At 44.0% G+C, this 70,759-nt stretch overlaps 4 protein-coding genes across 4 annotated transcripts in view; 2 read left to right on the plus strand and 2 right to left on the minus strand.

Moving 5' to 3' along the window:
* Nucleotides 1-21,092: 21,092 nt before the first annotated feature.
* Nucleotides 21,093-29,259, plus strand: LOC130265424 (serine/threonine-protein kinase PAK 3-like; the record flags this gene model as incomplete). The annotated part of the gene is made up of 4 exons (XM_056514527.1): nt 21,093-21,325; nt 27,601-27,718; nt 28,558-28,657; nt 29,108-29,259. Coding segments are annotated over exons 1-4 (603 nt in total), but the record flags the coding sequence as incomplete, so codon positions are not given.
* Nucleotides 29,254-32,806, plus strand: LOC130265589 (serine/threonine-protein kinase PAK 2-like). Its single transcript, XM_056514755.1, has 3 exons — nt 29,254-29,304; nt 31,149-31,286; nt 32,605-32,806. Exons 1-3 carry the CDS (start codon nt 29,260-29,262, stop codon nt 32,686-32,688), a joined length of 267 nt encoding a protein of 88 aa, XP_056370730.1. The 5' UTR covers nt 29,254-29,259; the 3' UTR covers nt 32,689-32,806.
* A 6,649-nt stretch (nt 32,807-39,455) lies between these two features.
* LOC130265590 (E3 ubiquitin-protein ligase Topors-like) lies at nt 39,456-41,043 on the minus strand. Its single transcript, XM_056514756.1, has 2 exons — nt 40,835-41,043; nt 39,456-40,685 (listed from the first exon to the last, which is right to left on the minus strand). The coding sequence occupies exon 2, from the start codon at nt 40,614-40,616 to the stop codon at nt 39,609-39,611; it is 1,008 nt and encodes a 335-aa protein (XP_056370731.1). The 5' UTR covers nt 40,617-40,685; nt 40,835-41,043; the 3' UTR covers nt 39,456-39,608.
* Nucleotides 41,044-52,351: 11,308 nt separating this feature from the next.
* The window catches only part of RHOBTB3 (Rho related BTB domain containing 3), a 27,253-nt gene continuing 8,845 nt past the window's right edge, over nt 52,352-70,759 (minus strand). Inside the window, exons 4-12 of the mRNA XM_056514757.1 lie at nt 69,291-69,442; nt 68,391-68,502; nt 67,253-67,609; nt 64,867-64,979; nt 63,192-63,303; nt 60,415-60,588; nt 59,077-59,243; nt 57,870-57,966; nt 52,352-55,302 (exon numbers count right to left, since the gene is read on the minus strand). Coding sequence (XP_056370732.1) covers nt 55,187-55,302; nt 57,870-57,966; nt 59,077-59,243; nt 60,415-60,588; nt 63,192-63,303; nt 64,867-64,979; nt 67,253-67,609; nt 68,391-68,502; nt 69,291-69,442 — 1,400 coding nt within the window. The 3' untranslated portion in view covers nt 52,352-55,186. The remainder of the gene's footprint in view (nt 55,303-57,869; nt 57,967-59,076; nt 59,244-60,414; nt 60,589-63,191; nt 63,304-64,866; nt 64,980-67,252; nt 67,610-68,390; nt 68,503-69,290; nt 69,443-70,759) is intronic.

Raw genomic sequence — 70,759 nt, forward strand, 5'->3', positions numbered from 1 at the left:
TTAATTTATAGCAATGAAATGAACTATATTTCTTAAGTGTATGAACATTTCAGTGAATACCAAAAATATTGCAAAAATATTCAGCTATCAGACTGAGCTATCATTCACCCAAGCCCAGAGCAGAGCAATGTTTGGGTGAGCACATCATTTTTTGCCAGTTCAGGGACTTAAGTTCTAATCTAGTTCTCAGTTCCATGAATTACTTCTCTATGTGAACATTTTCACAATGCAAAATGCATGCAGTAACTTTCTAGGAAAAAAAACCCCAGTACTTCTTTCAAGAGAAACATTATCTCTTAATAACAGAAACTGTCCCTAAATCTTCAATGCAACCCAGGAAAAGGTTAAAACTGTAATCATTGAAAGAATTCTTTAAAAAAAACCTTGCTTCTACTGGGGCAGGTGTTGTTTTGAGCATTTAGACCAGAGCCCTCATTAGCACAAGTGACATGAAGCACATTACAATATTCAAAGATGTTTGTCAGCCTTTTATCCAACAGCAACAGCAGAGTGTGGTTTAAATCCAGACTTAAAAACAAGAGAGAAAGCGAGGATTTTTATATGGGCAGCTAATGGCAGGACAAGGTGCAGTGATATTAAATTGAAAGAGGACAGGTTTAGATTACATGTTAGAAAGAAATTCTTTCCTGTGAGGGTGGTGAGGCTCTGGATCACGTTGCCCAGAGAAGCTGTGGCTGCCTCATCCCTGGAAGTGTTCAAGGTCAGGCTGGACAGAGCTTGGAGCAATCTGGGACAGTGGAAAGTGTCCCTGGAAGAGGATGAGCTTTGAGGTTCCTTCCAATCCCATTTTGATTCCACAATTCTTAGAAAACTGCCCTGCTGCTATAGTGAAATTATTTATTAGCTAAATCAGATAGGAGAAAGGGGTTATCTTTAGCAAACCTAGGAAAAGGAGGGGTGTGTTTCTGTCTTTCTTGGGTTTTGGTGGGATTTTTCTTTCGTCGATTGGAGAGATGGGGACACCCGAGTTTGGATCAGAAGCCAATTTTATTGAGTATACCAGGCATTTATATAGGGTTTTACTTGTATGGCACTTATGTAGGGTTTTATTTTTGGTAACAGTTTCCCATTGGTTACACATTCTTCATGACATCCCATTACCTGGTGACATCATCTTATCACAAAATTTCACAATATGTTTCTTGGTCACTTCTTGCCCAGGGAGCATTTATCTGTGTTTGTCTCTCCCATGGTTTCTTCTCCATAAGGCTTAAGATACCAGGCTCCTTTATCAGTTCCACTGTACTCTCTGTTTTATTCACCATATTTTTCCAACTCTGCATAGAACTAAGGAAAATGAGAGGAAAGGAATTGAAAAATCTTAGAACTGAAAAAAAGATCTGAAATAAATTCATTTCTCAGCCAGGCCTTCCCTTGATTGCTAAGAATTAGTTAGATTTGCTTTGGTTGAAACACCATTTTTCAAACTCTCTCTACAGTAGCATCTTTCATCTAAGGAGTGGAATTTTTGAAACACCTGTTCTGGTAGAAAATAGCCACGATCCTCTGAGTTTCCTTTAATAGCACCTGGCATTCTTCCAGAACTGTGTATAAGAAATGAACAGCAGAATGTGGGCAGACAGAGAAATGAGTAAACCTAATTTTGTTCAGCTAATTTTTAATCATGAGGGAATCAAGCAGCTCTTGGTGTGCACACCACTGTCTCTGCTTTCCTTTCATAGTATGCTGCTGGGGCATTTCTGGAGGTTGGTTTCATCATGAAAATTCAGTCTGTTGTGCCTGAAAAATTTTTACAGAGCCAGGGCTGGTTTTTTGCTCTCAGTTTCATCTGTTAAGCAGCAAGCAGAGTCACTGTGAGCATCTGAGAGTAAGGACCTGCCCCTCTTTATATTTATATTATAGGCTCTTTATATTTAATCTCCTTTGTGGCAAGAGAGATGGGACTGAAGCTCAGTGTTGTAAATAATAATTTCACTATAATCATGGTATTACCAACTATCAGGGATGCACCTGTGTGCACACTTGATGGGCTTTAGATAATGGTTCCTTGAGTGGTCCAGAAAATTGATTTCTAGTTATTTTCACAGATGAGATGGTGAATCTATGGTGAATATATATTGTTGGAAAAAATAAACCAGCTCCAAATTTGGTGGCTGAATGGCTTTTTTCCACTTTTACAACTCAGAGGTGCAGGAGCTCTCTAGACAGACTTCCAGCTGTCCAAAGGAATTTCTCCAGGCAGCTCCTGCTCTGACAAGAACTTGAAAAGTGTTATCTGACATTGTCAGTGGATAATCTGGCTTTTTAAGGGATGGTTCTTGCTGCAGCACTGATTTGTTGACACAGAGAAAAGACAGCTGCAAACAGGAAGTAGAATCTGGTACTTCAGAGGCAGAAATAGGTAACTTGGATGATTGTTTGGGCACAGAAAACATTAATTTTCATCCCTTCTTTGGATCTGAGTTTGGAAGCCTGCCAGAAGAGTAGCATCTTTGTGTAAACAGATTAGTTATTACATAAATAAAAGCAATCAGCATCAGCTACATTTTCATTGCCTCAGAATTGGTGCCACCCATATCAAGGGACATTCAAATTAAGAAATGGCACAGTCTCTTGTACTTAATGCTTGGGAAAGCAATTATAAGCATCAATGCTCATGAGGGTATGCTCTGCAGCCAAAGTTTGACACAGAGAATCTAGAAAGATCATGAACATGAGGAAATATCTATAAAATACAGTAAACTTTCAGTTGGTGATGACCCACTGCTTGATTTCTTTGCATATAATACTCAGCCTTGTTGAAAAGGGCAGAACCTTTCGAAGTTCGTATTCTTTGTGGGACTTTTAGAACTATTGGACAGCTATGATTGTTGTTCCCAGGCTGTATTTTCCCATTTCATTATTAACAGCTATAACATCATTCATAGGAATTTTTAATTGTTTTATTGGTGGGGAGGGGGAGGAAGAGAAATCCAGAGCAAGTATTCTGACCTTGCTGTAAATATTCATTTATTCAGGCAATGATTTTATACTGTGGGTTACCAGAAAATCTTGCAAAGAAAAGTAAAATATGATCACAAGGAGTCAGAGAAGCTACTCCCCTATTTGTAACATTGAGCAGAGTTAAAATCTAGCAAATGAAACACAAATGTTCATCCTCAAACTGGTGAAAAAATCAAGGCATCCCATTCCAGTTGCACTTTGAAAATCCAGATGTTTTTCTATTTCAAGTGTCCCCTTAACTGTCAAAGACTTCTGGACACTCCTGCAGATATTTCCAGAAATTAATCTTGCACAAACAATTACGTACCCACAGGCTCCATCAAGCTGAAGGTCAGCCTTCTTTCAAGGTAATGTCCATCAAATGCCACCAGTTTATTGCCACCTGAAAGTAAATACTTCACCCTGTCAGTGTGGTATTTCCTTCACTGTTCAATGATGAGGGACTCATCTTTTCAGTAGCTTTCTCAGCAAATTATGGTAGTACTGGCTTGTGCTGGATAACTGGAAAATCTCTTCCACTTCCCTGCAGGTTCTTGATTGGATTTATCTAAATTTTCCAAAGCATAATTATGGCAATCCTAATGGAACCAGTGAATTGGAAGAGTCAGAAATAAATGGGATCCTGTCACTTTGTGATAAAAGAAGTTTTGGGGACAAGGCCACAAGGCTTGGCTTTTAGGACAAGTACGTGAGTAAATTCTCAAGTTCTCTACATCATGATGCACAGTAGGATGGCTGGGAGCAACAGCTGGAATATTGAAATCCAAATGAGTACAGCTGGTTGTAAGGAACCCCCTTTAGCTGACTGCTCACAGACATCTTTCTTGTAAGCTGACTGCTCACAGACATCTTTCTTGAAATCCTCCTCTGGCCATCATGCAAAACAGAAATCAAAGGAGTTTGAGGGGAGCTGGAGGTCTTCAAAAGAAAGATACACAGACATTACTAAATCCCTTTGAAAAAATCCCTGATAAAGAATAACTTTTCCCCTTGCTAAAAATAAGCAATCCTCAGTGGAAAGAAGCACTAAACCAGTTTTCACATGCTCCTGAAACAAAATTATGTGCATTAATGATTGAATATTAATTGAAATTATAAAAGTGTGAATGAGACCAAACTTAAACTCATCAAAAATTTCTATACATTCTTTAAAGTAAACCTTTGTAAAATGACCTTTTCCATTGTAACTTCTCAAGAGTTTTGTGGCATAATATACGTGGTGATGTGGCACCTACCCCAGTCACTTATGTAGATTGTAGCTGGATTTCACATTGATGATGTTCATCTAGAAAATTGCAGCTCTTTCACTTTCCAAAAATACCTAATTGATTGTTCTCACTGGCATGAGCAGCTTCAGAAATAGCAAGCTTGAAGCAAAAGTTGAAGAATATTAGTTCTGTATTGCTAACAGATACTTCAGTGGAAACCGGATGATCCTACACTCATTCAGTCAGAAGAGCCCTGTATGATACCAGTACAGTCAAAAGACAGCTTTCTTTCTCCAACTTCACATAATATTTTTTACAAAGTCTTTTATGTCAGGAGATCAAAATCAAAATGAGAGACACAGCAGCTGAGAGACTGTTCAAAAGATGGTTTCTTTCCTTATGGCATCAGTCTCATAGAAAGGTGAGACCTATGGTGTTACATTCAATGCCATAATATCAGAAGCCACCTAACTCGTAGTTACAATGCCTTATGTTAGTTTCTCAGCTGTTGGAGTCAGTGAGTTAGGGATCTCTCTGAATTCTTCACAGAGAAATGGGAGTGCAGGGATTGAATAAGTCTTAGAGTGAATTCTGATGTTTTTAGTAAGTGAAAGGCCTCAAATACCATGGTTGCAGAGTGTTCTGCTGAAGGTTACAAACATTTTGATATCTTCAGTAGAGGCTCCAGGCCTGCAGTTGTAGACAGGACTTAGACATAATAGAGTTATAGTAAGAATATTTCTTATATTTCTTAGAACATGATAGAGTGTATGTGTAGTGTTATACGTAACCTGGTGAGCTAAGAAACTAGGATTCTAATAGGTTAGTGAGTGATGGATCTTAGCTTGTTGGAGAAATCCTATAAAACAGTATGTATTCAGAGAGTTGGTGCTTTTAGCCATTTGGCTTTTAGCCATTGTGGCTTTTACCCACTTGCTTCTAGCCATTTGCTTATTGCTGCTGCTTTTGCCATTGCTTGCCATTGCTTTTTGCTATTGCCTGTTGAGACTGATGTGCTTTGTAATAAGATATGCTTTGTAATAAATAACCTTTTTAACTATTAGTTGATTTGCTTATTTAAGATTACCCGACGAACTCAGAGCCTAAGAGCTCAGAGCACGAGCCTAAGAGCTCCGGAGTCTGGTGCCTGTAGAGCACCTGGGGGTCAGAAAGAACACCCACAACTGATGCCATATTTAACCAATCACATACTTCTACAAAACTTGTTAGCATCTTTTTACACCAATCATTAATTGCTTTATTTTCATGGCTTTGCCACAATGCATCATTTTTTAACCAATCATATAACACTTCACAAATGTAAATTGATACATCTTAAGCTTCTAACTAACTTTATAACAGGTTCTATTGATAAACTATAAAATCTTTTACTAACTTATCATATTGCTTTGCTTACATAATACATATTTTTGCTTGCTTATAACATATTTCTACTTAAACTACAAACTTATATTCTTGTTTCATGTCTGTCTCACTTTAATGCTCTAATTCTCTAAGGTCTTACATCAAACATTGTATCCATCTCTATCTCTGAGCCTGTATGCACAAGGCCCTGAGAGCTCTCTGTGCTTGCAATTCCCAAACTTTCATCTAATTGTTTTTTATAGATTATTTTCTTTGCCCAGTTTTGCAACCTGCATAGTATGGACATGGCAGGTCAAACTAAGCAGATTACTTGTGTGTTACCATACACCAGGTCTGGGACATAGTCCAACTTGAGAAAAAAAGTAAAATAAAAAACAACTCAAAATTACTACTGGGCAAGATTCCCCTTCTTTCAGTTTTACAGCGGAGGATTTCTAATGTGTAACCATAGTTGAAGGGGAAAGACCAAAGTAAGTTGCCTTTGGCAGTGAAAACATCTGAAAATATTTTTTTCCTTGTGCTTCTTGGAGAAGTTTGTTGTGGGAGCTGGAAATTTATCAGGTGTATTGTAAAAACTTGGGGCTTGTTAGCCAGCACTTTTGAGAAGTGTGTCACTAGATTTAGGAAGTTGTTGAGCAAAACCTTTTGAGTCCAAAGGATTGGCTGGTTACAGGAGCTAAGACAGCTGTGCAGTAAAGCACGAGAGCTCTCTTGACACCTCTCTGGTGTCTTTAGTAATCCTGACAAGAATTTGCAACAAACTTCATGCAGTTCTTACAGGTTGGGACAATGACCCCAACACCAAACTCCACAAAGCACCTTAGAAAGAGACATCCCAAAAAACAACCCACTACAGACAGTGCTGCAATCTCTCTATCAGGTAAAATGCCAGTCTTTTTATACATCAAAAGCAGTGAGTACACCCTGCTAGCCCTCTGAGAAACACAGCAGAGTTGATTCTGAAAAGAAAATAGTGTCAGAGAAATAACTCTCTTTCCATTTTTTTGAACAAACAAGAGAAAACTGGCAATACTTGACAATTCAGTTGTCCATTTTCCGTGCTGCTGGCAGAATTTTAGAGTTTAAATACTTGCTTCTCTTTGCCTATTATTTATAAATATTTTTCTATTAAAAAATTAAAATCATTGCCTCTCTTCTTCCTTTTTATACTAAAATATTATAAAAGTATAATATTTTTAAAGCTGTTTTTCCTCCTTCCTGGGAAAGTGATGCTTATATCTCGTATTACAAGGCAATACGGCTTCTAAAACTTGTTCACTTTTAAAATTCAAAACAAAATAGGTCTCTCTATTGTTAAACCTCCAGTTTCCTATTAGATTTATAGTTCCTATTCAGCACTGTTGCATTCATTTCTTTTTGCAACAAGTCATTTTTATACCACTCTCCTGGGGTAGTGTATGTACTTGACATATAATCTTGGTGAATTTGCTGAGTGAATGTCAGGGTCCACACCACATGCGGAGTCCTGATAGGTTCTTTTAGGGATCTCAAAGCGCAAAAGACACAGCAGGGGACAAAACCAGTTTACTTTTGCAAAAGATGCACTTTTATTTAGTGCCAACAAAATGCGATAGAGGGACGGAGAGAGAGAGAGAGAGAGAGACAGAGAGAGAGACAGAGACAGAGAGAGAGAAAAGGGGTTGGGATTATAGCTACCAAGACGGGCAGACGATCCTCATGGAACCAGCCAATAGATCTCCGTTGCCATCCGGGGAGATCCCGGGGCTCTTTAGTTTGAGCGTGTCTTTTATAGTCTTTTCCAAGGCGTCGGGCGACTGGCCAAACAGGTGAGGACTTTCATGGACGCTTTGGGTTCCGTGGGGGGAACAAACCCACAACAAGCCCAAGCGAGTCCTTGTCGATGAAACAAACACAGGGCACTCCATCACTGACCAGTTCATTGTTCTCACACCTGTGGGAGCCTTGTCGACTAAACACAGTTCAGTGCACCGTGACTGGCCATAAACCAGTCTCCTGAGAAACCAGTCCTGGTCCGATGGGCACCACATGAGAACAATCACTTGGAGTTCCTCCCATCCCTGTCCAGCACCTTTAAACTGCAGTTTGAGGGGTCTTCTTAGGCCTCAGGCGAGGGTCGTTGGGCAGAGCAAACAAGAGGCTCTTAGATGGACTCTTACAGTGAATTTACTCAAACTGGTCAATTCCAGAGCTTCTATTATTAGGAAATGAAGAGTATTGCTTTCTAACAGGTTTTTCCAAGATGTAATAATGGCTGGAGCAAAGCCATTACTTTCTCCTTCAATATTATCTATAGCAATGAATTGTTGCTGGAAAAGATTTATTTGATTGGGACACAGAAATAAAATTTTGATTCAGGATCAAGATAGCAGAGATCTTGCTTGTCTGCCAGAAAATTTATTCTCTGGAGGTTGCCCTGGTCAGCATCATGCAGCACAGAGAAACAGAGCAGATGTCCCAGTGGCTGGACAGAGAGAAGCACCAGAGGCAGGCCGAGGGCTGAGACCAGCTGCCTCTCCTGCCCACTCTGCCTTTGGCTTCTACTGCCCTGCAGGGAGAAAGCATTGCCCAGAGTCTGCATGAGGGAAATACCAATTTCTTTCCTTTTTTTCAATCAAGATTTGTGAGAGTCCTGCTAGAGCTGCCAGCGGGTTGGCCTCTTGCAGGACTGGGTAGAGTCCTGGGGGCTGGGGACCCTTCTCTTCACTGGGTGCAAGGGTCCCCATGGCAATGGGTCCCAGCCCAGGACAGGGGTGCAGGGGTTGTAGCTGCTGTCCTGGCCAGAGGGATCAGCTGCTGTCACCATTTCCTGCCGTGGCTGCTCCTGGGGCCCATCCCACGCCATGGGGACAGGCACAGGTGGGGGGTGGCTGGGACCCCCAGGGAAAGCAGTGCCAGCTTCCTCCTCCACACCATAGACTTTGGGGCCACGGGCAGGAGCCCCCATCCAGGAGCTGCTGGTCTGGGAGCTGCTGGAGCTGGAGCTGGAGCTGGAGCTGGCACTGGCCACAGCGCCATTGTTCTCGTCCCTGATGGCACCAGAGCGCAGCAGCCTCTGGGCCTCCTGGCTGCACTGGCCCACAATGATGCTGATGGCGCCGTGCACCAGTGGAGCCGTGTGGTGCTCGAGGACAGGCTGCAGCCCCTGGACCAACACCTGGGCATTCAGCCCCTTGACGCACAGGTCGTGCAGGATGGAGCTCTCTGCGGCCTCAACCAGCCACCACCAGTGCCGGAATATCCCCTGCAGCTGCTGGCGCAGCCAGGGCCGCACGGGCTCCAGCAGCTGCGGCTGTCCACGGAAAAGTCCGGCCCACACCTCGGGCAGGAGGCCCCCCAGGAACTCCAGCCCTGAGGGGCCCTGCTCAGCTGGGGACAGGGTCCCCTGAGGAGCAGCGGGACAGGACGCCACAGGGCCGTGGGGGCTGTTCTCGTCCGGGTGGCCGGGAGATCTCCCTGCCTGGCTGGTGGCCACTGGCAGCTGCTCGGGGGCGGTGCTGGCTGTCTCCAGACACTCGTCTGCATGGTCAGAAAACCTGACGCTCTCTATTGGTGTCCTGCAGAGTGGGCATGAGGGATTCCTGTGTGCCCAGCGCAGGATGCAGCCCAGGCAGAAGCGGTGGCGACAGGGCAGAGCACAAGTCCCGTCCTTCTGGGAGTCCTGGCAGATGGGGCAGTTGCCATCTGTCTCTGTGGTCATTTCACTCCTGATGGCTCCGGGACTGGCACCGAGATGTGCCAAGAACAGGCCGTGCCCAGCACCAGAGCTTGGCTGCCTGGATCCTCTGGGCCTTGCAGCCTCGCTCAGTAGGAGTTCAGGCTGGAGCCAAAGTGGCCCTGCCAGTGTCTGAATGGAAGCAGTGAGGGGCACAATGTCACAATCCATCCCCCTGTGATGTCACAGGCCACTGCTCTCTGACACCAGCCTCCACCCCCAGTGACAACACAAAAGGCATTCCAAGTCCTTGGAACCCCAGGATAAGCAGTGAGGGATGTGAGGTCACAATCCAGTGCTCAGTGGTGTCACCATCTGCACTCCAGACTTCTCAACACTGTGATCACACAGTAGGCCTTCAACCCTGCAGGCACATGCTGTCAGGAGAAAAAAGGAAATACTGTTTCCTAGTTTCAGTTTCTACTTCTCCATGATATTCTCCCTCAGACACCTGCATCACATGTCCTTGGCCCTGTCTCTGATCCCTGCTCCACAGCATGCAGAGAGATCCAGAGTGGAGCACTCCTAAATCATTCTGTGTCGAGACCAGCTACCAGCTGCTCACTTTGCCTTTGGCATCTGCTGCCCTGCAGGTGCTCGGCTGCAGCAGATTTCCTGTGGAAAAGGTGCGGCCTGCATGGCCCTGGGCCTGTGGCAGCGCCCCTCAGCACATGGGGGCCAGCCATGGTGGGGCACAAGGGCAAAGGCACCAGAAGGCTGAGGAAGCAGTGCCCAGGGACTGTGTGAGGGAAATAACAATTTCTTTATTTTTTCCTAAATAAAGGGTTGCAAGGGCCCTTTAGTTCTGCTGGCAGGGGCATCTCTTGCAGGTGGGGGGAGAGTCCTGGGGCTCAGGGGCCCTTTTCTTTGGGGGATGCTGAGGACCAGGAGATCTGGGCCTGGTGCTCTGGGCAGATGAACCTGCCAACATCACGTCCTGCTCTGGCTCCTGCTGGGGCTGGTCCTGCCCTGCGGACATGGCGACACTTGGGGGGTGGCTGTGCCCCCTGGGCTGGGCAGCGGCTCCTGTGGCGGCTTCCTTCTCCTCCTCCATGGAGACTGCAGGGCTGCTACTGCTGGCTGGAGTCCCCATCTGAGAGCTGGAGGAGCTGGAGCTCAGGTTGTTGGGGCTGAAGGAGCTGGAGCTGGAGCTGGAGCTGGAGCTGCTGGGCTGTCATTCCCATCCGCAGCAGCACTGGAGCGCAGCAGCCTCTGGGCCCCCGAGCTGCAGTGTCTCACAATGATGTCGATGGTGTCCTGGATCAGTGGCACTGTGTGCTCCTCCAGGACACTCTGCAAACCCTCAATCATGATCTCCTGGTGTGCCCATACACACAGAGCATGTACAGGATGCAGCTCTCTGCCAGCCACCACAGCTCCCCACACACGGACTCTGTCCTTTGGCGCGCCAAGTCCGCACAGGGTCCAGAAGTTCCCGTTGTCGTCGGAAAAGTCGTGCCCAGACCTCAGGCAGGACACCACCAACAGCTCGGGGTAGTGTCTCCTGAGGAGAAGAGGGATGGGGCAGCACAGGGGGATGAGGGCTGTTCTCATCCTGGCCACCGGGAGCTCTCCGTGCCTGGCTCGTGGCTGCTGGCAGCTGCTCAGGGGCTGGGATGACAATCTCCAGAGACTTGTCTGTGTGGTCAGAAAAGCTGACAGTGTCTATCGTTCTTCTGCAGAGTGGGCACACAGGATTTATCTGTGCCCACTGCAGGATGCAGACCTGGCAGAACTTGTGGCCACAGGGCAGAGCAGAAGCCACATCATCCCAGGTGTCCTGGCAGATGGCACAGTTGCCACCTATCTCTGCAGTCATATTTGGCCTCTGCAGCACATGGGGAGAGCTGAGGATCAGGAGCTGCTCTCAGTGCTGGTGTCACAACCTGCAGGAGAAGGAGCAAGGAATGGCCAGGCTGCTGGAGAAGGACACTCCCCAGCCTCCTGAGCTCCAGGGCCACCCTGGGGGGATGTTTTTCCTGCACAGCTCACCCTCAGTGCTGCAAACACCTGCAATGCCTGGCTGCCTCAGCCAGACTGGGCTGGGGAAACCCTGCTGGTTGGTCTGGGACTGGCACTGGGACCTGCCAAGAACAGGCACCACTCAGCACCAGACAAACCTGGCTCGATCCTCCATACCTTGCAGTCATGCTCAGTAGGAGCTCAGGCCAGATCCAGACTGGGCCCAGCTCTGCCCACGGCTGTATTTAAGCAGTGAGGAGTGAGATGTCACAATCCCACACTTGCTGATGTCACAATCTGCCTCTCGCTGATGTCACCCTCTATCAACAGGTGACCAGTGCATGTCCCCACCAGTGTATGTTGTCTGGAGAAAGAAGAAAATATTTTGTCATTTTCAACTTCTACATTTCCATGTTGCTCTCCCTTGTCCATCTGCACTATGTTCCATGGCCCTGTGTGTCATCCCTGCTCCTGACACCTTGCCAAGGTTTTCTGTGAGGAGAGGAGTGGTGGGACCTGTCAGCATGGACTGCCTGTGGCTGGATGATGCCTCCTCCTGTCACTGCCTTTTCCTGGGCAGTGCTGGGATTTGGAGATCCTGGGTGCTGGTGGCCAGCCCTGGGTGAGACTCTCCCACCCTGTGGGTTGTGTCCCCGCTTCAAGGAGAAGCTGAAGGGAATGTTTTGCTCCAGCCCCATCCACTCCCACTGGGACTGCCCACAGTTCAAGATCCCTCTCTACTTCCCAAGTCTCTGTGTTTCTGGAAGCCAGTGCCTTTGTGCTCCTCCCCACAGCTTCAGCAAGGAGCTGGATTTGCTGTCCCAGCAAAGTAGAGTGCACAGGCCAGAGGAACTCTGTGACAAGTCAAGAGAGCCCAGGACCCATGGCAATGTGGGCCATGCTGTGCCCTCCTCCCTTCTTGCCTCTGGCTATTGCCATCACTGAGAGCAAGCAGTTCTTTTTTCATTTGGAACTAGAGTCTGTTAGTTTGAGGGTTAGCTGATATGAGCCAAGTTTGCTGTGAGCAGCCACAATATGGCTCTGCCCTTTAAGATCTCCTCAGGTAACAGTCCTTCAACTCTATTTAGGAGACTATTCATCAGCCCATGTGAGAGAATCCATCACATCCAGGCCAGGCCCTACACAAGATTTTGTCCCTTTTGGTTTTAATGTCAGAGTTTGTCCTCTCTGCAGCCCTGCTGGATCAAGGGTTATGGGCACAAGGACACTTTACAGCTGTGTTTAGGGCTGTGGAGCTTTTCTGCCTTGCTTGCCTGGTAAAATGGATCCCTTTAGTGCTGTCTAGGGGGGCTCCAAATCCAGGAAGGAATTTTCTTAGCCTTTTGTCTCAGCAGATATTGCCTCATTGGCACAATGACAAGGCCAGGCCTCCATCCTGGGAGCACTCCTGAGGTGACAAGGACAGTCTGAAGGACAGCATGTGGGCCCCTGGACAAAGGAAATCTGCAAATACACAAATGGTGCCCCAGGGGTGTGACTCTACTTTTCTCCTTCTGCCTTTGCTGAGTTTTCATCATCACCTGAATCCTGAAGAATCTGTCAGGAAAATTCATCCATGATGCCAGAGGTTTATGTCCAAAAGGAGACAGAGCACTCCTGTAACTTTATTCAAATAAAGGCAGAGTCCGTGAGCATTTCCAATGGGGTCTCTCAAATTCTTGGGGGATGTAGCCTCCTTTTTATCCTGAGCTCCCATCTGCATCTCCATCTTCCTTTTCCCCATTGGCTGAGGTACTTAGAAAGCACAGACTTCCCAAATCACCTACTCTATATCCCCCTCTAATATGCACCTCCATATTGTATTTAAAAGAATGAAAAGCCTATTTGTAATTCTATTCAGTCTTTGTTTTTTTTTTTTTCTCTAGGTTCAGGAATTTAACATGGCCTTGGCTGAGCAGCAGTCTGTGTTAGTAACATTTTCTAGAACTAAGAGTTTCTTCTCTGTGAGTTCCTGGCCCTATGTACAAGCAGATTCACATGGTCTGTTTGTAAAAAACACATTCATCTTATTCCTTTCAGTTACAATGCAAACCCCTCCTTGTCAATGCCAACTCTTGCCAATGTAGATTTCCAAAGTAGATCTTATTGGGGAGCTGCTTGTGCTCTGGAGATGGACACCAATGATGTGCATCCAAGCCTTCCAAGTTCATTCCTAAGCTTTCAGACAGACCAAGGAGACTGAAGGGTTATTGTGTCAGGGGAGACATTCCCATCTGGGAACTTTTTCAAATGCTTCAAAAAAATTTTTATTTTTTTTTTTTCTCCCTGCAGAAATATTGCCATAATCTTTTGCTCCCAGAGAATCTTGCCCTTCTCTTTGAGGAACTTCCCTCTGCTGGGCTCCCAGATAAGGCCAATTCCCAGGGCTCCTTCCCAAACTGAGGAGTAGCCCATGGCCTCTGTTCTCCAGCTGGAACAGAAGGAAGCACAGAGCTTGCTGTTGTGGGAGTGGAGCTTCTCTTTGCTGCCTGCTTTCCCTTTGGGGCAGGTTGGTGTGTGCTCATTAGATAAAGGGAGGTTTAAACTCTGAAGGTGTAGACACTGCTGCAGGCCTAGGAAAATTTCAGCCAGGCCTTTTCCCAGGATCTGAGCTGCTTTAGCTCCAGCTCAGATTCTCTCCCAGGCTGCAAGACTTTTCCAGCTCCAGCTAGGATTCTTTCCCAGGATGATAGCATTCTTACAAATAAAAAGGAATTAATAACATAGATTAGCATCTGATGTTGACCATGGGACAGTGCATGATGTACGTGACATGGGATGTTTTCTCCTATTACCCAAAGAATTGCTGTCCTGTCTGAGATTCACAACCCATCCTATAAATACAGGTCGGTTTTTCAAGAAAGTGCTTCTTTTGCTCAAGAAGAAGTGTGTTGCTGTTATTTGCCTCTCCTAGCTCAATAGTGACATGAAGGAGTGGTGTTTCAAACTGCTCTCTCCTTGAGCTCCTCTGTGAGTATCCTTGGACCAAAGGCCTCTTGGTGTGAGCTGCCAGTGGACAGGTGAAGGAAGGAGGTTGATATTTCAGGGTTGTGACTGCTGCAGGCAATTGGTTCCCAGAGGAGGCCGGAGCTGGGAGTGGACACTGTTCTCACTTGCCTGCAGCAAAGGAAGGTGGATCATGGTAATCTTGTTTGAGGAGGTACTGATCAGGAGTGTTTACCAAGAGATGGGCTTGCAGAGATGAAGAAGGGGAGGTTTCAGGTAGGAGCAGCAGCCCCTGCCTGGGTCACACCCCAGGGAATCCCAGAGGGAAAGAGGTGTGGAAGGGTTGTTTCTTTTTACAGACAAGCAATTTTCTCCTCTTTCAAAATAAGATGAACAGACCCTTCAGCCTTGTGCTAAACTGGCTGTGTGTTTGTTTAGGTGGTGGGGAGGATCAGAGACGGAGACACAGACAGCAGCTGAAGGAATAGCGTAATTTACTGTCATGCCAAAGTGCAAAAAAGTCAGAAAAGGATAAGCTAAGTAATACGTCTCATCATTGATACTTGAATACATTGACACAGGAAAGGGTGTTTCTAGAGATTAAGAAAGATACATCACATGATTCCCCAATCCTTTCCCCTTCATATCCACACATCAGCTGGGGGAAGCCAAGCCCTGAGAGTCACGGCCAGGAACTGGGAAATCCTGCGGTGCCTCCACCTTTGCTGGCCACGAGGCTTCGGACTGCGCTGTGAGAGCAGCCCGGCTTTGATAGTGCTGAACGAGCAACGTGACAGAGCTTCTGGTGCAGAATATCTGATTTAATTCTCCTCTTGGTTTTCTCTCTGAGCCTGACCAGGGCTCAAGGAGGAGCCAAGGCCAGGTGTGGCCTTGTCCAGTTTCTTAAAGACCAAATATTTACATATTTCACCAATGAATGGATACATGGATACCATTGATGGTAATACTTGGTTAAGGAGAAGATACCTTGGTTGGAAGGTTGTTAGGGACTGAAATGGTTCATACCTTAAACATTCTTATGAAATTTTGTCCATCATAGCAAAAAACTGTATTAAGAAGCTACAACCACTGAAGCCTCCCTGAAGAACTTTGGAGTTCAAGTTAAGCCACCTAGGGAGGATAGAGAGCACACTATCGTTAATTCATTTCAGGTCTAGGGAGAAACGAATAAGGCTGAAGGAGAGGAATGCATTCCACAAGAGAGCCAAACACAGCAGCAGAGAATTCTTCCCTGGCTAAGTTTGGAGCAGGAGAGACCACAGCTCAGGGAAGCCAGATTTCCTCTCCCTAAAATGAAGAGGGAAGGAGGTTTCGGACATAACCTCTGGTCAGAGGCAGGGAACACCCATCCTCCCTTACACAAAGCATCCCAGGAAGGCCACATCCATGGGACATTCCTGTGAGAGACAGCTAAGGGGGTGTCAGAATCCATCCAATACACCCCGAAGGGCTCCCCAGGGTCTTTGCACCACAGGACTGCAGTGGATGTAACAGAACCTGTTTGAAGAGATGATGGCAAACTCCCCCCAGCCTGGGAGGTGTCTGGGTTTTCCTCCCCAGCCTGAGCATGTATTAACCCATCAGAATCTATGCTGTTCAGGGGTACCACCACCACCACCACCAAGACCAATAGATTAAATGTATAATAAATGAAAATATATCAAAATATATTTAAAATACATATAATAAAAAATGAAACCTATTAAATTATACATAATAATAATGTGCAGCACTTGTATAATATATATATTATATATTTTGAGCTATACATATTATATATTTTCCTATATATCATATAAAACATACAACATGTAAAAGATATAGTTGATCTTTTTTGAAGCCTTTGCTTGTGGTGCATATAGATCATCAGCTATTGTTTGAACATTTTTGCTTTCTGGTACAATTGACCATAGCATCAGCTCCCCTGGGAGTTCCTTTAGGGAATTTCACAGAAAGGCTTCCATCATTTCAGTGCTTGTGAGAACTTGTTGCCCCCCAGTTCTCCAGTATCCTTAGAGATTTTGGAGCATCTCAGCACTTGTGTCACTGGCCCATCCCTCATCCTCAGCCTGCAGCAGTTTCATTCATTGTTGTCTGCCCCTTGCTCCAGCTCATTTGCCAAAGTGCTGCCAAAGGCAGCAGAGCTGGCTCAGGATCCCTCATGGCTTCTGGTGTCCAGGATGACCTTCAGAGGGACACTTGGAGCACTTCCTAAAGAGCTGCCAGTGGGATGGGGGTGGATTTGTTCTCCCCGGGCGTCTCCTGGTTGGAGTTCTATACTCAGTGGGGTCCCGGAGTTTTCTCAGCTGCCTTTGCCTGGCAGTTCTCAGCCAACGTGTGGCTCTGCTGCCATCCCAAATCTGCACTTCCCTTGCCCAGCCTGAGTGCATGTGGGGCACGTGCTGGGCATGGCTGGAGATTTCCACGGCCAAAATCCCCCAGCACCATCACCTTTACATCTGCTCATTGCTTTGGATAGCACAGAGCACACAACACCCATCTCAGCTGGCAAATGTCATTTATTAAAAATTGCTACACCTGCGCTGACAACATATAACTATACAGATCTCAATTAAAGTTTTTAAAAAGTAATGTATTTGATTATTGCAACTACACTATTAAAAAACATACAATTATCAACTTCCGTTAACACAAATTAATTTGTTGCAAAACTCTACAACTGCCCATTGTATACAAAGATTCACTGAAGATTAACAGCTGTGCTGGTTTTGCACATATGACATCTGGTGCGAGGGAAAGAGACACCTAAGGAAATTATTTTTTTGGAGAGGAGCTGCTGAGAGCTTCCTCTGTGTCTGACAAAGACCAATCGGTGACTAGTTTAGGGAACTGACAAGCTGTTAAACCAGTGGGACAGCTGAGCACACCTCTGAGAACACACATTTCCATGGAACCAAGCCCGGGAAGCTCTCTCTCCCCCTCTGCGGGCCTGGGCCGGGCCGGGCCGGGCGGCTCTGCCGCGGGGCCGGGCCCCTCCTCGGCGTCTCGCCGGGCCCCGTCCTGGCACAGAGGGGTCCCCCTGCCCTCAGCACGGCCAGAGCGGGCCCGTGGCTGGGCTGCAATGCTGCTGCTGCTGCTCAGTGTCTCCAGAAGCCGCCAGGCAGGGCAGGGCAGCCATCGCCCCGCGGATGTGCCGCAGCGCCGGCCTGGCTGCTGAGATCCCGGCCTCCCCCAGCGCGGCTGCCCAAGAATCCTCCATCAAACAGCTCCGGCCGGAGCCGCTGGCATCTCATGGCCCTCTGCAGGCCTCGGGCAAAATATTAACTCTTTCACTGCACAGATGAGCCTTGCAGAGCTTCAATTCTCTCTGGAGTGAGAGAAAAGTGACAGAGTGAAGACACACAGAAACAACTTGAAGACACCAAGGTCAGTGAAACAGAAGTTCCAAGATGGGAAGGATTGAGGAGATGCCTCGCTCTTGGACTGAAATTCTCTTGTAAGCTGTGGAGAAGATGTGATTGATATATCAGACACTTTTTCCTGTGTAACTCATGGAATACATTTAGGGTAGATGAAGCCTTCTCACCACAGCCATGAGCAGAAGCACCGGTGCTGAAGTAAGCAGAGAGAAAAGTGATGAAGACCCTTTACCTCCAGGGAAGAAGAAAAGGACCTCTGTTCCCAGAGCTGAAGATGATCTTAGAGTTAGATGAAGATAACTTGTGCTTTTTAAAAAATTTATTACATATTACAACAACCATACAGCCCATATATAAATACAAAAATATCCATATCTCTCATACCAAGAACTCAATAAATAGAATTATACCACTATACAACTCCATACACATTTAAATAGAACTGAATACATTTAAAACCAGCACAATATACAAATGTGAATATAGACTAAATATTACAAATTGCATACAAGAAATAGATACAAAAAATGAACCTATCTATAAATAGACAAATATCACTACCAATCTAAATATCCATAAAACTGCATCCATACAAACATACAGCTATACATCTGGATATATATGTCAATATAATTACATCTAGAAATAGATCAATATGCATATAAAAATACAAAAATACACATATACACACATAGATATACCTATTTAAAGAGCCATATACCCAAAACTACATCACTAGAAATAGATACCTGTACAACTGTATACATATGTATAGCATTAACTGAGGCGGTGGTTGGAGACAGAGGACACGACCCTCTGTGATTCATGTGACAAAAGCTTCTTTATTGTTCCAGACCCTTCTTAAATAGAAGGTTTGAATTTCCCGGCCCATTGGTTGACATCTGCTTGGTTGGGAGTTCAGACTGCCCAGCTCTCTGAGCAGCAAGGTGTCTGCAGCTTAGGGTTGAATATATCCTGTCATTGCTAACCAGGGACCTGTTGCTCGGACCAGGCTAATCAAACTGAATTTCTTATCAAATTAATTGCTCAGCTATAAGCCAACTTGTGCCATTACACATATGGAAATAGAACTAAACACATGTCACTTGGGAGAAGCTGCCCCAGCCCGGGCCCTGCCCTTCTCCAAGCTGCACAGCAGTGCAGGCTCTCTGCCTCTCCACAGCCTCTTCCAGTGCCCGTGGTCCAGGTGCTGGCCAGGGAACACCCTCCCCCAGGCTGCCACAGCTGCATGGCCACCCTTGGGGAACAAGAGAGCGCAGCTTGGCCAGAAGAAGAGGTCACTTTTCCTTCCCAAACTTACCTGCAGAGAGGTCAAGTCCTTGTACATCACCAGACCTGGCTTGAGATCAGCCTGCAAGAACCGTGGTGCGCTCACAGAGCAGCCACGCAGCACAAAGGGCCGCCAGCCAGCAGCCTCCCAGCCCCAGTAGCCAGAGAGTGGCTGAGGTGGGAGCCTCTGCTCTGCTAGACTCTTCTTCCTGGCTACTGCAAGCAGCAAAGTGCCAGTGCTGCCAGTGGTTCCCCAATGCCTCTGCTTGCCCACTGGCACCAGGAAACCTTGCGGCCTCCCTCACAAGTTCCCCCCACTATCTGTGTCGCCCTGGCATCCCAGCACAGCCAGAGAGGTTGGGATGAAAGGCAGTCCTCCTCACCTTTTTCAGGCCCTCAATCAGCCTTTCCAGCCTCATGGTGCCCAGGGTCCTGCCCTGGGAAAGAGAGGAGGGCAAAAGGTGAGCAGTGATACCTCTTGGCACATCTGGGCCAGCAGGGCTCAGGGACATAGCCCAGAGCAGAGAGACACTCACTGCACAGCAGCGGCTCAGCTCCTTCTCCAGGGGTTTGATGGATGACACATAGGTTGCTTGGGCCCCCAGGGTCCTATGCAGTCACAAAAGGGACAGGCAAAAAGCTGGGTGAGCCCCAAGCCACCTGTGCTCCCTTGTCAGGCGGCTGTGCCCAATAACTGCCCGCAGCCACAGGGGCAGCTCCCCCAGCTGAGGAGCTGTGCTGCTCTGTGGGGCTGCTGTGGAAGCATCCATCCCCATGTAGCAGCAGCAGCAGCAGCAGCAGCAGCAGCAGCAGCAGCTTACCCCTGCGTAAGCTGTGCCCACCCACAGTTCCTTAAGTGCCTGGGAAGTATTGAGAGAGAGGAGAACCAGCATCAGGCCCCCCAGCCCCTTGGGCAGACATATTCTCCCCCACAGCCCTGCCCCATGGCCAGGGACACAAGGGCAGGACGTAGTTGCTGCCAAGCCCTGGCTCCTTCTGCACTGCCAGAGTAGTGGCTGTTGCCTGTCCCTTCTTAAAACCTAGAGGTTACCAGGGGACACAGTACACTCCCTGACCAGGCTCTGCCCAGAGGCCAGAGGCCATTGCAAGGGTGGAAAGCTCTCCTGCTTTACATGGCTGGGAGCCCTTCCTGCCCTGCCACAGCACAAGGCACCACCACTCACTCAAATGTGGCAATGCAGGAGCCGCTGGGCCAGATGAGGATGATGGAGGTGGCATCCTCGTTGCTGCCTTCCTGCTATTGCTCCTGGTGTGTGTTGGAAAGGATGAAACAGGAAAACCTTATAAATATGAGTGCTTAGCAAAAGATTTTGAGAATATAGAAACCATAAGCAAGATTGAAATGAAAGCCATCTTTGAGACAGCAAACCTTAGTTAGTAAATAACTAGAAGACAATAGGATGGCCAGCCAAAAGTAATCCCCTCCAGCCTTCTGCTGGAGAGCAGGTCCAAAGGTCAGAGAAGACCCTTCTAGTGTCCAAAGAGTAGTTTTTAGGGTTTAAAGTATAACACATTATGGTGATGTAATGATTCTTATGATGTAAATGATATAGGATTTGTATCTTGTGTTAGATTGGTTAGTGGAAATTAGAATATTCAACATAGAAGAAGATTTATTGTATTGTAAACAGGAAAATCACTCTCTTATTTCTCTCTCTTGCTTCTCCCACCACTCTCTTGCTCTTACTCTCTTACCCCCATTCTCTCTCCATCCTGCTCTGAGCTGTGGCTGGCAGCTCACAGCAGGACCCCACGCCCTTTACAATAAACTGCAAACTTCAAGACCAGCTTATGGAGAGCACCTGAGTTTGACCTGCAGCCACAGGTGTGTCTGCAGCGCCTCCTCCTTCCCGGCACTCAGCAGCCACAGCTGGTCCAGGGCCAGGCAGAGCCTGGGTGCAGGGTGGTGCAGAGGGCAGAGGCAGGCAGTGAGGGGCAGGTGGCCTCCCTGGCGTCCCCCAGGGCAGAGCCCTGGCATGTCCCCCGTTTTCCCCTGCCAACCTCTGCACAAACACTGGTGATTCCAGCACCAATGTCTGGGCCTGAGCCTTAGGCCAGGCTGTCTGGGGCTTGGCCCAGGGCCAGAGATGGGGCAAAGGCAACTGGGCTCTCAGGCTCTTACTGCAGCTTGGCAACCACTAGTTTTTCCTGGAGGAGCCTCTTGCTGCTCTTTGGGCCATGGCTCAGAGCCAGGGCCGTGCTCAGCAGTGCCTCGTTGTCACTGAGAACCTTCCTGCGGAGCAGAGAGCAGCGGCTGTGAGCAAGGCCGCCCCTTCTGCTGCACACCCGGGCATGCCCACATGTCCCCGTGCTGTGGGGAGCCCACCTGGAGCCAAAGCAGTTCCTGGCCTGGCCCATCCTGTCTGGCCCAGGAGGACCCTGACCTTGTGGCCTCAGTCACTGAGAGTGAGGTTTGGAAGTGGGATGTCAGGACTGGGCTGAATTTGCTTTTCAAGAATCTTCCTTCTCTCGCTATTGATCAGCAAAGATAACAACTCTCGGCTGCTGCTGCTGCTTGTGGGTGCTGGGTCCAAGTGACCAAAGGTCTGAGCCCTAGACTGGACATGGGTAGGGCACTGGGGTGGGGCCCTGGGATGGGAAGTCCTGCCAGGATGGCCAATGCTGGGTTTGCCCAGAGCTAGACACACTCGAGGCCAGGGCTCATCTCCCTGTACCTGCTGCCCAGGCTTTGCTCCTGCAGCCCTGCATGCTGTCAGCTGCCTTTGCCCCCCAGGGGCTCTTTGGTGCCTCCAAATTGCTCAGTCTGGGCCCCACTTTGTGCTGTTTTCTCAGCTGCCTCTTCCTTAGACTCTGCTGCTGCAAGGGCTTCTTCCTCCTCCTTGATTGCAGGACTTGCCTCTTCTCCTGCACCTTCACCTGCAGGAGCTCCCTGCCCTCCCTTTCTGCAGCCCCTCCAGGTCTCTGTGCTGGACAGCAGTAGCCACCCTCCTGCCCATGAGCCTTCCCCCACCTGGGTGCCCTGTGCCTGCCTGCTGAGGGGACACTCAGCCTGCATTGCTGGATGGCCACAGCATCTGCAGAGGACAGCACAGGGGCTGCAGGCCTGCAGCTTGCTACCATGCAATCTCTCACCAAGGCCTCAGCAAGTCGGGGAAAAGCCACATCACCTTCTGGCATGATCCATACAGTGCTGCTCTTTTGGATTCCTCCAAGTCCTATTCAAGACTCTTCAAGTGTGCCAGTTTTCATTAGGATTTCACATCTCTTCACAGTGCTGATGGGACATGTCCATCAGACAGGGTTGTGCTCTGTCTTTGATTACTGGAGAGCTCGTAGCTGGCCTTCTTAGGCAGCAGATTCTCTGCATTCAGGGTGCCCACACTGTTGGCAGGAGGTTGGCTCGCCTCTTGAGCACAAGGCTAAAAACCAAGAGTGGCTCTTGATGGGCCTGTGATTTCCCCATGCTCAAAAATGAAGAATGGCACAATGGAAATACCTAGAAACCTGCAACAGCTTTGGTTGGCTGTCCTGAAAGAAGTGAGAAGCTGTATTGGATGGGGTTTTGTCTTTTCCCAGTTTCTGAATGGCAGCTGTAGCTTTCCTTAGCAGGCCCTTTCCTGAGTTCTCTGTCTCTTCAAACCCTACAGGTTTTTTCGTACCCTTAGGGGACTGGGCACTTTGTGGGGCATGTTTTCCCCCAGCCCTCGTCATCACTCCTGATCAAAATGCTCCTGGAGCCTTATGTGGACGTCTGCTAATTGCTTCAAATACCACAAATCAACACCTGTTTAGGTTTTAAGATGTCATTGCACATTGGTACAATGGTGCTGGCTTTTGTTTCTATACTACAACAGCTCCTCCTTAAAATTGCATCCCAGTAGTGGCTCACGAAAGCATGTGTGGAAAAGCTGCAAGGCATGAGAGAGACTTTCCTACTGTGAACAGATTTTTCCTTTCCCGTGTGGCTGATTTGCTGTGACATTGAAGCCACGAGAGAACTGTTTCTTGTGGAAAGGAAGCTCCACAGCATGTTCCACATGAGAGACTCCTTTCCCTAAAAGACTGAAGAGTGGTTATTTCAGATGTGGTAAACTGACTGAAAGTTCCAGGTTTTGTCTCTTTACCTTGTCAGTGGGAAAGAAAAGAGGGTGTGGGAGGGAGGAGAAGTGTTCTGAAAGTTTTTTCTGATTATCTTACCATTTTCCTTTTAATTTTGTAAATAAAGTTATATCCTTTAAGGTTTTGAGCCTGTCTCCCCCTCTTGTTCCTAATCCTTATCTCACAGCAGGAAATGAGTAAATAATTTCTAGTGGGTGCACTGGCATTTGGCCAGCACTAAACCCACTATATAATTGGTGCATTGGCCAGGAAACTCAAATTAGCAAACCAAAACTGCTACACTAGTGGTGCCACAGAGCACAGCAGGAGGAAGAACATGAGCTCCTACTGATATTTCCACTCCAGGGGTAGCACTTTCAGGCCAGCAGTGACAAATCCTGCAGCTCTGGCTTCACAGTTGTTGTTGGCAGTGCTGTGACAGCTTCTGCCACCAAGCTAAAATATCTGCAGGATGGTGTAGAGATGCCTCTCAGAGGTGCTCTTCAAATAGCATCTTACACAGTTAATGAAAGGATAGTAAATCACTTAGAAGGGGACAAATTATAAGAACCTATATCTGCGAAAATAAGAGACAACAGGAGTGAAGAGGGAATGGGAAAGAGGAAAGGGGAGAGGGGAAGGGAAAAGGTAAAAAAAAAAAGAGGAAAGGGAAAGGGAAAGGGAAAGGGAAAGGGAAAGGGAAAGGGAAAGGGAAAGGGGGAGAGGGTAGAGTTCTTGAAATTCTGATTTTATCTAAAGGACATTTTCTGACAATATATATATTTGCTACAATAAATAGTCCTTTCCACATGCTTTAGCTTTCTAGTTCTTGATATTAACTAAACCCACTGGGTTTTAAAGAGATCGGAAAAAATTAGTAAAAAATTTTCATTCAAGACCAAATATCTGCCAAAGACTGAGTGCTATGGTTAATGGTTTTTGAGCATTCACAGGAATGATCAAAGCATTAAAGTAAGTGAACAGAGCTCTTAGAATTCAGCATAAGTTGCACTATTAAGGCCAAACTGAGATTCACATTGTACTGTGTGTTTTCAAGACAGTGGCTTAATAACAGTATTTCATGCACACACCATAACATAAGAAATGACAGTCCATGCCTTTTTGTCCTGATAAGTACTGGCTGCAGCAGCCATCTTCCTTGTAAGTAAAGATGTGTTCAAAGGCCTTTTCCCCCTTTTCTGTAGAAAATTGTTTCATAGCAAAACAAGGATTAGTCCCATATGTAGTCTTTTCTTCTTGTCAAGGAACAAGCTCAAATCTCCAGGCAAATGTAAAAGGATACAAGATTTTAGAAGTATGTAAATTACAGTGTTAATGAATCTGACTTGAATTCAGTTTTGACTCTGAAGCATTTAAAATCTAGCTGAGAATAAAACAGCCTCACCTTTCCTTAGTGATACGTGAAAGGCCAGAATGAGAAAAGAGAATCTGACTTACTCTCCTGGTGCTTGCTGCAGTCAACACATACTAAGAAATTATTGTTATTTTTTAAAGGACAGTTTAAAATCCAGGCAAAAATTACTTCTTAAACTGACATTTTCCCATTGCTCTCGCACTGAAGATTTAGATGTAATGGTATAATAGAAACAAGTATGTTTCCCTGCTGTCCATCAGGACAGGTGTAAAATCCTACAATCCTAAAATCCTACAATATCCAGATTGATTTCACTTCCATGGTAGAAATTACTTGCAGGAGCAAGTAAAGTAAATTTTGTGCTGGAACAGTGAAGTTCTGTCACTCTAAATCAGTGTAATGCCTGAAGGGTTTTTTACCAGATTTGCACCTAAGTTGGTGCTAAAGAAAGACATAAAGTCCAACATGGACCTAAGGTTTGCACAGCAGAGTTTAGGCTGACAGCTAAGGGAGTATAAATTAAATGGTCTTTTCAACCCAAAAGACTGCTGGGAAATGTTGGTATTTCTGCTCTCCTTCCTTGTTTAAAGTATAGTAACATATTTGATGAGGTTTTGGAATTACAGCTCTGAATTGTGGTCAGATTAAGACACATGAATGGTTGTTGTGCATTTTTAATTGTGGAAGTCAATTACAGTGTAGCTGCTCCTGGTAATACAAAAAGCACTTTCAAGATACTTAAGAGAAATTTCTTTTTCCTTTTAATCCTTAACTGCAAAGCCTCCTCCAGGATGTACAGCAAAGATTGTTTGTTCAAACAATCTAGATTGTCTGTTCACAAGAACAGAAAACTCCCCCTTTAATCAGCCTGACTTGCACAATTCTCATCTATATTAAGGAATTTCATTTAGTGTCTTCTGTAAATAAGTGATTTCTATGCAACAGGATTGATAAAGGACAAACCCAAATTAAGAAGAGTGGTATTTTTAGAGCTACTTTTACTCATCACACACTTTAACAGCCCATAGCACAGAGCCCAAAGCTAATATGGCTCCTTGTTAAATATTTCCAATGGATTACATAGCCTCATGTCAGGAGGGAATAAGGATTTAAAGACAGTATTTATTCATGTATATATTTATAAGCATTGTATATGAACATTGCATATTCAGAATGAAACCTGAATATCACCTCTACAGGATAAACTCTGCAATAACAGGAATACACTTCTCCCATCAGGTCCACAGGCAGATTAACCGACTCTGTGCTTGCAAATCATCTGTTCTGGCATCTTTTGGGACACTGAACCATGGAAAGTCACACAGAAATACTACAGAACCATGAAAATCTCTCCAGATACAAACCAGTCTCCAGGTGACTCAAGTGACTACAGCAACCACCAATAATTGTACTGGGGGCCTGGATTTGCTGTGTTGTCCTTGTCATTATGGGTTTGTAATTCAGACTCACAGAGGGGCTTGAGTTGAAAAGGACCTTAAAGACCCTCTAGATCCAGCCCCTCTGCCATGGGCAAGCACACTTTCCACAGCTGGCTCAGACTCCAGCCAAGCTTTGGCAAATACCCAGGGACACCTTTTTCTCTGTTTTGCAAGGTCAGATTTCCATGCCCATATTCACAGATGGCTCCAGTCTCACACAGAGCATTTTGGGTTGGTCACTCTTACCTCCACAACCCAGCAGAGGTCGTATTTTGGATGGCTTTCACTACTCCCAAGCCCCCAGGGAGTGAAAAAGAAAAAGAAAAAAAAAAAGAGGAAAAGGAAAAGGAAAAGGAAAAGGAAAAGGAAAAGGAAAAGGAAAAGGAAAAGGAAAAGGAAAAGGAAAAGGGAAAAAAAGAAAAAGTAAAAGGAAAAGGAAAAGAAAAAGAAAAAGAACAAAAAATGAAAAAGAGAAAGAAAAAAAAGAGAAAGAAAAGGAGAAAGAAAAAGAAAAATGGAAAGAAAAACAGAAAGAAAAAGTAAAGAAAAAGAGAAAGAAAAGGAGAAAGAAAAAGAAAAAAAACAACGAAAACAAAAAGAAAAAAAAGAAAGAAAACGAACAACGAAAAGAAAAAGAAAAAGACCAACGAAAAGAAAAAGAAGTATAAGAAAAAGAAAAACGAAAAGAAAAAGAAAAAAAAAGAAATAAAAGGAAAAAGAGAAAGAAAAAGAAAAAGAACAACGAAAAGAAAAAGAAAAAGTATAAGAAAAGGAAAAAAGTAAAGAAAAAGAAAAAAAGAGAAAGAAAAGGAAAAGAGAAAGAAAAAGAGAAAGAAAAGAAAGAAAAAGAGAAAGAGAAATAAAAAGAAGAGAGAAGTGAAGGAAATTTTGCTCTGGCTTGAAGAAGAAAGTAACAAAGTCTCTGGTCACCATCTATTTCAGTAACAGCACTGAACTGTTGCTATTGTGGCAGGCGTTTTCCTGGAGACTCCTGGGCCTCTTGCCGTTGTTATTTCTGTCTACTTTAGATGGATTCTGCGTCTGCATTTCTTTCAAGAAAAGAACAAAACTTCGTTTTTGCTTAGTGGAAGCAGTTCTAAAGGGACAACCAAGCAGTGCAGAGATTCCTTTCATGTAATACTTGGAAATTGTACAGATAGAGCAACTCCCCTTCCACATAGAACTCCCTTCAAGCTTGTGTAAATCCTCAGAGCAATAAAACGTGCTTTTGGTGATGTAGTTCTCACTAACTAGGCCAGTCAATGAAATCAGCTGGCAAGGCAAGATCCCCTGGATGTTGGAAAAGCTGTGGCTGCTTTGGGGTTTGAGTGTTTTGTTGATCAACTCTATCTTAATAAATCTATTAGTTTGGTTCATGGCTGATTCTGCAATCAATGGCCTCTAAGTTCACTGCCACCTCGTTGTTTTGGGGCTTGATTTATTTCAAGTGTCTTCCTACATGTGGATAAACTAGCAAGGATTTCCCATGGATTGTCTCGTCTTTTCCATTGCTGTGCATGTCAGGGACACTAGGTGCATTTTTTCCAGAAGCACACGGTGTGATAGGTTTTTGATCTGTTACTAAACTGCATTTTTTTCTTGCTGGCCATCTTACACATCTTTTTTTCACAGATGTGTCATTCTCCTTGAGACAGCACAGACTGCAAACACTGCACAGCCTACAGAGAGCATCTATTCCTTTTAATCTGTCCTTGTCAGAAAGGGACCCGGAAACAAGAATCAACCCTTGTCTTTTCCAAACAGCAACGTTGCCGTGCACATTCATATCCACACTTTTGTTTCCTTCTTTCAGCTACCTTGTGGATCAGGAGCTCTGGCTGGTTATGGAGTACATGGATGGAGGCACTCTGAGTGATGTCATCAGCCAGACCTACCTGTCTGAAGATGAGATGGCAGCTGTCTGTCTGCAGGTCAGGGATCCCACCTGTGCTTCCAAGGGCTTGGGCAGGATTGTCTGGGAAACTGAGGCTCAGAACTGGAGAGATTTCATGTGCCAAGCTTTGTTTCTGTGTTACTGGTACGCTGTGGGAAAGTAAAACATCTCATGTGAATTGTCTGCCAGTGCCCCAGAATTCACTCTACTCTATTCCTGCACTCTGATCTCCTGCTGTTGTATACTCACTCTGTCTCTTGTATTTGCATTTGCTGTTCTCCATCCTGCCTCTCTAAATGTTTACCTGGAGCCTGTCTGCACTGCATTCCTTGCCTGTAAAAGAAAAGGTGTTGGTGGCAGGACTTGAAATGAATAGCAAAGAAAAAAGAGAGACTCGTTTCTCACAGGTCTCAAAAAGGATAATAGTGCACCCAAAATAATGTTTGCTTCTGAAAGGTGACTAATGTGATGCTTCCAAGTCTATGCTGAGGCCAACAGTAAAATCTTTGTCATGTAGCCTCCCACCCCAAAGCAATCCACTTCACAGCAAAGGGAGGAACATTTTCTTTCTTGGCATACCCTTGTTTGTCCTCTGCATGGAGAACACATCCACTGCAGCAGCAGTCATTCTGCCTGGTTTGCAGGGGACAGCCTACAACAGCAGCTGCTGTTGCTCTTTCAGAAGCTGACATACCTTTCCTTAGAAAGATCCTGCTCTGCTGGTGTTGGAGCAGCAAGCTCTTCCTGTCAATGGCTCTGTGTTCTGCCATTCCTCCCCATTCCCTTGGAAAGAGAATCATTTAGAGCTGTTTCCTTTCCTGTGTGATGAACTCACATCACTGATTTTTGCCTTCCTGTTTCTGTTTTCTTTCCCAGTGCCTACAAGGACTGGATTTTCTTCATGTAAATCATGTGATCCATCAAAATGTGAAAAGCAGCAACATCCTCCTCAGAACTGATGGCTCTGTCAAGCTGGGTCAGTGTATCCTTGGTCAGGGCAGTGTTCCAGGGATGTGGGGTGTGGGGTTGCTTTGAGTGAGTGCCAGCTGCCCAGAAATGGTGCTGGTGGGAGTGCAGGGGCTCCTGCTGTAGACTGTGGGCACAGTTGCAATGTGCACAGAAGTATGATGAGGAACCACAAGCAGTCAAGAGTGGTGTTGGTCTGTGTGAGTCCCTTCTAGAGGGAGGGAGATACAATCTAAACCTTCAGGGGAATAAAGGCCACTGATGTGAGCTTGTTTAAAAACCTGGGTTTTTCTGGAAGTGGCCTATTCCTTACTTCCTTGGCTAAAGCCCTAAGGAAACTGAGCATGGACAGTTCTCCAGGAGATTCATCAAGAGCACATTCTTCGAGTGAGAGTGGGGAATTCTTTTGCCTGGTTTCCTAATCTGAGCTGGCTTTCATGGTGTGTTGTTTTCTCCACAGCTGATTTTGATCTATTTGCTCAACTCACCCCTGAAGAGAGTAGACAGAGCTCAGTGGCTCTCACTTCTGGGTGGATGGCACCTGAAGTCATGGCAGGTCAACCATATGGCCCCAAAGTGGACATATGGTCTCTTGGAACTGTGGGCATTGAAATGGTGGAACAAGAAGTTCCTTACTGGAATGAAACTTCTGTCTGGGTAAGAAGCAAATACTTAGTGATGCCACTGTCTTTCTCACCTGTGCCATGTTCTGTGTGCCACTGGATAAAATCCCATTGCCATCTGCTGGCACCACTTCCACCAAGGTTCCCTTCCAAAAACATCCCTGCATTTCAGCACATCAGCATCTGCTGTAGTTTTGGCTGCTTCATAAGGGAAGTGGCAGCTAAGCAGTTCAGCAACCTGCCGTTTTGGCTGCAGCCATGCCTGACATTTCTCATGTGCTTTTTGAACACTGTTGGAGCTCTGTTTCTGAAGGAAAGGTATTTTTCAGTGAAATGGTTAGATATGTGATAAATCTCCTTCAAAATGGAGGTTGAATCTTCTGAGGTGCAATTTTATACAAAAAGTAAGAAAAAGGAAAAAGAAAAATAGATAAAAACAATCACCAAAGCAGTGCCCAAGCAGCTCAGCTTGCTTTTTCCTTTTCTAACCACAGCACATCAATTTTCCTGCATATTGCAGCATATTTTCCTGTGTGTCTTTGAAACTTTCAGTCTTTCAAACAATCTGTTCATTGTTCTGTCATATCCTTGGTTTGCCTGGATAAGCTTAAGATGTGTTTTTCTCCGACTGCAGCTAGAATTGCACACCAAACCCTTGGCTGTTTCTTGGTACTTTACCAAGCTGATGAGCTGCAGTCAGGTGCCTGTGGCTGGAATCCAAGGGGTGTGGTTGATGCCAGTGCTGTGTTCCTTTCCCGCAGGAGCTGGGCCATCCCTGGCTTGCACAGTTCTAATGACAGTGAGGATTTCAGCTCCCCACCATGTCCAGTGGCTGAGCTCAGCTGCAGAGGGACAGGATAAAACCCCCTTTGTGCCCTCTGGCGGTGCGGGAGAAGGAAAGAAAGCTGCCATAATTATTTTTACTCAAGCAGAGTGTGTTTGCTGTTTTAGGCTTGGAAATTTTCCTCTGGGTTCAAGAGGATAATAACAAAGTGTCTTTGGTCACCATCTATGTCAGTGCCACCAGCACTGAGCTGTTATGATTGTGAAGGACATTTTTATGGAGACCAAGTCAGAGCCTGATGTCATGGAGAACCTTCCAAAACCTCCCATTTCTTGCCTGGCAGTTTCTGCAATGGCACACCATTAATGCATTGACTGGAGTATCCAAATGAGCAGAGGGTTGCCATAGGGATAGCACTTCTCCTTCTTCACATTTGCCCATGAAAAGATTTCTTTTTGCCACATAAAGAGGCTGAAACTTGCAGACTGCTGGGAAACAGAGCTGCAGATGTTTCCTGTTTGTGTTCCCAAACAGGCATTTTCCTTCCAGTGCATTTGTGCATGCATCTTAATGTGTCTGTGTTGAATATGAGATTCCAAAGGTTTGTTTCCTTATCTGAGGAATACCTGGTGGATTTCCTTTATTTCTTCCAATTCCCATTGTTTACTGCAACAGGACAAAAAGCTTGATGAGTTTTGGTTTATGGCAGCTGTGCTTAAGGGACCAACAACCACTGCAGAGATGCATTTCATGTAATAATTTTTGGAAATAGAGTTAGTTAATATAGCAAAGACCCTCTTCCAAATAGCCTGTTAAGCTGGTGCAAACCCTCAAAGAAGCAAACATGTTTTTGCTGATGTAGTTCCCACTAACTAGGCCAGTCAATGAAATCAGCTGGCAAGGCAAGATCCCCTGGATGTTGGAAAAGCTGTGGCTGCTTTGGGGTTTGGGGGTTGTGTTGGTACAGGAAAGTCATCTCTGCCTCTCTGCCAGGGCAGAAATTGCCAGTGCAGAGAGGAGGTTAAACGGGATCTGGGAGAGCAGTTACAGATGGGAAAGAAGCAGGTGGAGCCTCGTGTTTCCTTTTTCTCCAGGCTCAACTCCTGACAGGCACAGGAGGGACCCCAAAGCTGCGGCAGCCCAACCTCTTCTCACCTTTGCTGCGGGACTTCCTGAGCTGCTGCCTGCAGACAGACGAGGCACAGCGCTGGTCTGCCAAAGAGCTCCTGCAGGTAAAACGCAAAGGGGCTGCAAGTGAAACAGTGTCCCAGAGATGGGCTCCTCCTCCACTGAAGTCCAGATGAGCCCTCCTCTTCCCCACCTCCAATCTTGGTGCTGTTCAAGTGAAAAGGGTAAGGAATCCTAGACTGGATGGGGCTGGCAGGGAGCTGTGAAGATCATCTGGTCCAAACAGCCTGCAATGAGCTGGGAAATCTTTAAATTAGAGATCAGGTTGCTCAGAGCCCTGTCCCACCTGATCTGGGAACGTTCCAGGGATGGGGCACCTACCAACTCTTGAGGCAACTTGTGCCAGTGTTGCACCATGCTCGTAGTAAACAAGTTCTTCCTTAGACCTACTCTAACTTGATCCCCTTTTTTGTTTAAAAATATTAGCCCACATCTTCTTGTAACTGGACATGTTAAAAAAGGTGTCACTCCCTCAGAAGCCACACTGAAGTTTTGGAAAGTGGCAGTAATGCCTTCCTGGGGTCTATTTTTCTCCAGGCTGGATAACTCCAGGTCTCTCAGCCTGTCCTCAGAGGAGAGGTGCTCTGTCCTTTGACTGTTTCTATTGCCCAGTTTTGTAATTTGGTGGTGTGTTCAGTTTTATCTAATGGCAAAAGGAGTGAAGTAGAGCAGTGCAGGGTCCAGAGGTGTGCAATGGTGGTGGAAGAACCCAAGGAAGCCAGTCCCAGCCAAGGGGTCAGAGATTTGGCTGTGGGAAGGAGGGGCTGTGGCGGGCTCACTGTGAGCCTCTGAGGGGCCCTGGTTTGTACCCCCCACCCCACTCTTAGAGGTTTCTGCCACACAAACAAGAACAGCTGAGAGGGACTTGTCCCAGCCTCATCTGCTGCCTGGCATGGTCAAGCAGACAGGAACTGCCCCAGGGTTACTGACAGGTTGTGTGGCAGAGAGGGAGCTGCAGGACCCAGTGCCACTCAGCTGTCCCTGCTGGGAAGGAAGGAAGGAAGGTGCCATCCAGCACAGGAGGGGCAGGGCATAGAAAGGTAGACACTGCTCTGTCTGCCTGTGGAAATTAGAATGATGCCTGTCTTTCCAAGAGAGGGACCTATGTGAGTCTTTGGAGTTTCCTGAAAGAAAGAAACACCAAGGAGAGAAAGCGCCATTTCCTGGCAAAAATCCCAGCAAGATGAAGACACCAAGATAAACAGATTAATGGGATTCTGGGTCAGGTTTGCCTGCGATGGCAAGATTCTGCACATGAATGTTGATGGCAGGTGGTTCCATTGGTCCTCTGATTGAGCCTGTGAAGGACTGAGCTTGGAAAGTCATGATTTATTGTTTGTTGGGTTTTTTTCCTGTGAACAGCATCCGTTTGTAACATCAGCCAAGCCAGCGTCAACACTGGCACCACTCATCATTTCAACGAAGAAGAAGAAGACAAGAATGTAACGATCGTGTCAAGATATTAACTCTGCAATCCTCATAGAGTAGGATTGTAGAAAAGGATTGTGGATTAGGATTGTAGAGCAGGATTATAAATAAATAAAGTTTCTCAAACCTCAACTCATTTGGAAGCTTCTCCTCCTTCTGACTCGTTCAGAAAACTCAACATTTCCTTCTGGATTGCCAGTTGTTTTTGAATGGTGCTAAGTCACATTTATGTCTTCTTTGGTATGGTTTCTAAGTGGGGAAGGCTCTTCTTCATTTCTCCTCTCCAGACCACACTGCCTTTGGAGTATGGCCCACTGGCCTTTTTTTGCCCAGCCATGGTGCTTGTATTTGAGGCAGAAAGGGCACTGGCATTTCTAGGCAAATCCAAAGGAGGAGGGGGTCACCAAGCCATCCTGTGCAGATGCAGGCCTTCTGTGATGGCTAACAGCTGGCCTGGAGGCTTCATAGTCATAGATATCCTAATTATAATTCCACCAGTTTATGCCATTAGGAAAAAGCCCACAAAAGGATTCACCACACACTGACGCCTGCAGGCTTGGTGACCCAAGCTGAAAATTACCAACATGCTGCCTTTAAACCACAAATCAAACTGGAGCCACCACTGCTCCTGCACCACAACAATACTGGCAACGCTGTTATTGCCCTGCCCGAGCTCCACCGACCCACTGCCGCGCCAGCTCTGCTCCAGGCAGCCACGACCGGCCCGCTGCTGCTGCCCCACTGCGGGGCAAGAGCTGCTGGAGCTGATACCAGCCCCACCTGGAACACAAACCACTGCCACATTCCACGGAAACTTACAAACAAATCCACTTGAGGCTTTTTCACTCTGCGCTCGACGTCTCTCAGCGTCTTACCAGTTTGCCTCTCTTACAGGTACCTGTCTATAATTTTTGAACATACCTTTTTGTCTGTATCTCTGGCAGTTCTAGTTCTACTCCCCGGGGTGCCAGTGAGGAAAAGGAGCCCTTTTCCTAGGAAGGTCCCAGGTGGGCTCCCTAGAGGGGTCTCGAACCCTGCTGGCCCCTCGGCCAGGGAGAACAGGATCCCACCAGAGTCACCAACTGAATTACCAAAATAAGAGAACTGGTCTAATACCAATACTCAACTGTGACAGACAAAAGACTCTCTAACAGTTTAAAGTTAGAAAGTGTATGTTTATTCAGCACTGGACAGCAGCGTGAGGTAATCCTCTAATACACACTGCAAAATCACAGGTGATCACAAAGTCTATTTATTGACAAAGGATTCAAACAAATATATATTCATAATAACAGCCCCTCCCATTCCCTGCTTCCTATGGTAATTAGCTGGAATAGCTATTAAGCATGAGTGATTGACTTCTTAAATTAAGTCTGGGATAATTTTCGTGGCGAGGGGTTTGAAAAGGAGGAAGTAAGGCGAGTCTTTCTCACCCTAAACTCTTGACCTTTTCTATCAATGACAATACAAATGATTTCTGGGGATAGTCCAGTTTTTCAAAGAATGGGTTTCTGGTTGCATTGTCTGTGTTCCTTTGGATCTGCTCACTAGTTTCATCTTTTCCCACTGTAAGCACACCTGAGCAAACATAAGATGACAGACAATCAATTATTTAAGTTTCAGTTAACTACTCCCTTCAAACTTTTAATTATTTTCAGCAAGGTAACTAAAATCCTAATTTTCTAAGCTTAGTGTTTCAGCCTGGCTGAGCATTGCTGCTCTTGTGCCGGCTGCCCTGTCACTCCTGGGCAGGGCCAGCAGTGTGTGCAGCACTCTGGGCACAGCGGGAGGGAGCCGGGCTGCTCCGCAGGCTCCAGCACAGGGCACGTCCTTCAGGCACGGCACTTGTGCCAGGGAACCGAGGCCAGCGGGAGGCACTGACAGCTTGTCAGCTCACATCTGCAGCAGACAGTGCCTCACACAGCTCTGGCAGGGAGCGCCTGCAATCCTGCACTTGTGCACTGAGCCAGAGCAAAGGTGTGAAATGCAGAGTGTTGTGCAGAAATAGTCAGGGGCACCAGGCCATCCTGCTTTGTGCTCTCTGGAGCACAGCAAGCACTGTGCAAGGCAGCTCGGAGCTGCTGGGAGAGAGGGAATATGGGGATGTGCCTGAGGTTTGGGCTTGAGCTGATTTGGAAGGGAGTAGAAGAGTATCAGTAGGCAATTTTTGGAATAGATGGAAGCCTCTTTTGACTGAAGGGGAAGCCATTTGGAAGGATATAGTGATCCCAAAGTCTGTACAATACTGCATCGAAGATTAAGCCCTTCACTCTACCTTCTAACTGACCCTGCCTAAGGTGGTTCTAGTGAATATTAGCCCGGGCTCACACCTCTATTGCAGGGCTGTTCTTCCTCTCAGTAATAATGGCTCAGCTGTCTCTCACTGATAGACTGCTGAACAAAGGCCAGTCTCTTCCAATATCCCTTATGAAAGGACTTTGCCTTAGATCCCCAAATTTTGCATGCGTGCCTGTATGAAAAAACCCCACAATACAAACCTTCAGGAGTATCATGGCATAAAAGCAGATTCCATTTATCTAACCCACAGCAACTACATTAAAATAGAGGTCTATAAGCCTTTCTTCAGAATCTTCTTAATCATGGCTCCTGAGTAAATTCTGAGAGATAACTAGGCTGCCCTTAACATGTACAGATTATTTGGTAAGCGGTAATTAGTCATCCATAAAGCTTTCCAGCATTTGTGTAGCATTTTATCCAGATATCTCGTCCCTGGACATTGCAAGCAGCTTCTGATTTATGACTCCCCACTTCTTTTCCATGTTCTGAGCCAAGAGCAGTAGTATCCTTGTGAGGGCATCCTAATGCACTTCACGGTGACACCTCACTCCTATTCCATGTATTCTCCCATGGAAGATTGCTTGCATTTTTTGCCCTGGCACCGATGGGGATCTGCAGTCCGTGCCCGGTGCTGACCCCTTTGCCAGGGTCTCCCTGAGATGGAAAGGAGTTGATCAATAGTTAACTCATGTAGGCATGAGCTAACTATTAAGAGTCAACAAACATTAATCACAAGCCTAAGAAGTAGGATGTGCCTTAATCCAACCAAGATAAGAGAAACAGAATGCACCTGGTTAAGATAAGAGGAACAGAACTTGTTGAAACCAGCACAGAAACTGCTGATGAAGGACTGCCCATGCTTCAGAAAGAAAGGTGAAAAATGCAAAGTCAGGAAGATTGCCAGCCTTCATCGGAACAACCCCTGAAGAAGACTCGCAGCCTTCCTCAGTGCAACCACCAGAGTACGCTGCACCTTGCTCGTCACATATGCTAATGACATAAATGACTTCCGAGAAGTAATTTGTATAACCACTCCTATCCCAAGGAATGTAATGGATATGCATGCAATTTAGCCATGAATTGTGCTGTGTAAAGTGCTGAGTGTATTTGTTAGGAGGAGCGACCCCCATTGAATAAAGCAAATACCCACCTCACTGAGTCAGTCTCTGAGGTGGCTCAGCTCAGTGTTGGAGCAAATCAGAGTAGCTGCTGAGCATGAATTATTTTGAGTAACGTCCTAGAAGAAAAGAATACTGAGAGGTTGAGCATCTTTTATTTACAACAGTAATGGCTTTCCAAAATGTTGTTTCAGCTAATTAATTCTATGATTTGGGGTTTCATTTTGTTTTCTTTTAGGGCTTTTTTTTTCCCAATGGTTTATTAATAGCTAGCACAGAGTTTTGGATAGGAAATTGCCCATTGTGGTACTTTAAAATAGAAAGTTTCCATGCAATAATGGAAGCTGAAGTTTTTCTTCTATAATGTGTATTTAGTGATGCAGTCAGTCACTTCTGTATACAAATATTCAATTAATATAGCATGAAGAAAGAAACATTGCAGGTGTATAGGCAATCTATTATTAAAAATATTTCCTGTGTCCTGAAGTTGGTGCATCAAGGAGCTCTATTTATTGCTTGCTTCTAAATTTTACTGTTTCAAATTTGGGATTACTTTTTATTGTTTTATTTGAATCTCAACATATAAGTCAAATCTATCCGCAGTGATCTTATCTTTTATGTTTTAGGCTGTAGTAGATCTGAGTCACTGTCATCAGGATTGAATTGGTTTTGTGTGAAAATGCTTAAGGACAGTCTCTGACCCAAAGAGCTGCATTGTTTGCTGTTCTAAGTCCCATACTCAAATAGTTGATGCGGGTTTGTGCAAGTTCTCTCTCATAACAATCCTGGTATAATATGTGCTGGTTTACAGGTGAATCCTGTGAAAAACAAATTTGAGATGTCTTTCAAGAGATGCTCATAAGCAAGAGTTTTGCAGTCTGTGTTTTGACAAGATCTGCAGAGTTTTTTGCGAAGTGGGTAAATGGTGTTCTGCTGGTGAATCACAGGAATCCTTTACAGGCCATCAGTGTGGCGTGGGTTTGCTGGATCAACATCTGCCTCAGATGCAATGGTCATTTAATGATTGGCATTCTGCCCCCAGCTGAGTGAAGGAAAGAGACAGTCAGCTCTCCAGGACTGTGTGGATTGATGGCTTGGCACATCAGACCTACAAGAACAGGCGGCTTTGGTCGACACCAGTGAAAATGTTTCCTGATGCTATTGAGCTGTGCGGGGACAGAATCCATCTCTGTTCTGGGGTTACAGGGGGAACCCCAACAGCTGACTGCACTGAAAGCTGAAGTGAGCCTTTGTTCTTCACAAATGGCAGAATACCCCTGGCCAGAGGCCCTGTGCATCCTTGGCATATATTACCTCAGGAGAGGGTATTTCAAGGACCCAAAAGGACATTGTTGGGCTTTTGGTGTAGCTGCTGTGGAGACAGAGGAAATGAGAGAGCTGATCCCTGGTGCCTCAGAGGACCCTTCTGTTGTGGGACTGCTGAGGGTCAAAGAACAACAGGTGCCAATCACTACCACAACAGCGCATTGTCAGAAATCCTACCCCAGCCAGGACAGGTGTGACCCCCATCCATGAGATGATTCATGACCTGGAGAACCCAGGAGTGGTCAGCAAGGCTTGCTCAGTCTTTACCAGTCCCTTATGGCCTGTGCATAAGTCTAAGGGAGAGTGGAGACTGACAGTGGAGTATCACGGCCTGGTTGAAGTCACACCATCACCGAGTGCTGCCGTGCCAGACGTGCTCAAACCTCAGTGTGAACTGGAGTCCACGGCAGCAAAGTGGTGCCACTATAGACAAAACTGATGCATTTTTCCCCATTCCTTCATCAGGAGAGGGCAGACACAGTCTGCTTTCACCTGCAGAAGAATTCAGTTGTCCTGATTTGAAGGACAGGTATCTGCCAATAAAGGCCGAAGCTTCTCTTTGAAATGGAGAATGTAAACCCCCTTCCTCCAAACTATTATTATAATTTTGAAATTAAGGGGCTTTCAGGAAAAGATATGGGAATTAGGAATAACAGTTCTTTACTAGGAAAATTAAAATAGAAATGCAGTATTACAAAGGATAATCCCAACCCTGACAGAGTCAGAAGTTCACCCTGACACCCCATCAGTCAGGGTGTTGATAGCAGTCCCATTAAATGGTGGCTACAGTCGTCCTGCAGTGGCAGATGTGGTTCAGCTGAAGCAATGATCCTTTAGAAAGTTGCAGTTTTCCTCTGAAGGTCCAGGGATGATGTGGAAAAGGTCTAGTTTTCCTCTGGAATCCAGTGGAAAGACGGTGTCTTCTTGTCCAAAATCTCAGTTTTTATCCAGGTAGGAAAGGCTTGGCTCCTCCCCCTGGCTGGAGCATCTCCCAGTGGGGTGATGTCATTTTATCAGTCATACAGTGGGACTGCATGGCCCAGCATCAGATGATATCTTCCTGGAGGGAGGGTGAGTTGTGGAAAAGATAAAAGATAATTGTCCCACCTAGTCTTAAAGATAGCCCATTAGCAGATAGTATGTGTCACAAAATAAGAGTCACTGCCCCACCCAGCTTCAAGAGGGTGATAGAATACACATTTCTGAAATCAAACCAACACACCAGTATAGCCCCAGGGCTGGAATGTAGTGGGCAGCAGTATAGCCCAGTATTTACCCTGGCACTGGAAAAGGGTAAGATCCAGAATATCTACAGTACATCCATCACACTACTGTATGAGGCAGCACAGCAGAGGAAGCTTTTGGAAAGGAGACAAGATAATCCAGATCCTCCTGAAAGCTGGTTTTGTCATAAAACAAAGTAAGGTCAAGGGAGCTTCCTAGGGAATTCATCTTTTAGGAGTAAAAGGTAAAGATGGGTATCGTCCAAGTCCAATTAATTCAGTCAACAAACTAGCAGACCTGTTCCCACCAACCAGCAAGAAGGAACTACAAACTTTCCTACATCCTGTGGTTTTTTGGAGAATGCATATTCCAGAGTAGAATCAGATGTTTCATGGAGGAATAATATTAAGTGGAGTCCTGAACAAATTAGACTGTTTATGCAGTAGCCCTTGGGTCAGTCAGGACAGGACAAGATGTGAAAAATCTAGTGGATTGACCCTGGATGGACCCTGGCCAGGCACCCACCAAAGCCACGGTGTCACTCCCCTCTACCAAGTGGGCAGGTAAGACAAAATACGGAGACAGGCTGAGGGCATGGTCCTGTGGCAGGACCAGCTGCCCCTGATGCCTGCTCTGCCCGTGGCATCTGCTGCTCTGTGGGTGTGCAGCTGCAGCAGGCAGCTGTGGGAAGAGCTGCTGTTGCCATGGCCCAAAGGCTCTGGGACCCCATGGCTGTGCCCCCAGCACCTGAGTGCCACCTACAGTGGGGTGTAATGGGAAGGGCATGAGAAGGGAGAGAAAGCAGCACCCAGAGATTTTGTGAGGGCAAAACCAATTTATTTCCTTTTCCTTGAATAAAGGGTTGCAAAAACCCTGCTAGAGCTGCCAGTGGGGCAGCCTCTGGCAGGCCCAGGGAGAGCTCCAGGGCCCAAGCTCCCTCTTCTGCCAGACATGCTGAGGCCCAGTGGAAAATCAGTCCCTGGCCTGGGAGCAAAGGGGCTGTGACTGCTGCCCTGGGCAGGGGGAAGCCTCTGATGTACCAGCTTCTTCCTCCTCATCAGAGCCTGTGGGGCTGCTGTCCAGAGTCCTTTGCTGGGAACTGCTGGAGCTGGAGCTGCTGGAGCAGCAGCTGTTGGAGCTGCAGCTGTCAGAGCTGCAGCTGCAACTGCAACTGCAGCTGCAGTTGGAGCTATTGATGCTGAAGCTGAAGCTCCTGGAGTCACTCAAGCTGGAGCTGAAGGTGGAGCTGGAGCTGCTGGAGCTGGAGCTGGAGCTGGCACTGGCCACAGGGCCATTGTTGTCGTCCCTGATGGCACCAGAGCGCAGCAGCCTCTGGGCCTCCTGGCTGCACTGGCCTATAATGATGCTGATGACACCATGGACCAGGGGTGCCGTGTGTTCCTCGAGGAGAGGCTGCAGCACCTCAACCAGAATCTCAGCATTTAGCCCATAGATGCAAAGGCCATGCAAGATGCTGCTCTCTATGGCATCTACCACCCACCACCAACCCTGGTATATTTCCTCCAGCCTCTCATGCAGCCAGGGCCGCACCGGGTCCAGGAGATGCTGTCGTTGACGAAAAATTTCTGCCCAGACCTCAGGCAGGACACTGCCCACAGACTCCAGCCCTGAACCTTCCTGCTCTGCTGGAGACATTGTTCCCTGTGGAGAAGATGAAGGGGACACCACAGGAGGATGGGAGCTGTTCTCATCCAGGCTGCTGGGATCTCTCTCTGCCTGGCTGCTGCCATCTGGCAGCTCCTCAGGGACTGTGATGGATGTCTCCAGATAGTCGTCTTCTCCATGATCAGAAAATCGGACAGTCACTACTGTTCTTCTGCAGAGTGGGCACACTGGATTTCTCTGTGTCCACCGCAGGATACAGCCCAGGCAAAACTGGTGGTGACAGGGCAGAGTAGATGCCACATCCTCACAAGTGTCCTGGCAGATGGGGCAGCTGCTGTTGGTCTCTGTGGACATTTTTGTGCTCTGCAGCACGTTGTGGAGAGATAAGGATCGGGGGCTGTTTGCCCCCACTGCTGTCACCTCCTGCAGGAGGGAGAGGCCGTGGTCACTGGCTGTCCTGGGGCAGGGAGGAAGAAGTGACCAGGCTCCTGGAGAAGGCCACCCTCCCAGCTCGCTGAGTCCCATCACACACCCACAGCCACCCCAGCGGGCCATTTTTCTGCACAGCTCACCCTCAGTGTTGCATCTGCAGTGCTCGGCTGCCTGGAGCAGACAGGGCAGGGAAACAGGAGTGATGGCTCTGAGACTGGCACCAAGATCTGCCAGTGACAGGCACCACGCAGCACAGAGAAGCCTGGCTTGGTCCTCAGTCCTCACTGCATTGCTTGTTTGGAGCTCAGGCTGGAGCCAGACTCATAGCCAGACCCAGGCTATGCCAACTGAATAGAAGCTGTGAGGGACACAATGCCATCATCCATCCTTCTGTGATGTCACAGTCCACTGCTCGGTGACATCAGCCTCTACTCACCAGTGAACACAAAACACGTCACTCTTGGCGCGAGCGCAGCGAGGACAAAGGCAGTTTTGGAGGGGCCTGGGTCCCAAGGCATTGTCTCATGCAGCAGGGCCCTGTTTCTGAGAGGCACGACCAGCAGGGGAGCGGCCTGGCGGGGAGAACAGGGGCACGTCCCGAGCCAGGGGAACCGTGGGGGAGCGGAGAGACGCGGACAGCGGGCGGACACAGGCGGCAGCGGGCGCTGGCGCAGAGGCGCGGCGGGGACACACCCTGGGAGTGTAACAGAGTATGTGTAAGGCTTTTGCTAATCAAACCTTGCTAAAATAGGGAACGCGGCCAAAACACCACTGAAACTTGCTTCAGCTAGATTATGTCTTAAATAACCACAAACATCCTGTATGTGCCCAGTTTGTGGATGCTTGCAAAAAAGATAGGAAAAAGTCAACCAACAGCTGGCTAAGAGAAGAAGACCACGGCCTGCCCCCCCAAGACCACCAGGAGCCAGGAGAAGACCCCATAGCAACTGGTTGTGCAGACGCAGAAAGAACGTGAGAAGATGCTGAAAGGCACATACACGGATAAGATGAAAATAAAAGACGGACTGAAACGGAGTGGGGTGCGTGCCGTTGGTGGAGCAGAGACTCCCCGGACGCCCAGCGCTGATTTGCTTGCTGCTGCTTGCTCGATAAATTCTTTGTTGATTCCATTTATTGGAGTTGATTAATTTATTGCAGATAAATTTATAACAGGAGCAGCTCTCCAGTGCGCTTTGCTGGCAGAGCCGGGCTGCGCCGTGGCCGGCGCTCTCCGCTCCGGCTGTGCGGTGCAGCCCCGGCCCGGCTCAGCGGCGGCGGCGCTGCCGGCGATACCCGCGGCGGCGGGACAGGGCCCGGCGCCTCCTCCGCACGCCGCGGAGCCGGGAGCGCCTGCGGCTCCTGCTGCGGCTGCGGCTCCGGCTGCGCCGCCCTCGCCGGCCGTGGCAGGGCACGGTGCCTGCGGGGCAGCGCCGGCTGTGCCCGCCCTGCTTTTATAGACGGGTGCGGGGCGAGCGCTCGGTGACAGAGCCGGCAGCGGCCGTGAGGTCACAATGGAGCACGCGGTGCACAGCATTCCACTGCTCGGAAATCATTAAATGTGCATAAATTGCTTGAGTCTGCACAGGTCTCTGAGGGTCTAGTTTGGGATCTTTAGAGACCCCGTGTGGTCGCTGAGCTTTTGGACTTTGGTTGCCCTTTCATTGTGGTCTTCCATATAGCAGTCATTTCCATCTTGGTTATCTGAGCTGCGCAGTGTGTTCTGGAACAAACTGCATTGCTCTGGCTTGATTTGGAACATAAGCGGTTCCGGAGCTCTTGGTGTTCCACTTACCACTGCTTCCTCCTAAGCTATTTGCAACAATCCCCCACTTAGAGACTTTAAGGATTTATACTGGAAGTCTCACTTCTAAAACTCATTTTCTTATCTATGATAATAATGTTTGTTATTATAAATATATGTAAAACGTTTAATGAAAACTGGAATACATTGAACTATTACATAAAAAAACCCAAAACAAAAACAAAATAAGATCTCTAATCTTATTTCTTTTATTATTACTTGATGTACTTCTTTAGCTTTGTTGGTGTGACAGGGAAAAGCGTCTGGCAGTGTAGAAAATGTGTCTACTAAACCTAATAAATACCTTTATCATTCTTGCTGAGCTAACTCAGAAGTCTCTTTGTCATTAATCTCCTCCACTTTCCTTTTTTTGTGGTCCCTAAGGGCAGTCTTTTGGAAAACTGTGCATTGCTCTTTAAGCAGATTTTGCATTTGCTGACTACCCTTGTCACAATCTCTGTCAACCTAATGCTAAGTACTAGCCTTTCCAAATTGTCTATCATACCTTCAATACCTGAATGAATTTCTTTATATTTACCTTTACAATATATCCCATTATTCGTTGAGGCACTCCAACTTGCTGATTTGTTGTTAGCCACCACCCTTCATGACTAAATCAGACATTTAAGGGTTTTGCTAATTGATTGTCTGCATCATGGTATTCTGTGCCTGATTTGGAAAGGTTCACAACTTTGGTAAGAATTGCCAACAAGATTCTTTGCCCTTGGCAGTTTTGTCTGCTGCTGGGTGTCTGATGTTGCTGGGTGTTTGTCTGCACTGGTGAGCTTTGCAGTGCATTATTGCTACTTTAGTGGGGAACTGGACGCTCCCAAAGCTGTCCATACTTGCCTGGAGATCCTGATTCCTTGTAGACAAAATTGAGGAATACAGCAGGGCTCAAGGAGTAGCACCATATCTTCTTGATCCACCTGGTATTTTGACATTCTGCTCAGGGATAATCAGTGACCTCCTTTTTGCTCTCAACAAGATATAACCATGTGCAGGTGCGATAAATGGAGAGGGGAGAGCTTGGACAAGTCTCTGCCTCTGTCCAGGCCTCTGGAAGTAGACAGTAGCTTTGTTGAGGTGGCCAGCACCCCAAAACCCTCTCACTTGCAAGTTCTTAATAATGGCCAATTAGGTCTATAACAGAATGAATTATTTTTTAAAAAGACACAAATTTAACAAACATAAGACCTGACAGATTACTTATTACACAGGATAAACAAAATTTATTCCACTTATCCCACGGGCCCCCTTGAGAAGCTGCCCTGAGGGAAGCGACGCCCAGGGATGACACTGAGCAGCTGCCAGGGTCTGTGACATTCAGTCAATTCATGCTCTGGCAATGGCTCTTGGTCAAAATGAATGGACTTCTCATTGTTCCATGTTTATGCCAGGGTTGCTGAAAACATAAGGAGAAATGAAACCCAGGGACAGTAATTTTGTTAGTATTGGGTGTAGGCCTTATTTTATTCCCAGCTCTGGTGCACAGTGGAGAACTCCAGCCACATACACACCACTTTCTAAACTTTTCCCCTTAATGATACTTCTTTAGTAAACATTGAAATTCCTATCCGTTGGCTCTAAATGATACATTCTCCTCATTAATTAATTATTGGATTATTGGATATTAATGTATTGGATATTGATGACTCCCTTCTCATGCTAATTTGTCCACATTTTTCAGTCTGTTTATAATTTTTTTCCCAGAGAAGTTGTTTTCAGCTCTGAGGCTGAAATGTCTTTATTAGTTTCTTCTTTGTCTTCTGGTCACTCCAACATGTTCTTGGAGGGCCATGAAGTCTAGAGTCCTGGTGTTCAGCTTTTTATGCCCTCAGGCTTTGTTCATTTATGGTTATCAAGGTTAGTTTAGCAAAACAAAAAGTTTTGGGCATCTAACAATCCAACTCTGGCAGCAGAGTGCCAAAAGACACCTAGCTACCTACTTTCTTAGGTGGAAAATTACAATGCTTAAGATGAATATGATTAGTATAGTGCTTATGAATAGTTAAACAATTAATTACAAAGTTAATTAAATTCTTTAACTAGGAGAAAATGTAGGCTAAACAAGCAATGATAAACTGCATAAATAGTCCTAACTGATGTGTTTGGCACCTTACATGATTTCTATAAAATTCTTCTATAAAATGCACAGATGCTCTTAGAGCAAACCTCTTTGTTAAGCTGACATAAAAGGATGTGAAGTTCAGGTGGTTCCCTCTTCCCCTTCATGTCCAGTCTCTGCCCTAAGCTCTGCCATTACTGATGATTGAAACAGAAAAATTAGTGGAATTGTCCTGAGGCAGCACTTGGTGCAAATGACAGTGACATGGATGAAGGATGAACAGTCACACAAGCAAAATATTGTGGGATTTCTAAAAGACTGTGAAGTAGTGTTTTAAAAATCTTTGCAAGTGATACTCCTATTTCAATAGAAGTTCAGGAAATCTTCAGATGAATGGCTTTTTAGCCTCACCATCAGCCAATTTTGCCTTCAGAATGAAGGGTTGCAGTAGGTTGTTTTTGTTAAAATATATGCTTATGCTGATGGACATTATAGTGATTTTTGAGCTCCAGTGCAGCTCATTCTGTACTAAATGAGGAGCTCAGCCAAGGAGCCCAAAGTTTATTCCATGTGAGTAACCTGAGATAAACTGTTTCCATTTTAACTCTAGGCAAATAATTGCATCTAGAGCTGAGGAAGGAGAAAGGGTTTTGGTGCCTGTTAAAGTCAAAATTCACCTTTTGCAGTTTAAATTCTTGTTGGAACTCACTCCAGCATGTCTTTCCTTAGCACCAAATAAATCCCAGCTTTGGGTGCTGCCCTGACTTTGTGATCTTTTTGGGAACCACTCTCACCTGGTTTGTCAGCTGAGCTCTGGCCACTTCTACTGTACTCAGGCACTTGATTTCAAGGGAAGCCTGTGCCTATAAATTCCAGCAATTGGGAAAGGATGACTTGCTGCTTGAACACTTGGCTGCATTGGAGGCAAAGCGACGGTGGCTCTCTCAGGGCAGTTTTGTAGCCGGCTGCTGTCAGAGGGAGAATTGTGTCAGAGCAGCTGTTTGTAGTGATGGGACAGCAAAAACTTTTCAAATAGAGCTCTTGCTTAAAATTAAAGCCTGATGAATCACCAGGAATGGAGTGTTGGCTGTAGGTTTTATAGAACATTTCTTTTTTTCCTTTTAGCCAAATGCCAGTGAGGCATCGCACATTGGAAGTGTGCGGGTTGCCAAATTGTACAACCCACTTGGAGGCAGGGTTGCTATTCATATTTTTCTCAATGTCTGGAAGATTTTCAACTTGGTAATTCATTTTTGTAGCATATTCTTAGGACAGGGGATGTGTTCAGAAATCTCAGCTGTAGGTGCTTTGCCCTCAGGTCAGTCTTATAATCTCTTGTCACTGCATTCAGCCATTGGCCTGTTTTCTTCTTGGAAAGCCTGCCAGTCCTTTCTTGTTCCTATACAGCTTGACTGGTTTGGAATTTTGGGCATTGAGGTCCAGATTTCGATCATCCAATGCACTTAAGTAAGCTGCGTTTGTACCCAATGTGTTGGTTTTGCAACTGGACTTTGGAGTATGTAGGCACTCTGCTTATCTGTTAAACATAATTGGAAATTGACCAAAAAATGATCTTGAGGATGTCCTATGTAGAATTTCATAAGATCAATATGGAAAAGTTTCCTGAGTTTTGTCTCGGTCATTATTAAGTAACTGTTCCCAAAATACCATCTCAGGTTCTTTATCAAGAAAGTGAAAGGAAATTAATGATGTCATCTTCCCCACAGGTTCCACAATGTGCTTGAGTGGTGCCATTTGTTATTAATCTGTTCTGAGTACTGTTTCCCTAGGGAGCCTGGCTCCAGGCAGACATGAGGTGGATATTCCCCTTGCAGATTCAACATGGATACAATTTCAGTTGATCCCACATTGACATTTAAGAATTCATTCCCTGAACCGGTGGTTTGTTGCTGTGCTTGCTCAGGGCAGTGACAGGGTTTTTCACGCAAAAGACACAAATTCACAGTTTAATGAGCCATGTTCTGCCATCCCAACTGAAGTAATACATTTAGATTTCATGTCGATTAAAAAATTTCAGAGATCAGCTGCTTAGAAGGTAAAGGGTGAAAACATTTTCTCCTATTCCATTGCAAAGTTTAAGGAGATTTCCTTGGAGGCAATTTCCTGTCTGAGGAATGAACTGCCTCAAGGTACTGGTATTCTGAAAGGGCTCTGTGAGCAGCACTCCACCCTGAAATGCCTTGCTCAGGCTTTTCTGGACATCAGAGCAAGTGGGGGTTTATTTTACTTAAATCTAAAATGGGCAGCCTGAGCCTGCTGAAATCTGGTATAAACACACTTGCTTCCCTTTCAATACAACCTTAGTTCTGCTTTTAAGACATGAATTCATTATTCTGGGTATATTTATCAATTTTACTTTTTTTTTTTTTTTTTTTTTTTTTAACTGGGAAAACAGACATCAAGAGAGACCTGAATTAGCAGTGTTGATCATGTTTTCAAGGTGAAAAGTCAAAGTTTTGACAGATGGTGGTGGTTGATGTGTTGAGTTGTTCAGTATGTTGAAGGGGTCAGATTGATGGAGACTTTTCCTTTGGGCTTTTCTGTGAAACTCTGAGCAGGTGTCAGATGATGAAATCTAAACCAGCACATTTGATATTCATGGTCCTGATGTTTTACTACCTCATTTTAGTTTTTTGAGTAGAACTTGTATTTGACTTGAGGAAGATATGAACCTCATTCATTGTCAAAGGAATGCAGCAACCCATGTGCCTTCTCATGGCAAGACTTCGTTGGAATGAACCCTGGCTTAGCCACATGAAGAGGGACTGTGGGCCTGACCACCTCTCCTTACACATTATAGCATTAATTCTGTTTTCAAAGGAACTCTTGCTAGATATAAATAGAGTTATTTGATTGTTTCCAATTGGTGAAACTTTAATACAGCTTAAAACTCATGTGATAGAGGAATAATTCATCTCTGTACCAAAGGACATTGCTCAGTTCCAGTTGGGTGCTCACAAAGAGCTTTTCAGAATGAATTGGATTTCTGTAGTTTGCATATAGCAACCATAATGGACATTTGTTTCCTTAAATGTCTGCCTGTAGGTAGCCAACCTGAATCCAAAGGACAATTCCTTCAGTCTGAAAGAACATCTATTTCAAACCCTTCAGACTGATTGGCCTGGCTACAGAGAAATTGATGGAGAGAATTTGAAGTTAATACTTTCTAGGTAAGTTCAGACAGCTATTTGCAGTTAAGAAAGATGTGTTTTATTCAACCACTGACAGTTCAAAAACGCTGTTTTTTAGAATGGGAGCAGAACCTGATCCTGATCATAGATTAATGAATTTATTTTTTTTATTATTGCAGAAACGGCCTCTGGCTTCTAGCTTTACAAGTCCTGGGACGAGCAAAAGCAGATTGACCAGTAGCCCAGTTGCATCCAGCCAGCAGCTGGTGGCCACTGGTCTTCCTGGTTGCTGGCTTTGTCATCCCATTCTCTTCCATACCTGTTTCCAAGTGTTGGCTCCATTTCCCCATGCAGCCTTTAGGTTCAAGAAAGAGACAAATTTTGGAGTTCTAGTATCCCAGCATTTGTGTGCAGAATTCGAACAAGCAGTGAAGAGGACTGGGGAGGCTGAAGCAGTAATGTCCCTGGGAATTCAATGAAGGTATTAATGTGCTGCTTTTCCTAGTTCACTGTGGATAACTGTGGTGTAAAAATTTGATTGTTAAGAGAAGCCTCTGCCTGAATTCGGGTGCAAGCAAGCCCATACTGCAGAGTCAATAGTACAGACATTATTTAACAGTAAATGTGCAGTACAGAGATAGGAAGCAAAAGGAGGAGATGGGCGGGGTGAGGGGAGAGCTGCGATGAGCCCGAGGTGGGTTCGGCCCGGCCGGGCCCTCCCTTCCTGCAGCGCAGTTGAGGTGAGTAAAACAGCAATTAAACCTTGCCACTCGCAGTGGGGTGCCATGTGAAGCTCTTTCCAGTTTTGAAAGGACGGGTTTGAGAAGGATTTGCTGGCCCCAAGGCTCAGAGCTGAGATGAGCCCGAGGTGGGTTCGGCCCGGCCGGGCCCTCCCTTCCTGCAGCGCAGTTGCTCAGGCTCAGCTGCAGCAGCGCTGCTGCATCCCCCCTCGTTGATTCCTTCACAGACCTACGGGGACACTGAAGTCCAGGCTTTTTCCTAAGTTTCCTGTTGTTTGTTTATTCAGCTGACAGGGCAGAGTTGTGGCCAGCAATGCCATAATCAACTTTTTGGGTAAGGATATTAAATTGACTGAGGGAGGGCAATATTTGGGTACACTCAAATGGGACCTGTGAAGGCCCCTTTCTTCTCTGGAGAGTATTTTAGAACTTTTTCAATTTTCTCCATGCCAATGATGTTAAGCCCCCGTACCTGAGACATCTTGGATTGTTTTGTGATTGAACACCTGAGCAGTTGCGGCCCTTCTGTTCTCCCTCAAGTGAAGTTCAAGAAAAAGTCACCTCTTAATCCCTGAGAATTTGGTCCTTTTGTTCCTTGGAGCAGGGGTGCTCCTACACCTCTGCAGTGCAGCAGCACAAGGAACTCTGCCATGGGGACCATGGGCTGAATTCTGCTGGGGTTCCTGCCCTTGGCCTGGTGCCTGCAGCTGCTTGGCAGAGAGTACAAGACTGCTGCTGTCAAGAGTGGGCTGAGACAAACGTTTATTTATTTATTTATTTGTCCTTATTCTGGGTCACATTTCACTCTTCCTGTAAACTGCCTTTAGGATGTGTCATGTCCACATACTTACTATGCCTGTGTGTTTCTGGCTGTCAATTCTCTACAGATCCCTTAAAAAAAACCCAAAAACAAATGGGAAATAAAAACCACTCTACTCCAAACAGGAAAACACAAGTGGAAAAAGACCACCTGAATTTTACAACATAAAAGCCACCAACTGAGTAAATTATAACTGCTGGAAAGCAAAGCTGTTTTATATGCCTGCTAAAAATGATTGTATGAGCTCAGGAGGCCCTGTGTAGCTTGGTTCTAACTCTGCAAGTTCATAGCTGGGAAACAAAACAGGAGCATTTCTGAAGAACAGATGGCTGCTCAAGTCCTCTGGGAGTGGGACAGGGCACAGTGTCCTTGGCAGAGGAACGTGATGGAATATTGGCAGCCTGCTGACTTCACCAGAAGCCTGTCACCACTCCTCTGTCCCATGCCTGCTCACAGTTGGGATAGCCCATGGTGCAAAGCAGATCTGAGTATCCCAGCTTGCTGCTGCTGCTGAGTCTGCACCTGTCCCTAGGGTGGTTCCCATCTGCTGCTGCATGCCAGATGATATTGGTGTAGGAAAAAGCAGAACTCACCAGGTGAATGAATAAAAAGATGCCTCAGTCTTTAGAAAGTCTTTGTATATGAGGTGAGGTATCCTTGGCCTTCAAAAGGATGGGCTGTCATGGCCCAGGCTTGCCCAGCTAATTTCTCTTGTTAACTGAGCATGGCTGAACATATAAAAGAATGTAGGTAATTGCTGATTGTGCACTTACACCCACGACCCAGCCCCCAAATCTTTATCCTTTTCAGCAAAGAATAGTGAGAATTTAGTGTCTTCAGCTTGGAGTTCCCAGGTGAATCTCCATGTCACATAGAGGATCTTTCAGTTAAAATCTCTAAAATAAAGTGTTCACCCTGACAGCCACAAAAGTCAGAATCCGGGATGGCTTTCCTCTGACCAAGTCTGCCTCCCTGCCACACAAAGGACTTTGCCAGAAGCTTGCACAAGATGAAGATGGATAGAGTGATACTCTTGTTGGGTTCAGCCGTTGTTTACAGCTGTCCTTGAACAGGAGGCTGGGAGCAGAGCAGAACTGAGAAAAGAGATGGATCTCTCTACTGGATGGTTGAGGTTTTTTCCCCACCACTTGATCTGAACCTCTTCCTCCTTTCCAAATGTGACAGCCACATGTACAGTCTAAGAATGGCTTCAAGACCTAAGGCTTTCAAAATAGCCATTTTCATAATAATAATAACATTGAATGTGAATTATGCATGCAGTTAAAACATTCTGGAGGACATCGCTTCTCTGAAAAGTCAGAAGTACTGACCTGGAGAGGAAGAATAACTGCAAACCTTTTAAAAATAACCAGACCAGAATTCAGCCTTCCACCCCAAACCACCCTCTGTACTTGGGCACAGTGTTGTTGCCTGAAGTGTTTGCCTTCTCTGTCTTCAGCCTGAGGCTTCTGGAGCAGACCTGGACTGGCTGATATGTCTGCCTTCATACCAACACCACTTCTTGCAGTTTTCTGAGAGACACTGTGGACTTACAAGGACAGCAAATACTATGTTACTTGCAGAGCTTCCCCTAATACCACAGTGAAATGGGCACAAACAATCCCTGGTAAACCTTCATAGCTGAATACCATGTCACAACCCTGGAAACAAGATGCCATCTACAGCAAAGTTGGTGCCAATCCTCTGCATGATTTCTAATTATTCACCTATTCATCCCTTCCCACAGTACATTTCTTGCAGTTCTGCACTTGCCACAAGATGGCAAAAATTTCACCAGACAAGCTTTTAGGAAAAACATGAGCAGGTTCCCACAGATTAACAGTAGTGTCAGTGAAGATGGTGAGAGTCTTAATGGTGTTCTTGTTTCCTGTTGTTTTCAGAACCACTGGAAAAGTCTGTCAGGTAACAACAAAATGCAGGGAGGATACATATACTTACCTATAAAAAGGTACCCCCACAGAGCCTGGCTGAGGAACTCATAATACCCTGAACACCCTTGGCTGGATCAATGCTGGACTCAAGACTGGTGATCCTCTCCTACCTGATCTCCCTTTTCTCTCTTCTTTCTTCCCTCTTTCTTCAATGCTTCACAAACCAAAGCCTTCCTCCCTTCCTCCCAAATTCTCCCACTTCTGCCTGACCACACTCTGGCTTTTGGGACACTGTCTGAAGTTTCCAGCCCTGCTCAGTGCTGTTGAGGCTCAGCAGGTGCTCAGTTGAGGAGCTGAGTGTCCAAGGTGAGGCTGGGGCTCTGACCAACCTGGTCTAGAGGAAGGTGTCCCTACTCATCCCCTACTCAGGCTTGTTGGGACAATATGATAAGCTCCTTGCAACTCAAGGTAATGGATCTATCCAAGCCAGTATGGTTCTGTGACTCCAATAAGCTACAAAAAAATATCTCCACTTTAACACTTAAGTATGCTAATACATATCCATAATGATCACATGAGACTGATAAGACATATTTTTTAAATTTTGTCTCAAAATTTTACATAATCTAAAAATGGGTAATTTAGTCAGGGTAGACTAAAAGAAAAACATACAGGAGTTTCAGGACATGCCTAATAAAATAGTTATTCTCTTTTCTAATGGGGTTGGTTTGTTTTTGTTTTATTTTCAAATCAAATACACCATGGCCTAATGACAATAGTGAAGGTTTTCTGACTGTCATGTGTAAAACTTTACTTGTGAAGAAAGCTTTTTTTTTTAGTCTCTATAAAGCTTAGTGCTAGTTTGGGACGAGAAGACACATATATTGGACAACAAGAATTAAGGGTATGATCCATTATTCAAAATATTATTTTCAAAAAGTTAATTTTGAGAGTTAGCTCTAATGAAGGACTTGTAAGCTGCACCTCTACTTAAACTTAAGCCTAAATATATAATTTCAAATGCTGTAGGTACTACCTTGGGCCATCTGAATGCACCACTGATCTCTTTCTTTGATCTCAATACTTCCAGTGCCAGGGGAATTTGGGTGGAAGCATTCCCGAAACATTTCATTTTTTTCAAAACCACTCAAATAACTTTTTATTTTTTCAATTGGTTCCTGACTTTTACTTTATATCATAGTATGAGATGCGGGGTTTATATTATAGCAGTTTTGACTTTATGCCATACACAGTTATAAATAAATACCAAATTCAGTACTGCCCTAATTCCTGACTATCTGTGATGGATACCGTCCTAAAGCCTCCATTAAAACCAACTAAGAATAGCAACTCACAAAGCATCATTATCTATGTTCAGTCCTGTTTCTAAATGCTAAAAGTACCAGGTTTAAAAATAGCTTTAGGATACATACATTTATAGAGAAAATCATCTTATAGAATGAAAATAAGAATTTCTGTAAGATTTCTTCTAAGAATTAAAATTTATGAGATGGTCTCTGTCTGCAAGTACAGCACATCAGCACCTGATACAGGCAGAATTATGGGGATATATAGTAAAATGCAAACATGGTTTATTGTCTAAATAACAGAAAGCATTAATCTCTGAGTCTCTGAATAAATAATAAATATTTTTATACTGCCTGACTTCTCTGTACAAAACCTGTGGCTATCACTGACTAAAATGCATAATAGCAAAATATTTCTCTGGTTTGGATATAAAGTGTTTATATTTCCATTATGCCTGTTTTTAAATAACTATAAAGCATTTACAGAAAATTAAAACCAGTACTTTCTTACGTGTTGTTTATACACAAATCATTGGCAACAGAATAACTCTCAGTGAAAAAACTGAGAAAGCTTTCAAATTATTAAAAATGCAGGGCTATGTGAAGCTTAGACTAATATTCAGAGAGTTTTTGTGTCACTTTTGCACAGAATGTCAGTATGAAGCTTTTAATCTCCACTTTTGATAATTGAACTGTATTCTGATAGAAGAACCCAAGGATGTATTAGATGTCTAGACAAGCTGTAGTTTAGCTGTATGCACAAATTTTTTCCATGACTTTAAGCTTCAAAAAACTTATAGTTTTATTCATATCTATCCAGTAATTTAATTTTTGTTTAAATTTTTGATAACTATATAATGATAAAAACTACTTTATTCACATGTAAGTTCCATATGTATTACTTTCCTACTAATTTTTTTTGTTTAATAATTTCAGCTTAATTATCTTGAAAAAGCAATGTAATGCTCTATATTTTAGACCCCCTATATGCAAGATGTTGATAAGTGTATTCATCTTTTAAAGAACTTCACAATCTGAAGATCCAGATTTATTTTAAAATATAAATCATTCTTGCATAAAGCTAACTTTGGAATTTTGAGTCTGCAGCAGCCAGCCGAATCATCATCTCTCTTTTTATTTTGTGTGTATACAAAAATAGGGAAGGAAACATCCTTTCAAGTTCTGCAAAGTATCACCAGGAAAAAAAAAAAATCTCTGTAACTCTAGAATGGAATTTGAAAAGAGCAATTTGCCTAGAAAACTATATTGAAAAATATAGCAATTCTTATACCTTAAAAAACAAATCTTCTCCAGCAGCTTGTTTTTCCACCTTCTTCTCCCAAGTGCAGTTTCCAGGCACACTTGATGTGGCTGAAATGCCACAATCTCAGTCTACTTGCCAAAATGCAAAGGCAGATGAAAAAGCAGAGTTGAAAGTACAAGAATAATGAGGCATTTTGTTCCTCGATTAATTTTGCTTCTAGAAAAGCACCTATGCTCAGGTAAAGGCTGGGTTCATTTTGGCATTAGCACATATCTATGTGCACACATGTCAGCAGCATGACAAGTTATTTTGGTCAAGAAAATGCTAAATAGCATCTGTATGGATCATGCCAGTCATAATATTCTGGGTTTTTCTCTTTTTCTCAGAAAGGATTCACATCTAGGTTTGTCTCACATGATGATAACTAAACTTGAACTGAGTCCCTGCTGGGGAGGTTTGAGCTCAAAGTCCCGCCACAAAAGCCAACATCCCTGGCAGCACTGCCAAATCCGTGGGGATCATCGCCTCCATGACCAGCTCACCTAACATTTATGCTGCCAGCTGTTGTGGGGACTAAGATTACAAGACACCATTTTCCCAAAAAAGCCACTTCTACTAGTGAGTTTGTTGCCCAAACCTCATGAAAGGCTGTTGACCTCACTGCCTTTCTTCCCTGTCCATTAGTACCATGCAGATATGCTCTGAGCACATGTAGTTTTCCCTCTCTTTATTCCTCATGAGGGAAACTACAATATGACCACACTAGCAAAGGTGTTCTGCCTGTTAAAACAGGCTTTCTTCTCCTACTTACTGGCAGGAAAAATTATTTTTTTTTTTAGATATTTGGGAGGCACTAGAGAAAACAACTATGCATAGGCATTCCTCTGGAATTAAAATAACAGAACTGCAGGCTTTCTCTAAAGTAATAAATTAATAGTTACTACAGTGCTTCTTAAGCCTACCCTTTGTATTGTGAAATAACAAATGCTGCAGAAAATTTTTTCATCCTGAAGTGTATGAAGAGCTTATGACCTGGCTTCTCAGCTTCCCTACACTGCTACTGTACTCCTATGCTTCTAATACACACAGATTTACAAAACCAGTCTATTTTCAACAGATTCAGTTTAGCAGCCACAAATAACCATGAAAAACAATAAAATAAACAAAAAGGAAATTAGAAGGGGGAACAGATGCCAGTCATGACACTGTCCTATAATACATTTAATCCCCATGAATATGAAGTCCTTGTGCTTAAAATAAATCTTCAACATACATTTCTCAATGCTTCAAGGTAAAAATTAGAATTATTTGTTAGCAAAACAAAGAATGTCTGTAATTTCCAGAGGAGGTCAGCATCAGGTTTCACTCTTGACACGGTTTTTATATTCTGTATAATCCCCAACCTGAAATTTTGCAATTGAGATGCACTTTGTTTGTATTCAGTCTCTTTACATTACTGTGCAGTGGCATTTCTGAGAGTGGATATAGTTCCTGTAATCAGCAAGCTGCTTCAGGTACAAGTTTGAAGGCCATCGGTGCATCTCTACAAAATTGCGCTCTTCCACTAGAAAAATAAATAAAGGAAATAAATGTAAGATATAGGCATAGACCACACATGCACAAGCTGCAAAAAGTCTTTTTAAATAGATTAGAAAACATTAAAGATATAAATATTACTGCAAAAGTAAAGATGAGTGCTGCCTGTTTTGTGTTGAGCTCTGCTGTGGAAAGATGTAAGAGTTAGCATACAATGTTTCCTTGTTATTAAGTTAGTAATAAGTTCTTTAAAAAAATATTAATACCATACTCGTTAAGGAGAGCAGAGAGATATTCCTAAAGATGAACATGCTTTATCCCTAGAGGACAGCCATATGTGGTATGAAAGGATTTTTCTATGCTGCAGAATTATAGAGCAGGGTATATAAACTCCTGTGCCAGTAGTGTGTCTCAAGATCCTTACAAAAAGCAAGATGAGGAGTGCAGCTAAGAATTCAGCAAGATGTTAATCTCCTATTGTATGTGGGTTTTATCACTGATAAAGTCATATAAGGGTCTTTTACCCTTATTATTTAGATTAATCCCCTTTGCTTTTGCAGAAAAATGCATTTTCATCCCCTTAACCCCAGATATTCCAGAGCCAGCTTGAAGCTATTTCTCCTGGTTCCTTGATGGCCTCAGACCAAGGCACAGAAGAGAGGCTCACAGCCTGGGGAGCCTGAGGGCAGGCAAACTGTGCTCAACTGGGCACAAGGAGGGCTTTATTCTTCACGGGACTATCCTGCTGATGAAATCTGATTTCCTCTGTGGCAAGGCAGCCCACCTAGTTGATCAAGGGAAGTCAGTAATGTTCCTGGATGCCAGTGAAGATTTTGATACCATTTGTCACAGGATCCTTCTTGACAAAATGCCCATCTCACAGCTGGATAATCACATCATGTGAAGGGTGAGCAACTGGCTCACATATCAAGCACAAAGGATTAAATGGCTGGGGTGACATCAGACACGGGACCTGGCACTAGCAGGGTTCCAAAGGCCTCCATCCTTGACCCTGTGCTCTTCAACATCTTCATAAATGACCTGAATGAAGGACTGGAAGGGACACTGAGCAGGTTTGCAGATGGTACAAATCTAGGAGGAGCTGCTGACTTCCTCAAAGGCAGAGAGGCCCTGAGAGAGACCTCAGTGAATTAGAAGACTGGGTGATCACCAGCCATAGGAAGTCCAAAAAGGGAAAGTGCTGTACTCTGCAGCTGGGATGGGGCAACCCGGGATGCATGGACAGACTGAGGAATGAGGTATTGGAGAACAGTGCCCTGGAAAGGGACCTGGGGCTCATGGTTGATGGCAAGTTGAACATGAGTCAGCAGTACCCTGGCAGCCAGGATGGACATCTCTGTTGTGGGGGCACAGCATGGCCAGCCAAGCAAGGGAGGGGATTGTCCTGCCCTGCTGTCCACTGGGATGGCACCACCTCAAGTCCTGGGGCAGACTGGGGCACTACATTATAAAAATCATACTAAACTATCAGAGAATGTCCGAAGTAGGACAGTAAAGGGCCTTGAGGGGAAGCAGTGTGAGGAGCATCTGGGGGCATTTGGTCTGTTCAGCTTGGAGGAGACTGAGGGAGACCTCAGTGGGGTCTGCAACTTCCTTGTGAGGGAAGAAGAAGGCCAGAGGGGAAGAGGAGGGGCAGACACTGATCTTTTCTCAGTGGTGACCAGTGACAGGATCAAAGAGTATGGTCTGAAGTTGTCCAGGGAGGCTTAGGCTGGATTTCAAAAAGGTTCTTCCCCCAGTGGCTGGGCACTGGAGCAGTGTCCCCAGGGCAGTGGTCACAGCACCAGCCTGACAGAGCTCATGAAGCTTTTGGACACACTCACATGGTTGACTCTTGGGTATGGTGCCGTGCAGGGCCAGGAGTTGCTCTCAGTGATCCTTGTGTGTTCTTGCAACTTAGCTGATTCTGCTATTCTGTGTAGGACACAGGTCTTGGAAAGCCCTAGAGAGACACTCCCTGCTGCTGTGCTGTCCTGAGCCTCGAGGTGATGAGGTGCCACGAGTCAAAGGGATGTATCCAGGGCAAAGAGACTCACCCCTCATCAGGGTGGAGGAAAATCACACAGGCAATGAGCAGAGCTTTCTAGTTACACTGCTGGAAGCAAATACAAATGCTTGCAAAAGTAAATATCATGTCCCTGGAAGAACCTGGATTTATTTACCTGACTGGATCATGTTTTTTTCAGTTTTTTGAGACTTGCTGGACCGTGCTATGAGAATCCTATTTTCTTCAAGGAAAATGCCAGCACTTGAAGAAGTATCAAAAATGGCCCATTACCTTGATTTAAATTATCAAGGTAACACAAAGGGGTTGGCCTATAACGACCAAACTGTTCCAGCAAATTAATTTATGAGTAGGAATCTGGCCCAATAGGAACATAAGAAGTGGAAGTGCAGTGCTGGCTGTGTCGTGCTGTCTGCTGATCCCACAGCAGGGTGGTGAAACATCCTGCTGGACTATTCTAAAGAAACTCTAATTATTTTCCCATGCAACAATGATATTATCCAGAACATCACTTTTCATCTCAGCAAAACAGAATAACATTTGTCTCTTCAAAATGGACAGAAAAATACCTGAAAGTTCTTGAAATTCAGGCTTTTGACTGAAGATGAGGTAGTTAGTGGCAATAAAATGAAGAAGCCAAGTTGAAAGGCAGTCAGAATTGTGAAACTGTGGGAACAAAGAAAAGACAAAAAAACTCTTAATCCTATCATGTCTAGAACATAATCACAACTCACGTGTCAAAATATTTCAGGTTTCCACTGTTAAGCAATTTACTAAATAAAGTTTTGACTGTGGAAGATAACAAAGGAAAAGTCATTTAATGGAAATATATAAACAGGTGAACACCTAAGAAGAAATTGCAAAAGTCCCTCTCCCAGAGGTGGAAAAAAACCCTGAAGAATCATGAATCTTGGAAATTTTGTCATCTGCACAGAGGTAGAACTTCACAGAAATGGAGGGAAGGAATGTGGCATGTTGTCCTATTTGATTAAGGCAATATACTGCAACCTAGTTTTTATTTTCCTCTGCTGTTTTCCAACCCTGCCTTTATGGTCTCTCTTTTTTTCAGCCTCTAGTATTTTTATAATGCTTTTCTCTCAGTCTTCTACCCAATTAGTTGTCACCTGCATACCAAATAATTTTCTTTTTTGAGCAGAAGAGGAATGAGTACATCTTTACTTGCCTAAAACACATCTTTTCTGGAAGAAGCTGTAGTTAAGCTGAATTACTGCAGTGTGTCCATGATAAAGGAAATTCCACAGATGAGGGTGTGACTAGAGGGTCTGGAGTCCAAATCTTATGGGGAGCAGCTGAAGGAGGTGGGGGTTTTTATCCTGGAAAAAAAAGAGGCTCTGGGGGACCTTATCACTCTCTACAACTCCCTGAAAGGAGGTTCTGGACAGGTGGGGGTCATTCTGTGCTCCCTGATAAAAAGAGACAGGACAAGAGGAAATGGCCTCAGGTTGTGCCAGGGAGGTTTAGGTTGAATAATAGGAAAAATTTCTTTGTGGCAAGGGTTATCAAGTTCTGGAGAAGGCTGCCCTGGGTGCAATGGTAGAGGCAATTCTATGATTTTGTGACTACACATTTGGCAATTAAAGGCTGAAGGATTTCTTCTGGCCAGCCTTGTGACACCAGTTATCCCTAATAAACAGATATTATACCAACATGCTTCCTGGGGAGCAGAAATTTCTGTTAAGGTTTTAAAAATCTTAAAAAGCAAACAACTTATTGTTGTCAACATATATACTCTCATTTGATATATAAAATAAGTACCTTAGCTTTTTTGAGCAAGCTAACAATACTGAGGCTTGTGGAAGCCAGTTCCCTGCTAGGCATGCTCTGAAGCTGCGTGATGATGTAAAGTTCACAAATATGCTGGAGTCTCATTACTTGGTACATCTCTGCACAGATCAGCAGGGACATTGCTTGGAGAATACTGGCTAAAAAAACAAGAAAACACAAGTTATATGTATTTTGCCTTTTTGACAAGAAAGCTACTTTTTACCAAGTTGTCTTTTAAATACCTAACAACAACACAAAATCAGACTGCTGTGATCACCTTGTTTTATTTTTCAATACAAAATAAATTTTGTTTGCTGTATCCACTTATTGTTCCAGATAAGCCATTCAATTAAGAAGAAAAAAAACATTTAGAAATTTTTTGCAGATGGGTGTAAATAATTGCTGTGGATCTTGAAGATGATTAGTCAAGTGGTGCTGATCTATTTAGGGTAAGTGATAATTAAAAGTGAATTTAGCTAAGTTCTGTTTCAGAACAGCACTTTGATGATACACGAAAGTACAGCCAAAAGCCCAAAGACAAAAAAAGAGTGACCTTATTTTAAAAAATATAGCATGGTGTTTGCATTTTTAAACTGATAAACAAGGAAATTTTAGGTGGAGTGAAAAGAGAAACATAGGATATCTAAAAATAAGGTAGAATAGTTATTTCAAAAGACAACAAAAGCAAAAAAGCATATCACAACATCATTTATTCATTATATCACGGAAAAATTATCTGAGTTTAAATCCTGTTTTAGATTTAGTATGCAGAATTCCTTCTCATAAAAAAAGATAAAGGTCAAGACATAAAGACTATTCTAGCTCAATTTTGCTCGCCAAATCCTCCTGTAATCATATTTTTTCTGGGTTTATATACACATAAGATAACCATGTATATAAATAAGGTATTCCTGCAATTTTTATAAACTTAGCTATGTGCATGTTCAAGAAATAAGGACTTTTAAATAAAACACAGATTTCAGACTAGAAAGCAATAAAACTGTAATGTAAAAAGAAAATTCCAAATATTATAATAGATCAGAAATGAAATCGCAACTACTTTGTGTCTTGTTATGAGAGCACAAAGCAAACACATGGTTTTATTAGAAACATTTCTTCTATTTTACTTTTATAGGAAAAATTCCTTTTTTTATTGCACAATACAAACAAGTTCCCTTTCTCTAGACATTACACATTCAAATATTGGTATTTTTCAATTAAATAGATGCTGCTACATTACTCTCTATCAACTCTCTTCTGTGAGAAGAGTTTCCTCTTCTGTGGAAAACTTAGTTACAAATATGGAACTGCATTTTACAGTTTCCTTACCTGGGCAGCAGGAGTCAGTGTAGAGATATTCCAGGAAGGACAGGAAAGTGTCTTTGGAAACCCCATACACTGGAACCAGAATGCTATTTGCTTCTAGGTAATTACCATTGAACATAGCTGCCATAACCTCACAGCGGGCCACCAGAACGGCCCTGTGGGCTGGTACAGTTGCACCTGCAGGGTGCAAGATAAAAATGAATATACAATGACTTTATATAACACGGAAAGGTCTTCATTTTAAAGCTTGTGTTTTCTTAGGAGGTCTTCACTCCACTGAACATGATTAGTAACTGACAACACACTCACTGCATACCAGTAAAGATGAGTAGTAAACAGTAAAATAAAACAAAATCAACAAACAAAAAATTAATTAAACCAAAATGAAACAGACTAAACCAACAGAGAATAGACAAGATAGAATAAATCTGTTCACACTAACTGAAACCAGTTGTTATGTATTGTTATGCAAATGGTTAATGGTTGGACTTGATGATATTTAGGGATCTTCTCCAACCTGAATGATTCTATGAAGAGTCATTTATGTTCACCAGTAACCCTACTGGTAATTAATATTTGTACCAGAATAACCACACAAAGCAGAGAAAGGCAAATTTTTCCAGATGGAATTCCATTAAGTCTGGTAAGTAAGTATAAATTTACCCAGATTAAATATTGTGCCTAAGTGAATTTCCTGAATGGTTGTCTTATGAAGAAAACACTGATGATTCTCTCCAGAAATTTATTAATTTTCTATTATTTGCAAGTGAATCCATTGCTTTACTATAGTATTTGGAAGACCTGGAGAGGACAACAGCCCAGGGTGGTTGAAGCCTTTCAGGCTGCAGAGTCCAGCTGGACTGAGCAGTCCAGTTCTGTGTGCAAGGAAGTGCCAAGCAAGTGCCAGTCAGCACAGCAGCCAGCCAAAACCAAAATGTTTAGAGTTGGATGCAAATCAAGTTTAAATCAAAATTATGGTAAACAGATCAACTGACATGCAAGATAAATATATTGTATATACTTACAAAGATGTTACTGTTTTAATTATGTCTTTAACCACACCACTGGCACCTGAGTAATTCTTTGAACCTTCTGGCATTTTTTGTCTTTTGTCCTATTACTGCCCCCTGTACTTCTACTTTCAAAATGTCTAAGCTGCATGCTATATGTGAACGAACATTTATCCACTAATTAAGAAGTTCAGTCATGTTCTGTGTCTCTGCACAGACACAATGGGCTCCTAATTTTCCTGGCTCTTGTACTTCTGTAAACTAGAAAGCTTAAAGCAATGCTAAATATTCAGGGAATTGCTCAAAATCTTCAAAGTTTGTTTGTCTGGTTAAGATTAGAGCCTTTTATTTCTCTTGGTAGTTATTTAATTTTGATACAGTTATTCTGATTGATTGAATTAGAGAAAAAAATATTTGGAAGATGTATCAATTATTAGGAAAAAGAGTTCACTTTTTATTAGTGGATAAACATGCTTTTAAAAAATACTGGTCAACCCATTCAGAGATTTGAGTTTTATTTCTGCAAAATACATAGTGTTGTCCTGGTTTCATCAGCTTCCTCTCAGGAGTGGGGCACTGAGGTGAATTGTCATTGAGCTCAAAATCAATATTTCATTGTCCTTTTCAAAGATATTTTTGTGGAGATTTTGGCTGTAGAAAGAGTTTGTTTGTCTGTCTCTGCTTATGTTTGAGGAGTTAATGATTCGTATTTGTCCCTGAGATTTACATCTGAAAATAATAAAATAATAAATAAATAATGAAAATAATAAAACAATTATCTAATTCTATGAGGCCATTTCTGCAAGAAGGATGAGTATGGGCAAACTGAGACTAGTGTTAGCTTTTAAAAACCATTTCATTCTTATTCTCACAAAATCATGCAACACATTTGTCCCAAAGCATCTCTTATTGTAAGGATGAACACATTTAATTTTCAGACAAAAAAAATAAAAAAATCCTGACACTGCAGCACATCTGCCTGATATGAACAGGGGATGTTGGCCAGGAGTCAATAACCACCATCTCTGGTCTTTTTACTGAGACAACAAGCATGAAGGTGAAGCCCATGCCTCTCCAAGTTGTGATGTTGGGCAGAGCTCTTGAGTATGTCCTAGAGCTTGTGCAGCTGGGTACAGGGGTGAGAATAGAATAGAATTAGATTAGATAGAATAGAATAGAATAGAATAGAATAGAATAGAATAGAATAGAATAGAATAGAATAGAATAGAATAGAATAGAATAGAATAGAATAGAATAGAATAGAATAGAATAGAATAGAATAGAATAGAATAGAATAGAATAGAATAGAATAGAAATAAATAATATAAAATAAAATAAAATAAAATAAAATAAAATAAAATAAAATAAAATAAAATAAAATAAAATAAAATAAAATAAAATAAAATAAAATAAAATAAAAATAAAAATAAAACAAAATGGCGGAATGCAAAACAAAAGGAAAGACTGAAAAACAAAATGGAGTAAACCAAAACAGAATAAAATAGAATAAAAAATAATGTCAATCAGGGAGGCGCAGTGTGCTATGACAAGGAAAGGGAATTCCTTTAGGCTCAGCCCAGACAAACCATGCTGGGAATGGACACTGCTACAGAGCACCCACAGGGACAAGCTTCCTGCTTTCTCCAGTGACAGCAAAGCACTCATATTCCCTTAGTTTTAATGCCAGAACATGGTCACCTCTGTGTCCCACACACCTGAAGAGGGGAAAAAGGATAAAGTCTGGATGCCAAGGGAGCAGCGGTACTGTACCTTGTATTTTGAAGATTACATCAGCTAGCAGGGGTGTGTTAAAGAATAGCCTGAGGGAAGTGTTATAGAGCCGTTTTATCTGGTGAGACTTGCAGTCCTTTACAGTGTTTAGCTGAAAAATAAATTCGTAATAAAGCACTGTTATGTGCAGCTGCTCACAGAGCTAATTATTATGGGATATCGTTTGTATGGGAAAAGAAACAACAGCTTCTCACATATGCATTCCTCTGCCATCACTTTTTATCTTCTAATTTCCTATTCCCTGCAGTGCAGCAGCTCTGAGGGGTCTGTTGTCCCCCACAGTCACACCTCAGCTCTCCCCTTGGTACTCTTGACCTTCTACCTCTCATACAGGCAGGTGGGGCTTCATCAGTTTTCTGGAGTCCAAGCTTTTTCATACATTCCCTGTCCAGACCCCATGCTGCAGCAAAATGAGGTTTGAGGGCTCTTGGGGGAGCAGGGGTGGGACAAACATCCATCCCCCAAGGCAATGCTGTGTGCAGGAGCAAGGCAGCTGAAAGTTCTGTGTTTCTTTATATTGCCCTGGAATTGCCTCCACAGAGGCAGGGGGATCTCACAGGCTGGAGCACAGACTTCTCTCACAAAAACCTGGTAGTATCAAGACCTTCCAAATCCCAGCACTCCCAGTTAGTTTTCAGTTTTGGTCATCTTACCTCAAAAATGTAATCTAAAGCTGCCAAAAGGAGCAACAGCAAAATCATGTTATTAGATTGTGACAAGTGAAATTCAGATGATGTTGAATTTATGGTTAAAATCTTAAATTTATAAATTTTTTAGTTTCAGTAAGAAAAATCACTATTCCTTCTTTTTGGCCTCCAAAGAGAAATGCTTAAATGGGAAATAAGAGTACCCTGAAGGGTAGAAGAATAAAATAAATTACTACAGCTCAGCCTCATTATCTTAAAAGTCTTCAGGCTCTCCAAAGCCAAAGCTATAAATGTTTTAACTGTGGGCTCTAAGGGCTGGTAAGCCTAAGACAGAGCAGTTAGAAGCTGAAAATAGCTCAGTAATTTTTGATCTCTGTAATGTGTTGTTCCAAGAGAGCCTGAGTAGTTTTCCCCCATAAATCAACAGAAATCATTAGAGCAAGTTCTATATTGTCAGGGAATGTATTAGCTCCAAGAGCAAATGTCTGTAAAAACTAATTCTATATTAAAACTAATCCTACATTGTGACTTTTTATTAACCTCATATGATATACTTGCATTTTTTTGGTGTGGTCTGCTACTGAATTAAATATATTGAGTTGCACACAGATTTACACATCACATTTATATGACAAACCATCCCTCTGGATCTACTGCAGAAGCCCAGTTCTTGGCATATGCTCAGGAGCAAATCTTTCCTGGGCAGCCTCTATTACATGGGAATTAGCAACCCATAATCATATTGCCAGACAATATTCAAAGCTGTGATTATGACTAATCCTTTTAGAATACCTGCTTGTGTGATTTTTACCAATTATATTAAGTTCGGCATGTTACATCAGGATCTCTGTGTGCATGCCTGCAAACAACCCACTGAAAACATGAAGAAGTACAGGCTGTGTAAGACAAAGTGACTTTAAAATGAAGACGGACAAGAAAACCTTGCCTACAAAATAATTTATTGAAAACTTAAGTAACTAATGGTGACCCAAGTGAGTTAGACGTACCTTCCCTGGAGTTTTCAGGATGCATTTAACTTTCTCAAGTACATGTTCTGTTTTATCTGGATCCTTCAACTTCTTTTTTATGTCCTCTTCTAATCGTTCCCACTGGAAAGCACCTATCACAGAACAGGGGGAAATGCATTATGAACCAACAAGGCACAGGCCTCAGCAGGGAGAAGAAAGATGACATCAGCACCAAACACATCCTGCAGAAATAGTAGGCGGTTTTTACATAAATCAGCCAGATCTTTGCTTTTAGGAAGGGTAAGATGCAATTTTTGCACACTTTACTTTTTACTTTTGTACTTTTTATAGTGAAACCAAGTACCAACAGGCTAGAGAATTTCACTCGCTTTCACATTCAATCTATTAATCCCTCCAGTTCAGTCACTATATATAGCAGATAGAGATTCAGGAAAAAAAATTAATGTTTCAACATCTGTGGAAAATTTTTAGCTTCTGCCCATGCTGCTGGCTGCATTGTTCTATAGGTGTCTGAACTAGAAAAACTAGAAAAATGCACAGTTACATTCCCAGTCCTCATAGCTAAAACCAGCATAAAGTTTGCAATAGAATCTCTGTTATTCTTGTTTTCACAGTCAAAGCCACAACATTCACTAAGTTGTCTCAATAGCTATCTTGGAAAAATGAAGAGAATGAAAACAAAGATGGTTTATCTCCATTCATTTTGTTGGAGTAAGTCTCAGAGGCAACATGGGTCTTTGTGGTAACTTTCAGTTCTAATCCAGGTCAAGAAGGAGACAGAATAGATCAGTCTCAGTGGCAAACCCAACTCAGCACAGCCCTGAAGATGCTCTGCCAAGAGGCTGAATCAGCACCTAAAGCATCCTCAGCTCCATTAACCCTCGTCTATACTGCACTGGTTGGGTGTTTATACCCTCATGGACATCATGTCACAGTCCTGAAAAGCTGAAAAGCTGCTCTCTACTCAGCCTGTACCTCAAGGGCCTTCAGGGGACCTTGTCACCTCTCAGAGGCACCAAAAGGCACATTGGCTTTTGGCAATGACCCTCAGGCTCCAACTGCAGTTCCACAGCTCCTTGGCTGATATAAGGAAAGTAAAAAATGAAAATTGGTGCACACAAGGCAGTAGATACAATCTACAGATGGGAACAGATGAAGATGTTTACAAAGATGTTTAGACTGGAGGAAAGGAGGCTCAGGGGTGAACCCATCGCTGTCTTCAACTGCCTGGAAGGAGGTTGTAGGAGGTTGGGGACAGACTCTTCTCCCAGGTAATAAGTGACAAAGCAAAAGGCAAGAGCCTCAAGTGGCACAGGAGGAGGTTTAGATTCAATATAATGAAAATTTCTACACCTTGTCAAGCACTGGAAAAATGTGCTCAAAGCAGTGGTGGTGTCACCATCCCTGGAGGTACTTCAAAGATGAGATACCTGGGGACATAGTTTAAGTGATGGGCTTGGCAGTGATGGTCTAGTGGTTGGACTTGATAATCTGAAAGATCTTTCTCAACACAAATTATTAAATTATTCTATGAATTAAAAATACCATATTTATCCATCACCTCCTGAAAATCGTTTTAATCCCCTATCATTGTCTCAAATAAATTAGAACAAAAAAAAAATAACCCATTCGGGGATTTTTTTTTCAGTGAAAAACTTCTTCATCTGTTCCTTATGTTTGTCACTATTTTGGAAATAGTTTGTCACTGTTTGTCTTTGATGTACAAACTCCAACTGAAAGCTGAAAGATTCTCTGAAAAGTTGAAAAATACTTTATAAAGAAAGAACAGGCATTGGCTACTTCCTGAAAAAAAAAAAAAATCTCAAATCTTTCTGCTGAGGTTTTCTAAGCAACACCTGAAAAGTTAAAAAAAAATCCATGCTATTTTAATAATTGTCATTAAGTAGGTGAGGTCACAGTCTGTACCAGCTGGTAGCAGAGCTCATGCAATGTATCAGAGGTCTGCACACTTCAGACACTTATCACTGTTTTCACTGCACCATACTCAGAATAAATATGATTTGACTTTTCTTAAGTAATTCAGCACTCTTGCCCTTGTGTTTAGAACCATTGCAACCAAATGCAACCATTTACAGTATTTTAAAAGCCTAGGATCTGAAACTGACTTAAACTCCAAATAATTTTTTGGCAAAATTTTGTATGTTATTGATGTTAGCCTATGGACTAATTTAATTTAGGCCCATTAGATCTGAAATGATAACTAGTTTAATTTTTGTTATATGTAGGTGATGGTTTTTTTCTGTTATGCACAGTAAATCACAAAGGATAAAACAGGTGTGGAAACACGGAGAGACATCATCTGGCGACAGCAAAGCCGCGTTCCTTAGGGTGCTGCACACGAGACAACAGGAAATGAGCAGCCAGGCCTGTTCCCAGCAGGTACCTGAATAGATGAAGTGGAGGATGTCTGGGAGGCAAGAGCAGAAGGCGGGATCCTTCACCAGCACCCTGACGGGCGGGGCGCAGGGCGGGGGCCCGGGGCAGGGGTCCCCCGTCTGCAGGGCGAAGAGGCTCTGCGCCAGCTGCACCGCCGAGGCGTCCTGGGCACCGCACGGGCTCCTCACCCCGAACAGCAGCATGAACAGCTGGCTGGCAGAGCACAGGATGATCTTGTGAGCCTCCACCGCCGTGCTCAGGTCCTCGGCGTAGAAGGCCACGTCTGCACACTGGCAGCAGCAGAGCAGGTTGTGCAGGTCTGCGTTGTAGTGCGAGGCTTCGCCCTTGAGGATCGGCATCTTTTCTGCAAGAGGGGTTAGCCTGCAAAACTTAGGCAAGGGCTGACCACAGGACAGCTGACCTTGTCAGGTCAGCTTGATTTTTAGAAGAGGTATTCGGTAAGAATATTTCTTATGTGCTGTTTGAATATCTTGAGTAGAAAAACTCTAAAAATGGAAATACTTAGTACAGTAAGTAAATTAAGAAATTCTTAGTTTAACTGTGCTTTCATGAACCCTTTATAGAAACTTACACTATAAAGAAACTTTGACTGTGTATTCCAAATCTGAGAGATCTGAGCAAATTTTTAGAAGAGACAACTACACATTTAGAACTATCTACTTGTCAGTAATTTTTTCACTGAACAAATATATCAGATGCTCATAAATCACATAAATGTGCATGCTTCTTTCCCTTGCTTTATCTGCAGCAAATAAAAACATTACTTGATGAAACCATAGAATAGTAATTCATGCTCTGACAACTTTCTTTTGTAATCTAAGATTTTAAATAAAGGTTTCATCAATTCCTGTTTTCATCATTTCTTAAGTCCACCAGAAAACCACTCCTTTTAGTTATATCTAAAATAAACTAGAAATCCATTGCACAGTTATATTACCATATAATTCTCCCCGAGTAAATTAAACCATCACTGAATGATGATGCAACATAACCAGAACAGCTGAAAATAGATATCACAGTTTGCAGTAACAATTGCTAGTAAAAAATGTAGTAAAATTTACTAATTGTGCAAATAAAGTGACAGACATAAGGAGTTATAAGAGAGACCAGATATCAATGAGCACCTGGCTGTTCAAGCTGAGGTGGTTGGACTCGATGGCACTTCTGTGTCTTCTTCCTTTTCTTCATTTTTTCAGATGACTTCTGATTCAAACTTTGGATCATAAAATATTCCAGCTAAGACAATAGATATATGTATTTTAAAACCCTTGTTATTTAATAACAACTTAGGCATCAAATTCAGAAATATAACAGTTTCTGTATGCAGGGCTAGAGCTACTAATGGCACTATTGCCAGTCATCCAGGAGAGTCCCAACACTCCTCTACAAGATGCTATCTTATTTAGATAGAAATAGCACAATTGAAAAGACTATTTATTCAAATTATTGTGGTTAATTCTTGTATATTTAATCTTCCTAGAACTGACAGACATAAAGGTATTCAATTTATCTTTAGATGCTAATTGTGTCTTGGGGAGTGGCCTCACTCAGTTGGGTGTTATCCAGCAAGATAAAAGGACAGGAATACAAGTGGAAAACTTACTGAAGTGTTTCATATGGCTTTCCTAAATCTTTCTACTCAAAACCAGGGCAACCTTCTAATTCAGATAGCATCACAGAATCATAGAATCCTAGAATGGTTTGGCTTGGTCACCTTGAAGACCACTGAGTCCCAATTCCCCTGCCGTGGGCAGGCACACCTTCCACTAGACCAGGTTGCTCCAAGCCCCATCCAGCCCAGCCAAGAACACAAGGATGGGAACACACAGCTTCCCTGACCATTCTGTTCCAGCATTTGACTACCCTCACATTTTCTTTCTAATATCTAACTTGAATCTTGCATTGGTGGCAACTTGGCACTTGATGGGAGGGCCCATGGTGTGCCTCCCCTGGCTCTCTGAGCCCTCACATCTGTCATGCACCTAGTGCTCCACCTGCTTCCAAAACAGCAGATTCTCACTCACCACTCCTCCAAAGTATTTCTGTATGTAGAAGTCATTAAGAGTGTGCAGTTCAAGGTAAGTGGCTCCGAGTTCCTTTGCAAGCTGAACTCCTTCAGAAGTTGTGACACAGCTCCTCCTATCTGAAGTGCAGAGGGGACAGGTGCAAGGCACTCCTGGGGCAAAAAGTGATGGAAAAAAAACAAATATTGGCCAAATAATGCAGAATTCTTAGATTCCTAAATAACTGTAAAGATTTCTTAGAGGAGAATAGGGAGGGAAAAGAAAACATAGTAATTTTATAGGAAGAAATCTGTAATTACAGAAAAAACCCAACTTCTTATTAATCAGTTCAAAATACTAGTCACTCTACAAACCTCTGTCTACATTATTTTATTGGTTTTATTAAGGTAGAAAAGTCCAGCCAGACTTCTGGACTCCAGATTGGGCTTTGGCTCAACACCTTTACATGCCCAGGCCTTGTGCTAGCTTGAAGGTGTTACCAATCACAAATGTCATCCTTAAACCTGTTGAATTACTGTGGCCTGTCCATGCAGGAAGCACACACAGTGATTAAAGAAGAAAATTCCAGAACCTTTGTACATTTTACGTGTATGTACATATTGCAGGATCTGACTCATTCACACGTATTTTACACACATTAAAAAAAAAAACAAAAAAACAACAGAATAGGCACTTTTAAGATTATGCCATTTAAATGTTTAAAATCTTTTAGCCACACTGGGTCAGCTTTGTTTAATGACAGTAAGAACCTTCCAGCCATGGATGTTCTTTCTAATGTGCTGTGCATGCTCCATGTTAATGTCCTCTTCCTAGACCTATGGATAACATAACAAAACAGCTTTCTCTGGGTTTTTTTTTAATCATTTGTTTTGGCAGCAACATTTACCACTACAGGGGATTAAGATCTTAGCAATCTGTATGAGCAAACTGCTGTGTTCACAAATACCTCCCAGAAACAAAAGGGTTCTGTGTGTACACAGCAGTTTGCTCTGACAGGTCCCAGGGTAAACCCAGAGGTCCAGCCTGATGTCTCCCATGGCCACATTATTTAGGGAGGAAAACAGAAAAAACTAGGTGGAAAAGAAAAAAAAACCAAACCAAAACACTAGAAGAGTCATGCAGTTTGGTGATACCATGTTCTTAAATACAAAGTGTAAGAAAATGCTTGGGGAAGACAATTTACCAAGTCTTTGCCTTTAGAATGGGGTATTTATTCCTTCTGTATAAATCAGAGCATAAAAGTTTTTGGTCTTGATCAGTGAATTACTAAATGGAAGAAAATAAATATTTAACTGTTATGGAGTTCTTTAACTTAATCTGTCACTGAGCTAAAAGATTTATAAGTAGAGCTTGGCAACACTGAGCATTCCATTCACAGAGGATATATTTCATATGGATTAATATTTCTATGTACATTACAAAATAAATGTTAACATCTACACTCATAATGTCTCTTACTCATTAAAAGG

This window comes from Oenanthe melanoleuca, chromosome Z (assembly GCF_029582105.1).
Source record: "Oenanthe melanoleuca isolate GR-GAL-2019-014 chromosome Z, OMel1.0, whole genome shotgun sequence".
Classification (NCBI taxonomy): domain Eukaryota; kingdom Metazoa; phylum Chordata; class Aves; order Passeriformes; family Muscicapidae; genus Oenanthe; species Oenanthe melanoleuca.

What these genes read in the sequence shown, in the direction of transcription:
- LOC130265589 (XM_056514755.1), top strand. Translation starts at nt 29,260, where the DNA reads ATGGTGGAACAAGAAGTTCCTTACTGGAATGAAACTTCTGTCTGG. An exon ending in GGAATGAAACTTCTGTCTGG is followed by an intron (nt 29,305 to 31,148) that starts GTAAGAAGCAAA and finishes CTTTTTCTCCAG; the next exon opens with GCTCAACTCCTGACAGGCAC. An exon ending in CTGCCAAAGAGCTCCTGCAG is followed by an intron (nt 31,287 to 32,604) that starts GTAAAACGCAAA and finishes TCCTGTGAACAG; the next exon opens with CATCCGTTTGTAACATCAGC.
- LOC130265590 (XM_056514756.1), bottom strand. Translation starts at nt 40,616, where the DNA reads ATGTCCACAGAGACCAACAGCAGCTGCCCCATCTGCCAGGACACTTGT.